Raw genomic sequence first — 72,089 nt, 5'->3', positions numbered from 1 at the left:
TTCCTCGGAATATTCCGTCAAAAGCTAACGGTTACCGTTAGTGTTAACTAACGGCGTTAGCATATTCCGTTAACTTTAACGGAATATGCCATTGTCTTCTCCGGTGACTCGCCGGTCGCCGGTGACGTCGCCGGTTTCTGGGCAAAACTTCCAACTATGGTTTCTCACTCATTTTTCAACCATTTTCACGAAATTGGTACCAAAATGAAGCTCTAAGCATGAGGAATCACATTACACCAATTTCAAGGTCTAAATTCCACTAAATTTTACCTGAGGTAGTTCGATAATTCGGCCAACTTTGAATTTCACGATCCCGACGTCCAAAACTTCCCAACGAACGTCCCCGAGCTTCCTTAGGACCTCCTAAAGCTCATTGTGAGCTTGGATTGTCCTAAAAATCCACCAACATAAAGTTCATGAATAGTGCCACATTCGGTCCTCGGGTTTTAAACATGAAAACGAAGGAGTTCTTACCTGAAAATGGTATCTTTAAGTTCGTAGGACACTCACGAACACGATGGTACTAATCTCCACGTCGATCCATGAAGTTTGGGGTGGTTTTGGTGTTGTCCGTACAGTTTTTGGGTGAGAGAGAGTGAGAGAGGGTCGGGGTAAAGGAGAGAGAGAGTCCATGGGATAGGGAGAGAGGGATGGAGGGTTTGTGATGTCCCAAAATGATCCCCACCATCCATTTGTCTAAATCCTTAACCGACAAACAATCCAACCATTCAAAATTTTATCCAACTTAATCAATTTTTTCCAAAGAAACTTAGGAACCATGAAAATTCAAAACATATTACACACATACCTTAGTAACGTCGAAGGTAAAATCGTCATTTCACGCTCCCGATATATAAATCCCGGGACGAGCTGTGACACACTAATTCGCGCCATCTTTTATAAATATAAAAATTGGTAAATCCATAGAAACATTTTCTTTACCAAAGTTTTCTTGCTTTAGTACCAAAACAAAAACACCTAAACAAGATATTAAGAACTTGTTTGAAAGTGCTCTTAAAATGACTACAAACGTTTTTGATGAAATTGATTTTGGATTCTAAAAGCGCTTTAAGTGCTTTGTAAAAGAAACACCAGATATGTGATTCATGTAGGAAGCACTTAAAGTGCTTTTGAAGGATCTACTGGGATTAATTTCAAAAACATTTTCACCAAAAACGTTTTCAGTCACTTTAAAAGCCTTCTAAACGAGCCCTAATTTCTTAAGAACCAGATGAGCAAAAAGTGAATGAAAAACTAAAGCACCCTTCAACTTCTCGAAGGCATATTAAAAATTCCAAAATGTAGGATCAAGCAACGTTTGACCTGCAACTATTTCATAGAGCTTCAAGGTGTGTCAAGCTTGGGATCTAAGTCACAGTTACCCGCACGCCGACGCTGGTTTTAATTGCTCTTAGTCATTCAACAAGATAACTCCGATTTCTCGAACTGAAACAGTGAATATGTTTATGAATGCTTTAAAATGCTTGAAGACATGAACAAAATCTGTTGAGCAGTAACTGAACTACCAGCACGCCAGTTCCAAAATCCTGTACACCGTCATGAGTGCGATATGTACTTCAAACAACAATAACAACAAAAACAAAGCCTTATCCCACTAAGTGAAGCAATATGTACTTCCAAACTTAAAATCAGAAGAAACGAAGAAACAGGTGAATGCATAACTCTTCGTATGGCCTAGTAAGTTTCAACAAGCATGAGCCACCTGTGCATGTTATAGTTTACCTTTCATCCGTTTTCTGAAACGTACACCAAGAATTTCAAATTCGATTAGAACAGTAAAACCTCGGTTGACGCAGATACAGCTTAAAGTCTGATAACAGAAGTCAAACTGAGAAGCTTTCAGGCTCACGACGATAAGCCATTTTAAACTGAACTACCATGAACTTGGAAGTGCAAATGGTTGTGTAAAGTGGAGATGCACTCATTAATTCATAAGAAACAAGATCAAGAGAAACTTTTCACATCAGAAGAAAAAGGTAATGAATAGAAAACTCATTAGATTATAGGGAAAATTATTATATCACTTAATAAACTGATTTAGCATCTATGCAGAACATGAACAATTACTCAAGTCCAGAAGTACCCAAATACACAAGTTACACTAATCCAGTGCTAAAATATCTCTGCTTGTATTTACTTACATGTGCCATCTTGCCTGTTAACGCTAACAAAAATTCCCGCAAGTAAAGGAAACATGAAGAAGTATGTTAGTACCAACTTAAGAAAACCAACAATGCAGAAAGAACCAGAACGGTAGAGGCAATAAATAGCTTAATTCTTGGAATAAATTTCATTCTTCAAATCCTCCCACATTTGAGGACCACTGGGATGACGATTTACATAAGAACTAATAAAACATTTATCTGAGCAACAAATAATAGTGCTAAAGTTAAGCCGAGGATCAGCTGTTCCTTGATCTTTGAGCCAATTGTACATCAATGTCCTAAGCTGGACCCTTTCAATCTTATAGGAAAGATATCTTGGGAAGGTCACCAAGGTCGATATGGGGTAACCCAATTGATTTACAAGAAAATCAATCTTCTCTTCAATGATATCCTTCGTCTGGTTAAGAATTTGAGGGCTTATTTTAATCATTGTACAGACATCCTCTGGACTCAAACCAGCTTTAACAATACAATCAAATCTTTCCTGAAGCTCCACTCCCTTGCCTCGAAATGCTTTCAGTGCTTCTTTAATATTGTCTGAGTTGTCTACAAATCCTACATCCAACAAAAACTTAATCTTTTGTGTCTTTGATCTAAGGTCATCTCCCGAATCTGGAATTCGCTCAACTCTTTTACCCAAAACCCAATTCTTCAATACTTGTGGGTTCTCCTGGATGCATGTACACAATCTTTTCTTCCCAGTGTTCAAGTTTGAGAGTAAACTGATGGTTTTTTTCAAAGAACAAGAACCGAGAAGCAGGGGGTGGGAATGGACAATCTTCCCAATCTCTGCAACATTCATGTCAATCTCATTCAGGAACAAAATGCATCGTCTTAAATTTGAAACAAATTTCACAACTGGAATCTGTGGAAATTGCAGAAATATTGAACACAGCTGGCTTTTTGTGGATCCAAATTTCAATAAGAACCCAATTAGTGAAAGCGTCCTTTCACCAGAACCGTCAAACAAAATATCTGGGTGCTGGCCAATCAATTGACCCAACTGTTCGGTACTGCAACCCATCTCACTAAACAAACTAAGAACTTCAAGCATCCGGCTCCAATTATGAGAACTATCTGCTGACAATTTATCTTCAATCCAATTGGTTTTAAATCCAAAATTCTGCAATTTTTCCAAAACCTTAACAAATTCAAAATTTACATCCCCAATTAAAAGACAAGGAGTAGCAACTATAAACTTAACAAAAGTAGATTGGCTAAGACCTAGTTCTTCATAAGCTTTAAGTTTCGATGTTAAAACCTCAAAGTCATATTGAAAGACTTCTGTCCATTCCTTGTAAATCTTTCCTATCTTACTGCGTGCAATTCCATAATGACATAGTACAGTATAATTGTGCACTAATAACTTATCATCAGTCAAAAACGTCAAACTGCGTGGAAGAAGCGGAGAATACTCAGAAGGATTCAGACCCAAGCTCTCAAAGAAAGGCTCAAATTCGTTAATAGGATGGTACCGCAAGAACCGCGCAATTGCTCGCCCAATATCTTTCTGATTATTCTTTTTTGCAAGAATTTCTTTTTCAACATCAACCTGTCTCAGAAGCTTGTCGAGAAAGCGAGGCGAGTTTTTACTCATATTCTCTGCATCCGTGAACTGCAACCCTCTAGTACCATGCAAATAATCCAACAATGCAGCTTCCGCTTCTTTTAGAATGGAATAAGAAATTCGAACAGCATTTCTTCCCTTACCACTCGAAGTTTTATCCCAACTTTCGGAACTCTCATTTGCAGAAGCTCCATTGGTACTGTACGTTCTAAAGGTTGGGGCATTGCAGAAATACCCAAATGGCTGAAATGGGATTGGACGTGATCTAACACGGTTTTCGCAACAATTCAACGAAACCCATTTGCGAACAGATGCTAATCTGAGTTTCTGTAAATGGGTCATGAAAAATTTGAAGAGATTCCAACCTAGTAATTACTATATGTGCCTAAAACGCCCAGATTTTCAGGTTAACACAAATAAATATGGAGCCTCTGTACGAAGTATTACCTTGGGCTTTTGACGAACATCAGGCATGGGACCAATACTCGGCGAGATTTTGCAGGAGCTTCTGGTACCGATGCCGATTGAGTTGTTCTCTGACTCTGCGCGAAGGGTTTTAGCACTTTTTTGTTGCGGGGTCTGGGGTCAGTAGGGTTTTAGAACTGAATGTGCCCAGTCGAAGGAAATATTTTGGGGGTTTTTTTTTTCCGCCTGTCTGAGAACCAAATCCCAGGTTTTTCCTACCCTCCCCCGTTACCTCTACGAAGTTTTGGGCCAAATCATAGTGGGTGCACTTTTATTTTTAAAACTGGGGGCCCAAATACCTTTTAAGCCCACTCAAAAGGCGGATAAATTTCTTTATAGTGATTTTTATACACCATTTTATGTCTTACTAAAGCGTGTGTAGAAGACATTTTTTCAACCATGGCATGCTATATTCGACTTACACGTTTTAAATGTATTTATATGCTGAATTGCTTCAATAATTTTTTTATGACAAAAAAAAATCAAATATTTGAAAAAAAAAATGAATAATATTCGACCATACTTGAAGAAACCCCTCATAAACCAATCAAAGCAGTTGAATCCACATAATAAAATCGGTTTTTCAATTTTCATCTACATTCTATTGAATTTATATTAAGAATAGAGAAAATAATATTTAATAAACAATTGATTCAATTACATTATTGATAACTCATTGTGAGGCTAACCCCACTCCCTCCTTTAGTATAGAAAACATCGTTTGTTCAAAATAAAAAATAAAAAAAATGATCATTTGATAACTAATTGAATCACATTATTATGCACGTCGAAAGGCTTTTTTTATAATTGGTACAACATGCCTTTTAAGTGTTTAAAAATAATACAATTGATTGAATCAAGTTATTGTGCGCATGTGAAAGACCTTTTTTATCACCGGCTCTACGCGGCTCTTAAGATGTTTTGGACATATTTAAAAATAGAGAAAATAATATTTAATAAACAACTGATTGAATTACAATATTGCTAACTCAATGTGAGGCTAAGCCCACCCTCTCCTCCTTAATGTAGATAATATCGTTTGTTCGAAGAAAAAATAATCATTTGACAACTAATCAAATCACATTATTCTGCTCGTGCAAAAGACCTTTTTTTATAACTAGCACTATGCACCTCTTAAGATAGGCTGGTTTGGTATTGTTGTGCTTTAAAAAAAATTGTTTCCGCTGTGCTGTGAGAATAAGCTCATTTTTGCTGCTTCACATTTTTAGTTTTTTTCCATCCAAAACTGTGAAAATAAATTGTTTTTAAGTGTTTACCAAACACCTTTTTGAGCTCACCTTTTTTTATACCCACTTTTTATAAAAGCATCTCAGTACCAAACAAGTACTAAAAATAGAGAAAATAATATTTAATAAACAATTAATTGAATCATATTATTGATAGCCCATTGTGAGGCTAAGCCCACCCTCTTCCCCCTTAGTGTATATAATATCGTTTGTTCGAAGAAAAAAAATCATTTGACAACTAATTGAATCACATTATTATGCGCATGTGAACGACATTTTTATTACCGACATTACGCGCCTGTTAAGATGTTTTGAACATGTTAAAAAATAGAGAAAATAATATTTAATAAACAATTGTTTGAATCACGATATTGCTAGCCCGTTGTGAGGCTAAGCTCACCCCTTCTCCCTTAGTGTAGATAATATCGTTTGTTCGAAAAAAAAAAGAAAAAAAAACAATCATTTGACAACTAATTGAATCACATTATTATGTGCGTGCCTTTTTATAACCGGCACTACGTGCCTCTTAATATGTTTTGAACGTGTTTAAAAATAGAGAAAATAATATTTAATAAACAACTGATTAAATCACATTATTACTAGCCTATTGTGAGGTACTAATTATACAAAAAATAATATAAAAAAAATTGTACAAAAATAATTCATTATTAAAATAACATTGTTTATATGACGAAAATACCCTTGCATTACTTGGTGCATTATTTTGGATTGCTTTTGAAGTTTTTTGTTTGAGGGGCATTTTTGTCCAAAAAATATTGTTCATTGGGCTGTTGGCTTTAGATATAAGATTGTTTTTTGTGAAGCTTGTGACCCAAAAAAATATTGTTCATTGGGCTGTTGGCTTTATTTATAAGATAAATCTTTTTTAATTTTAAACATAGATTTTTTCTGGTTTATTTAATTTGATGGCTACAGAGGTGGGGTGTGCGAGAAGCGAAAAAGTGTATGTGTGAAAATTGCTTCTCTTTCTTATAAAGATGATGCTAGAGAATCCACATTTTGTTGTTCAATTGAAGTCATATTTCTAATCGAAGTGGGGTCCCCAATTAAAGTAGGTCTCACCTTTGTTAGAGCGATAATTTAGATGTGATCTACAAAATATGATCTCTCTGGCATTTTCATTCTTATAAACACCCCAATATAGGATTATCATCATTCTAAGTGTGCGTCACATGTTAGTAACTTAATGATGACTAAAAAACATTAATTTCTATATGTATAAAAAAATATTACGATGAGAAAGAAAATCACAAAAGTTTAAGGGTTTTTATCACAAATGGTCCCTGAAATTGACCCACCCTATCAAGATGGTCCCTGAAATTAAAAATCAATCAATGTAGTCCTTGAAATTGGGTGTCGCAAATCAATGTAGTCCTTCCGTCATAATTCCGTTAAAAATTCTGTTATGTGCTGATGTGGCAAATAACGTGGCACACTTTATATTAAAAAACTAAAAAAATATTATTAAAAACTAAAAAAAATCATTTAATATATATTTTTTTTCTTCTTGTTTTTTCTCCTCTTCTTCTTCTTCTTCGGGTTGCAGGGGGTGGGGGAAAAGGGGTTTTTTTTTTTTTTTTCTCTTCTTCTTCGGGTTGTAGGGGGTGGGGGGGAAGGGTTTTTTTTTCTTTTTCTTCGGGTTGCAGAGGGTGGGGGAGAAGGGGGTGAAGGGTTTTTTTTTTTTTTTTTTTCTCTCTCTTCTTCTTCGGGTTGCAGGGGGTGGGGGAGAAGGGGGAGAAGAGTTTTTTTTTCTTCTTCTTCGGGTTGATGGGGGTGGGGGAGAAGGGTTTTTTTTTTTTTTTTTTTTTTTCTTTTTCCTCTTCTTCTTCGTCGGGTTGCAGGGGCTGGGGGAGAAGGGGACGGGTTGGGGGGTGGGGTGAGGTTTGACAAACATGGTTTTTTTTTTTTTTTTTTTTTTTAATAATTAATTATTATTTTAACATTTAAAAAATATTAAATGATTTTTTTTAGTTTTTAATAATATTTTATTAGTTTTTTTAATATAAAGTATGCCACGTCACTTGCCACATCAGCACATAACATAATTTTTAACGGATTTATGACGGAAGGACTACATTGATTTGCAACATCCAATTTCAGGGACTACATTGATTGATTTTCAATTTCAGGGACCATCTTAATGAGGTGAGTCAATTTTAGGGACCATTTATGATAAAAACCCAAAGTTTAATTATAGAGGTAATTGTACGTATATAATAACTCATGGCAGAAACTAATGAATTTGTTACCATCAACATAAATTCTACTATGGTGGCCAGTGAGAGACTAAAATGCCTCTATGAGCTTTCTCGGCCCCCGAAAGAGTAGACCGTTGTGTCAAAGCCACCAGCTAATCCCCTTTTTCTTTTTAACAAAAAAAATAAAATTCTTCTATTGTTATTACTACCGTCTATCGACAAATATTCTACTGCATATATTTGAGTCACATGCCTCTTTATTTATGAATACAAGTATACTGCAAGTGGAAAATTGTCCAGGTAGATAGGACCTCCCATGTCATTGCACTACATCTTGGGTTCAAAACCTTTCCTCATAGTTTAGATTATGCAATTAATTAATCAAATCAACAAAAACGTAGTAAACCACATCTTTTTAATAATCCACATCATAACGTGAGAAGAGATCTGAATAGCATTCATATGTTTCATTAGCGAATTAAATATGTGGGGCAAGTGGTCCTTTACCACAGTGGTGGAAAGGTGTTAAAACCCTGCTAGTGACTAATCTAACATCTAATTTGACAAAATCTATCGTTTGAAAAAAAAGAATGTGGAAAGTTGGTAATCGATATCAGTCCTACATAAACTTGTCCCATGCCCCATGAGACCCACAACCGAAGCAACAATGCGGAAGTTGTTGGCAGTTGTGGTTGTGCTTGCGGTGGCTACAGCCCGTGCCGAGGAGGCCCACTACGGGCTTTGTGTCATCGACAGGGATTCTCCTTGCAACGGAAAACAATAGTGGAGGCCAGCAGGCTGGGATTACCGTCATTTGAAAAATGCTTCTGTCCTAACGGGTGGACTGCTACTATTGATTCTGAGAAGTACAACAATTTTCATATTCCAGAACCACAAACCCCATCCTACATATGATCTACATCTTCCAAACCAATGCACCAAGTTTAAAAACAAATTTTATTTTCCTTTTTTTTTTCTCGAGTCAAGATCTCGAACGGTTTTATTTTATTCATAAGAGATCATGGAATTCATTACATAATAAAAAGAAAAGAGAATTAATAACACATTGGATTCGAATTCCTCAAGCGGTCCTGGTATGTATTTTCAGTCACAAAACCAGAGATGATGATAAGCAACAAACCAACAACTGGACTTTTCCGGAGAGCATGTTTTGTCACAAACTTACATGAATGTTGTCGCGCTGTACAAGGATTTCGAGCTGTGCAGGAACAAGAACAACTCCTCCAGCTTCACACCAAAGTACTAGGGGTGTCAATTTGTCATCCCAAACCATGAAAGACTGCACCTGTATTCCATAGATTTGCCTTCAAGTTCCTGGAACTTTAGCAACAACAACAACAACAACAACAACAAAGCCTTTTCCCACTAAGTGGGGTCGGCTATATGAATCCTAGAACGCCATTGCGCTCGGTTTTGTGTCATGTCCTCCGTTAGATCCAAGTAATCAAGTCTTTTCTTAGGGTCTCTTCCAAAGTTTTCCTAGGTCTTCCTCTACCCTTTCGGCCCTGAACTTCTGTCCCGTAGTCACATTTTCGAACCGGAGCGTCAGTAGGCCTTCTTTGCACATGTCCAAACCACCGGAACCGATTTTCTCTCATATTTCCTTCAATTTTGGCTACTCCTACTTTACCTTGGATATCCTCATTCCCAATCTTATCCTTTCTCATGTGCCCATACATCCCACGAAGCATCTGTTGGAAATGTGCCCTAAAGCCAATCATGTGATGATACTTTACGGACATTTCACATGTTAAACTAATCTAGTTTTACATATAAAGGGCATACATTATTGTTTGAGCCGTCTCATATAAATGTTATATGCTTAAACGATAAAGTCCAAGGAATATGTGATTGGGAGAATGTAATCTAATGAAGTTAGATTCATGAGACCATTCTTTCGTAGACACATCCTAAACGTTCCTGATCATAGGATTGCCAATTGGGCGTTGACAGTCCGTTAAGATCAGTACGTACTATGTCTTCTCTCAGGGAGAGTGATTAGTCTCGAGTCATTGGTGTGTGTGACATCAAGACAAGTACGTAGGTGCTCAATAGAGAATGAGTTCACTGAACGTGATCAACGAAGAGTTCTTATATTCCATGTCACATGAGAACTCATGGTTGGGATAATGCAAAGTAGTCCTTTGACCTGAGGCATCACAGTTGTCTTGTGGTTAAGTCCTTGATCTTTGATTATGTCAAAGTCACCCCCTCGGGGTGTCCACGGCATCGTTGGGGTTAAGCCACTTAGCTATGGAGACAAGTGAATGCGCAACAAGGGATCTCTAACCTTCAAACAGTTGAGGGAGAATACTCTATGATATGATTTGGAATCTCTGGCCAGAGTATGAATGAGATTAGGGAATGCGTTCCAAATCACATTCAAGGAAATCATATAAGCACACGAATCACATTGGATAGTAGACATGAATAAATAAACTATCATACCAAACAATGTGGTCAAGAGTATTAGATTAGAGAAGGACCGTATTGCATTTGTAATCCCAAACTGAATAGGTTCTCTATCCTCTTCTGATTAGCTTGGGTAACCATGATATGCTGCTAGGTGTCACTCATGGTTTGTGGAAGCCCTAAACGTGTGTAATCACTAAAGGGAGAATTGAAAATAGTTTCAATTCACAATCGATGTAAAATGGTTTTAATCGCCCACTACCTCGCTAAAAGGAACCTAATGGATCGCACACCATAAAAGGTGGAGATTGAAGATTAAACTGAAATAAGTAAGAATGATTAAATGGTTTAATCATTTATTTATGGCAAGGATTAATTAATATGTTAATTAATCAAACGAATAAGTTCGTTAAAGACCTCGGGATAGTTTTGGACCTTAAGGCCCAATGGGCTTCGAACGTCAAGCCCATTGACTTAAGTTGTATGACAACTTAATGAATAAAGATTCACAAAGGCCCAAAAGCCCAAAAATCCCAAGGTAGGCCGGCCATGTATGATGAATTAGGGTTTTGGTTCTTTAGGTCACTTATTTGAAGGGACTATATAAAGGACTTTATAGCCAAATATTCATTAAGTGATTAAGGGTTTATTTTGGGGGAAAATTGGTGAGAATTGTCTCTCCATTTTCTCTCTAAAGAGGCCAACACCTTGGAGGGTACATCTAGCAATCCTACTACTCCAAGGTCACTCATTTCTTCTACAATCAAACCTTGGTGAAGAGACTTAGAGGTTCCCTATTTTGGGAACTTGGAGAAACCTATTTTTCCATCCAAATCCATGGATCTAAGAAGCAAGGAATGAAGGCCCTATCTCTTTGGGTGATTAGCCTTTGCTTATGCAAAGAGGAATCTACAAAGGTAATAATTTCAACTCACTTTGTTTTGAGTTGATTATTGGTTCACCAATCTACTAGGCTTTGAATTTCATGGTAATGTTTTGTTTTTGAGTGCATGCAAGCATGATTCCGCCTTTAATTGTTAATTGCATGCTATATGATGTTGCTCAAATGAACATGTTTTTCAAAATAAATCCTTCAGCATCCTCATCTCCGCTACACCCATTTTGTGTACGTGTTGATGCTTCACCGCCCAACATTCTATGCCATACAACATCGTTGGCCTTATTGCCGTCCTATAAAATTTTCCCTTCAGCTTCAGTGGCCTACGACGATCACACAACGCGCCAGATACACTCTTACACTTCATCCATCCAGCTTGTATTCTATGGTTGAGATCTCCATCTAATTCTCCGTTCTCTTGCAAGATAGATCCTAGGTAGCGAAAACGGTCACTTTTTGTGATCTTAGCCAGATTGCTCCGATCATTAGTGTGGATAAGTATATAAATGGATAGAGATAGGAAAGCAAACACAAGATGTACGTGGTTCACCCAGATTGGCTACGTCCACGGAATAGAGGAGTTCTCATTAATTGTGAAGGGTTTACACAAGTACATAGGTTCAAGCTCTCCTTTAGGGAGTACAAGTGAATGATTTAGTACAAATGACATTAGGAAATATTGTGGGAGAATGATCTCGTAACCACGAAACTTCTAAGTACCGGAGTGTGGTATCGTCTTGACTTTCCTTATCTGTCTCCTAGGTAGATGTGGAATCTTCTCTGGAAGTACTCTTCCTCCATCCAGGGGTGGTATCTGTAACTGGTGAAGATGCACAAGGTAATGTATCAATGTCACTTGAAGCTTACTTGTAGTTTCAGGCTTGGTCAAGCGCGATACAAACCATGTAGTAGGAGTCCCCCAAGTCGCTGAGCTAGGGGATCTGCTGAAAGAGGTAATAGACAAGGTAAGCAATCAGAGCTCCGGCTGATTGTTCACATTCTCCCTATCTTGCAGGCAACATGAAGGATGAAGAGAAGAAAAATAAGAAGAGATGATATGGGATACTTTTGCTTTTGAAGAAGTAACTTTCCACAGGCTTATTCTTGAACTGGGCTGGAGGGTTTTCTGGTTTCCTCCAAAGTATAAGGCCGACTGAAGAATTTGAGGGTCAAAACAAGTCCATCAAATCTAGAGTACGTTCGACCCTGCTGATATGGGATACTTTTGCTTTTGACAGAGTAGTGGATGTATCGGCACGTGTGCTGTTACGCTTGTCTCCACATGCTTCCTTGTATCCTTCTCACTTGCCCTATCTGTTCCTCAGGCAGATGCGGTATCTTCCCTGGAAGCATAAGATGTTGAAGATGAGTACTCGAGAGCAATGCCAGGGTAAGGGGTTCCAGGCAGTCAGTTCCTGGTTGGAAGCTTGATTCCAAGTGCTGACTGATTGCTCTCTTTCTCCTTGTCTTGCAGGTAAGAACAAGGCCAAAGGAAAAGACAGGGAAAAAGCATGATATGGGATACTCTTGCTTTTAACCCTGATGATATGAAATATTCTTGCTCTAATATAGCTTGTTTACAGAGGTATTATCGGGGGGAAAGAAAGCTGAATATTTCGAAAGGCTTCGTTGGGAGTGCCCTCTCAAATAAGAGGAAGGGTTGAGCATTTTTGCAGGTCTGCCTGTCCGTTGGGGATGGAGGTCGACATATATAGGAGTCTCCCTAACATCAAGTAATAATGCTATTCCTTTACCCTGCTTGGTCATAGCACGGTAGTGGGAGCTGCCAGCTTCACAAGTTTTAACTCTGTCAGAGCACTTTGAAAAAGTGGTCTGTGGTATCTGGAAAGCTGATGTTGCGTGTGAAGATTACAGACAAGCTTTATCCAAGGAGATCCGGCTCTTGAAGTTGGGAAAGTGGTGCCTCTTCGGTTTTCGAACAAGCAATCATGTCGGGGATTTGGCTCTCGAGATTCGGAGAACGATGCCTCTTCGATTTTTGAGAAAGAAATCATGCTGGGGGTGTGGCTCTCGAGATTCGGAGAGCGGTGTCTTCGATTTTTGAGAAAGTAATCATGTTGGGAGTCTGGCTCTCGAGATTCGGAGGGCGGTGCCTCTTCGATTTTGGAGCAAGCAATCTTGTTGGGAGTGTTTTCTCGAATATGAGTAAAGGTTGGGCATGTTTGCTAGTCTACCTTGCCACGAAGCACAGAGGTTGACACACAGGGACTTTCCAATTATCCAGCAGTGGTATTGTTCATTTACCCTCTCTTCGATTTTTGAGAAAGTAATCATGTTAGGAGTCTGGCTCTCGAGATTCGGAGGGCGGTGCCTCTTCGATTTTGGAGCAAGCAATCTTGTTGGGGGTGTTTTCTCGAATGTGAGTAAAGGTTGGGCATGTTTGCTAGTCTACCTTGCCACGAAGCACAGAGGTTGACACACAGGGACTTTCAAATTATCCAGCAGTGGTACTGTTCCTTTACCCTCTCTTCGATTTTTGAGAAAGTAATCATGTTGGGAGTCTGGCTCTCGAGATTTGGAGGGCGATGCCTCTTCGATTTTGGGGCAAGCAATCTTGTTGGGAGTGTTTTCTCGAATGTGAGTAAAGGTTGGGCATGTTTGCTAGTCTACCTTGCCATGAAGCACAGAGGTTGACACACCGGGACTTTCCAATTATCCAGCAGTGGTACTGTTCCTTTACCCTTGTGGGTAATAATATGGTAGCTAGGCCTTCAAAATTTATGTGTCTAAACTTTGTTAGTGTTGTTTCTTTGCTATTCTTTTACCCTACTTGGTCAGAGCGATGTAGTGAGAGTTGCAAGCTTCACGTGTCTCGACTTTGTCAGAGAACTTTGGCAAAGTTATATGTGGTACCCATGAGCTACTGTTGCGTGTGGGAAGTGGGTGATTGAACAGTACGATTCATGTGCTTTCTACTTCGCCAGAAATCTTCGACAGAATGCCCATAATTTCCGCAAAGCTGAGTGTGCGTGTGACAGGTGCTGACAAGGCTGGAAAAGTAGTCTCAACTTTGTCAGAGAACTTTGGCAAAGTTATATGTGGTACCCATGAGCTACTGTTGCGTGTGGGAAGTGGGTGATTGAACAGTACGATTCATGTGCTTTCTACTTCGCCAGAAATCTTCGACAGAATGCCCATAATTTCCGCAAAGCTGAGTGTGCGTGTGACAGGTGCTGACAAGGCTGGAAAAGTAGGTACCTCTTCGATTTCTGAGATCGGCCCTCGTGGTCTCTGAGCAGCCCAGCTTTTGAGAAAGCAAACCTCTTCGATTTCTGAGATCGGCCCTCGTGGTCTCTGAGCAGCCCAGCTTTTGAGAAAGCAAACCTCTTCGATTTCTGAGATCGGCCTTCGTGGTCTTTGAGCAGCCCAGCTTTTGAGAAAGCAAACGCCTCTTCGATTTCTGAGATCGACCCTCGTGGTCTCTGAGCAGCCCAGCTTTTGAGAAAGCAAACGCCTCTTCGATTTCTGAAGCTTCGTCGAGTGCAGATTTTTATAGAGGCTGACATTAAGTTCCAAGGCACACTTGAATATCCACCAGTAGAAGCTCCATTCTTGCACTTCTAAGATCTTGATTTGTCCAACCTCTTCTCTCTTCTACACCTTTGAAAATGTCTGGCCCCTCCGACCGTCGTTTTGACTTGAACCTTGTTGAAGAGGCAGCCCCGCCTTCTCCAGACAACATATGGCGCCCATTCTTCGTCTCCCCTACTGGTCCTCTTACCGTTGGGGATTCCGTGATGAAGAATGATATGACCGCTGCGGTAGTGGCCAGGAACCTTCTCACTCCCAAAGATAACAGACTACTTTCCAAACGGTCTGATGAGTTAGCTGTTAAGGATTCTCTAGCTTTTAGTGTTCAGTGTGCAGGTTCTGTGTCTAATATGGCCCAACGCCTATTTGCTCGAACCCGCCAAGTTGAATCATTGGCGGCTGAAGTGATGAGTCTCAAACAGGAGATTAGAGGGCTCAAGCATGAGAATAAACAGTTGCACCGGCTCGCACATGACTATGCTACAAACATGAAGAGGAAGCTTGACCAGATGAAGGAATCTGATGGTCAGGTTTTACTTGATCATCAGAGATTTGTGGGTTTGTTCCAAAGGCATTTATTGCCTTCGTCTTCTGGGGCTGTACCGCGTAATGAAGCTCCAAATGATCAACCTCTGATGCCTCCTCCTTCTAGGGTTCTGTCCAGTACTGAGGCTCCGAATGATCCCCCTCCGGTGCCTTCTCTTTCTGGGGCTCTACCGACTGCCGAGACTTCTCCTAAGCAACCTTTGTGAAGGCTCCCTCTTGTTTATTTATTTTGACTCAAGTATATGTACATATTTGTAATTTATCGAGGATATCAATAAATAAGCTTTCCTTCATTTCAACGTATTGTGTTAAATCACCAAAGCCTTCTTCGCTAAGTTCTTTGAATTTTCTTTTGTTGAAGCTTGTATGTTGGAGCTTTGTGAGTGGAGCATGTAGGTTGAGGTAGTGTTCCCTTAATTTCCCGAGCGATGACAACTTCTCGGTTGGAGACTTGGAAAATCCAAGTCACTAAGTGGGATCGGCTATATGAATCTTAGAACGCCATTGTGTTCTGTCCTGTGTCATGTCCTCCGTTAGATCCAAGTACTCTAAGTCTTTTCTTAGGGTCTCTCTCAAAGTTTTCCTGGGTCTTCCTCTACCCCTTCGGCCCTGAACCTCTGTCCCATAGTCGCATCTTCTAATCGGAGCATCAGTAGGCCTTCTTTGCACATGTCCAAACCACCGTAACCGATTTTCTCTCATATTTCCTTCAATTTCGGCTACTCCTACTTTACCCCGGATATCCTCATTCCTAATCTTATCCTTTCTCGTGTGCCCACACATCCAACGAAGCATCCTCATCTCCGCTACACCCATTTTGTGTACGTGTTGATGCTTCACCGCCCAACATTCTGTGCCATACAGCATCGCCGGCCTTATTGCCGTCCTATAAAATTTTCCCTTAAGCTTCAGTGGCATACGGCGGTCACAAAACACGCCGGATGCACTCTTCCACTTCATCCATCCAGCTTGTATTCTATGGTTGAGATCTCCATCTAATTCTCCGTTCTTTTGCAAGATAGATCCTAGGTAACGAAAACGGTCGCTCTTTGGTATTTCTTGATCTCCGATCCTCACCCCTAACTCGTTTTGGCCTCCATTTGCACTGAACTTGCACTCCATATATTCTGTCTTTGATCGGCTTAGGCGAAGACCTTTAGATTCCAACACTTCTCTCCAAAGGTTAAGCTTTGCATTTACCCCTTCTTGAGTTTCATCTATCAACACTATATCGTCTGCGAAAAGCATACACCAAGGAATATCATCTTGAATATGTCCTGTTAACTCATCCATTACCAACGCAAAAAGGTAAGGACTTAAGGATGAGCCTTGATGTAATCCTACAGTTATGGGAAAGCTTTCGGTTTGTCCTTCATGAGTTCTTACGGCAGTCTTTGCTCCTTCATACATATCCTGTATAACTTGGATATATGCTACTCGTACTCCTTTCTTCTCTAAAATCCTCCAAAGAATGTCTCTTGGGACCCTATCATACGCTTTTTCCAAATCTATAAAGACCATGTGTAAAGTTTAGGATCTTCATAAAATGGAAACAAAATACACCCTTTCAATAATCATATTATCTGAACTTCAATAGCATACGATGCTGATATCCGTAAACTGTTACTAAACAATTTCAGATACGACACCAATCAATCCAAACACAACATCAGTGTATCTAACATAATCATGATTATCATTATACAAGAAATCCTAGTTACGATTATCCTTCATCCATACTTTATAAGTAGATTGGGTTCTTGGTTTTATGCAGAGACCATCAATCAAACCATTATATCCTGGCAAGTTATATCAAGCATGACACAAGCCACTTGTGCAGGTTCCTGTTTCACCTTGTCATCAGTTTCATGTCGGTTTCACGAGAGGGCAGTTAAGGGCCAAGAGTTTCAATAATAAAATGAGTTGTAAACTGATAACAGATCAAAATCATTCAAACTTGCACTTTACCTCTATAGTTAACCTCATGCAGAAAAACCTAACTAAAACGACTCTGGTAATATCATTGCAAAATGAGGAATGCACACAATGAATGCTGAGTGCAATACAACAAGGCTTCGTGGCCAAATACTTGTTTGACGAATTGGGTTTCTTGAATCAATTTGGTATGCGATTGTGAGACAAGCATGACATACAAAACACAACGAGCAATGCACACAAGGAATCTGAAGAAGTATTCACCCTTCAAAAGTTTAATATCAGTTTTATTAGGAACTCTTCAATTTATTTTGGCAATTAAAGGCCAACAGTTTCAATAATAAAAAGGAAATAGTTGGAAAGTATTTTTACCTGATAATAGCTGAAAGTCATTCAAAGTTTCAGTATCTCAAAAAGTTATCCTCCTGCAGCAAAACCTAATCAAAGAGACTCTGGGAAAATTGCCACAACCACAAACAACACTGAAACCCAAGCTAGACAGATGTCGAAATGAGGAGATAAGTTTTCAGAGCAATGAGGATAGTTTATGAGTTTTATCCTTCCACAATGAATGTCAAGGTAAAATTTGCAATGCCCTAGTGATGCAGTCATAGCTAACTAGTTTGATATCTATTCTTATGTTTTGCTATAACACTATTGTTTGAAATCTTCAATAGTTGAAAAATAATAAGTTAATAAGCACATAAGGGGGAAATTGTTAATAGAGCGGAGGGTCAACAAAATGACACTTCTACTTATATGATGGTTCTGTGATTATACGAATTACAATACGTTGCTAGGTCTATACAAATAATAGAGCCACAGACTAAACGATTTAGATCATTTTGTGGGGTTATGGGGTTTAGCGTTTAGCAAAAACCTTACATTTTTCTTCCCCCCCCCCCCCCCAAAAAAAAAAACCTTACATTTTCACCAGTAGTCATTACATGAGCAGTGCCCATCTCTGAAATGATGAAATCGATATCGATCTCTCAGCAATATCACCCTACCATAAAGCTTCGATATGAGCTTAGCAACTGTGTGGCAGTCTCCACAAACACAAAGATTCTTCACAACCTGAATTGGTTGAGAAGGACTCAAGCTAATAAGCCCAAAGGCGATCGCTAACTTCTCACTGTGAAGGATTAGGGCATGATCCTTCATGTCTTCTTCCTCCCAAAAATGTAGTAGATGTGACTTGTTTGGCACATACCCCACCAACTTCAATCTCCCTGCTATCTCATCCAACTTTGAATAGATTTCTTTGCACAGAGGGTGAAAGTTATCACCAACAAGAAATTCATGAACACTACCATTGGCTTCAATTGAGCTACAGCCTCGTTCTTTCTTTATTCCCAAATCTCGCACAAGCTTCCTTAACCCGGACACTTCTTCCCATTTCCCTGTTTTAGCATATATATTTGATAAGAGAACATAGTGTCCATGGTTTCTGGGATCCAGCTCAAGCATATGGCTACAAGCCTTTTCAGCAAGCTCAAAACTGCCATGAAGTCCACAGGCCGCAAGAAGAGCACCCCATACAGAAGCAGTAGGAGGTGTTTTCATTTTCTCTATCAGTTCTACGGCTTCCTCCAGATTGCCTGAACGACCAAGAATATTGACCATGCAGGCATAGTGCTTTACTCCAGGCACAACGCTGTAAACTGGCTCCATTTGATAGAAAAACATTTTACCCTTGTCCACCAAACCTGCGTGGCTACAAGCGCATAAGAGGTTGGTAAATGTCACAGCATTTGGGTTCACCTTAGCTTCTAGCATTTTTGAGAAAATATCCAGTGCATCCCTCCCTCGCCCATGCATCGCAAAACCAGAAATCATGGCACTCCAAACGAACACATCTCTCCTCTCAACCGAATTAAATACCTCAAGTGCCTTATCCAGATCCCCACACTTTGCATACATGTCAATAAGTGATGTTGTGAGGTGACTATTCATCTTAATTCCCTGCTTCTTCATGTAAACATGTATCTGCCCACCAAGTTCAATCGCTCCCAGTTGAGAACAGGCTGCTAGAGTACTAACTAGAGTGACTCCATCAGGTTTCGGACTCTTGCTTTTCTGCAACTCATTGAAAACAGCCAAAGCCTCCTTCGGCTTACCACTTTGTTCATAAGAAGAGATGAGTACATTCCATGCAGCAATATCTTGACTAGGCATCGCATCAAAAATCCGCCAAGCCTTATCATAATTCCTCGACTGAGCATACCCATCAAGCATAGTAGTCCATGAGACAATATCCTTCTCTGGCATCCTATCAAACAATATTTTCGCCTCTTCAACGCTCCCGCATTTCACATACATATCAAGCACAGCATTATTCAAAGTCAAATTCTCAGTAATTCTGTTCCTTGCAATATACAGACAAACCCACCTCCCAAACTCCAAATCCACCTTCTGCCCACAAGCCGACAACACGCCAACCATTGTCACATCATTGGGTTCCACATTCTCCGCCTCCATTTCCTTAAACAACTCCAACGCCTCCTCAGGACAATTCCCCTGCGCAAAAACCGTGATGATAGAATTCCAAGACACAACATCTTTCTTAGGAGTCTTCCCAAAAACCCTACGCGCCAAACCCAAATCCCCGCACGTTCCATAAAAATGCACAAGCGAATTAAGAATGTAAATATCCGAACCAAGTGAAGACTTTATCGCCATTCCATGAATAGCTCCTCCAGTATGCAAAGCTCGTAGCTCCGAAGCCGCCTTAATCACAAAAGGGTAAGTATACTTATTAGGACACTCCGAACACCCATAAAGCATGTCCAGAAATACGAGGATGCTCTCAACTGGGTCTGCGCTCGACGCGTAAGCCCGAATGAGGGTGTTCCAAGTGTAGAGATTTGGCTGGGGAATTTGATCGAACATTTGGCGAGCATAGTCGATGCTCGAGAACGAGGAGAGAGCGCAGGCGCTGATGAGCTTGCTGGTCGAGTAGGGGTCGAAGAATAGGCCTGTACGGAGCATCTGGGCATGGACTTGCTTCAGCTGACCTATGTTGGTGCATTGCTCAATTTGTGGTATAACTGCTGTGTGGCTTGAGGAGCGAAGGTCGTTATTGACCGTTGTGGGGGATGAAGGGTTTGGGTGACGTGGCAGAGAGATGAGTGGGGTGCTCAGAGTTGCCATCTCTTTAATGGTCACACTTGCATAAGCACATTTGCTTGAGAGTTTTATTTTGTTATATTATATGATGATAAAAAAATATATATATATATATTTTTCTTGTCACACATGTTAGTCATTAATAATTGTTCTTTAAGTTTATAATGTATGAGAGTGTGTAACTTGGGATAAAAGATATTTTATGCTGAATTGTATAAATTTCTGACCGTTGATGCATGTGAGACTCACAATGCATCAACGGTTAAATTTTGCCTACTGTATGAAAATAATGTCATATAACTAAGGAAGAAGAACTTTTTGGATCTCGTCTTTCCAAACTTGCGTAAGTTTTTCTCATCAAATGGTCTAGCTATATAATTCAGGTGTTTTTGGGTAAGAAAATAATGTCATTTTATTGTTGAACCTTCATGATTTTCAACATTTAGGGAACATGATCACCTGTTAGTCTTTTGGTGTTGATCTTGTGCTTGTGTATGACATTGATTTGGCAAGTGATAAATTGTCTTGGTGGTTAGAGTTTTTATCATCAACTGTCCTGAGTTCAAACTCCCCCCTATTTAGTGTAAGCTAGTGTAGATTATCGCTTTGTATTGTACTAAAAAATAACATCTATTTGGATCTTGAGAATCCTAAATTTTTGGCTTAAGAATTTAACAAAAATACTTGATTTATCGAACACAAGATTATAGAGGAGAGTCAAAAAATTGTCTTGACGTCATTTCTTGGAAAAGACCAATTTTTCTCGCCGTTTATCTGAGTTGAATATGAAATCTTTCGTTTACAAATGAAGAATTATACCACTACGTCATATTATTAGTTTAATTTGTTTTTTTTGTTTAAATCATGACGATCTATGCATAATTGTTTAATTGTTTAATTGTTTGTTGTGACTTGGTCTTCTTTAGTTCAATTGTTCCAGTTTGATCGTGAAGTAGCAGAACAATTTGGTTGTACATATTACATAATGTAGGGGAGTACGTCCTCCATCCTCTGTTACAACAAGAGTATGAAAGCAGTGATGTATCAGTCTTCATCGTCGTCTTCTTCTTCTTCTTCGGAGAAACTGGATACTCAAAACTTAACCAAAACGAAAAGACGAATACCATTATACCACAGATGATATTATAAACCATTTCGTTGCCGCAAGGTGCAGACATGATGGATTCAATTAATATCGAAAAAGAAGAAGACGAAAGCAGTGAGGAGGAATCAGTCATCTTCGTCGTCGTCTTCTTCTTCGGAGATAAATTGATAGTCAAAACTCAACCAAATCGAAAAGAAGAATACCATTATACTGAAGATGATATTATAAACCATTCCATCACTGCAAAGTGCAGACATGATGGATTCAATTTTATATTCTCACATGTCATCTAAACAGAACATGTATAAATACTGCCAATCAGTTTTCTGTAACCTACTACCGGTTTAACATTGCACCCCAATAACAATTTATCCACGACCTTGCCTTAGATATACATAAAATCGTTGGAGCTCTACCCTTTCCAAATTGGTTTTGGTCCGATGCAGCTTTAAAACATTTTGCATTACACTTAAAACACGGATGACTAATACAAAAAAGCATATAACCTGAGTACTGTTAATGCTCAATGAAAATCTCACATGTAAAAGATAAAGGAACTAGTATGTTAGTACCTTAGTGCTGAGTTGGGATCGCGAAGCAATGCAGATTCCAGAACCTTAATAGTAGAAGAAAAGACTATTTTATTATGAGGAATAAATTTTACTCTTGAAATCTTCCCATACTTTCGGACCAGTAGGATGAGGATTTACATATACCCTTAAAAACTTAGCATCTGACATTGCAATAATGGTGCCCAAGGCAAGCTTAGAGTCTGCTGTTCCTTGACCTTTGAGCCAATTGTACATCGATACCCTAAGATTGACCCTTTCAATTCTGTAGGCAAGAAAAGACGGAAAGTCCACCAGAGATGATACAGGATAACCCAAATGATTTACAAGAAAATCAATCTTCATTTCTAACACATCCTTTCTCTGGTTAAGTATTTGCGGGGATACCTTAATCATTTCACAGACATCCTCGCTTGTCAAACCAGCATTGACAATGCAATCGAATCTTTCTTTGAGCTCCGTTCCTTTTCCTCGAAATACCTTTAGTGCGTTCTTCATTTTATCTGAGTTCTCTACAAAACCTATGCCTAACAAGAACTGAGTCTTCTGAGCATTGTACCCTCTGACATTTGGAAGTGGCTCAACTCTTCTACCCAAAACCCAATTCTTTAATTCTTCTGGATTCTCCTGTATGTACCTCGACAGGCGCTTCTTTCCGACTTTCAAGTAAGCAAGTAAGCTGTTAGTTTTTTTCATAGCACATGAGCCCAGTAACAGGGGATGAGAACGGATAATCTTCCCAATCTCTGCAGCCTCCATCTCAATCTCATTAAAGACCAAAATGCATTTTCTCAAATTCAAGAAAAATTTCATAACTTGAATTTCTGGAAACCGTAGAAACACTGAATATATCTCGCTCATTGTGGATCCAAATTTCAGTAAGAACCCAATTAGTGAAAATGTTGTTTCCCCTGAAGCCTCAAATAAAATATCTGGGTGCCCACCAATTAGTTGACCCAATTGCTCATTGCTGCAACCCATCTCACTAAACAAATGTAGAACTTCAAGCATCCGACTCCAGTTATAAGAATGGTCTTCCAATAAATTCTCCACAATCCAACTGGTTTCAAATCCAGAACTCTTCAATCTTTCCAATACCTCAACAAATGCCGCATTCACATCCCCAATTAAAAGATAAGGACTAGCAACAATGAACTTAATCAAAGCAGATTGGCTGATACCTAGTTCTTCATAAGCCTGAAGTTTCGATTCCAAAACCTCAAAATCATATCGAAAGACTTCTGCAGCTTCTCTATATATCTTTCCGATCTTATTGCGTGCAATCCCATAACGCCACAGAACCGTGTAATTATGAAGCAACAAACCATCATCAGTCAAGAACATCAAATTCCGCGGAAGATAAGAAACATACTCGGAAGGCTTCAAGCCCAAGCTCTCAAAGAAAGGTTCAAACTCATTGATAGGGTGGTAACGCAAGAACCGGGCAATTGAAGGCCCAACTTCCGTTTCATTATCAACGCAGTTCAAAAGCTTCCTCAGAAAATGTGGGGAGTTTTTACTCATATTCTCAGCATCCCCAAACTGTAAGCTTCTAGTATAATATAAGTAATCCAGCAATGCAGCTTGCGCTTCTCTTAACTGTTTTCCATTGCCATTCAAAGTTTTATCCAGGTTTTCGCGACTTTCGGTCACACGAGGAGCCCTTTTGGTGCTGTAAAATCTAGGGTTTTGAACATTGAGGAAAAAGTAATACCCAATTGGGTGAAGTGGGGTTGTTGATCTAAGGTGGTTTTCATCAAAATTGGAAGAAACCCATTTGAGAACGGATACTGTTCTGAATTTTTTCAAATGGGTCATCACCAGTTTGATGAGATTCCAAGCCTAGTGATTACTACAGAAGCTCAAATGCCAAGACTTTCTGCTGAATGAAATGGAAATATCAAGTCTTTCGGAACGAAAGGGTTACCTTGCGAGCTTCGGCTGCAGAGTTTGCTGCACTGAAGCTGATGAGTGGCTTCATTCAAACTGTAATCCCAATTCAGTTCTGTTGAATCGCCGCCGGGAATGGTGTTTGAACTTTGGATGTCATCCAAATGCAGAACAAGGAAAACCCTGTATGAGAAGGCGTTGAGTTTGAGGTTAATTACACCTTCCACCCATGAAATTTAAGATTAATAACAATTTGATCCCTATCTTGTGAATAGTATGCAATGTTTGAAATATTCTGGATATGCTCGAAAATCCAAAAATTCAGGAAACGATATGGAAAGAGGGGGTAAAGTCTAAACTTCACCCCATATCCACGGTATTTCTGGAAATCAATCAATTTCCTCAATATTTTTGATATTTTCAGAAAATATCTAGTGTTTGCGGACAATTTGCAAAAAGTTTGCAAGAAATATCCATAACCTATGCTTTCTTTATTTTTTAATTTCTTTCTCTATAATTTTAGTTTACTTCAATAAAACTTGTGCTGTTTCATGACGAAAATTTCAATTAAATTATGTATAATTTATTCTTTCTAGTGAAATGCTTTATTTTATTACTTGTCATTATAAGGAAGTTTTTTTTTTCTCACATATCACATACTTATTGTTTATACAGTATCTAATCATTAATTCTTGATTCATATGTGTGTTGTGGCTTTATATGACATTCCATAAAAAATAATTTTAATTTCCATGTTTTTAGTAAATTTCCATCATTTCCATCAAATGCAATCGATATCGATATACGATATATCCATTGATATTTTCACAAATTTGCCTATCGATATTTCCACCGATACCGATATTTTAAACACTAATAGTATGATGCATTTGGTTACACATTTATATTTCTTTTTTATTTTTAGTCAAAATGGTTCATAAGATTGACATAACTCCTCACTTTAGTCCCGAAAATGAAATTTGATAAAAAAAAAAATGGTCTCTGAGTTTGTCCATGTAAATCATTTTTGCTATTCTGTGAAAATTTATCATTGTCCTCGTTAAATGAAGGAGTTGGTTTGAGAAAATATCTTTTAAAAGGTGCCTACATGATCATTCATTTGACAATTTAACGAAGATATTAAAAGATTTTTCATAGAATAACCAAAATGATATACAAGAGAACATGAGAAATTCAGGGATCACTTCTATCGTTTTTCATTATTAAGGACCAAATAAGAAGTTATGCCAATTTTAATAAGTATTTTGAATAAAAAGTTTTTTTTTATATGATTGATATATTTATAAATTTTAAACTCTATGAATTTAGGCGAATTCTTTCAAAATTTCAAAGAAAAGATTCTACAAGTCCTAAAAAATCTGTCAAAATCCTATTAAAATCAAACCCTAATTAAATATACATGAAACTTTTATAAACTCTTTAAAGACTTGATCGAAATCCTGATTCAATACTTCTGACTTTCATAAATTCATTTGAAGGTTGTGTCGATGTTTAATTGTTGAGAAGCTGAAAAACAATGAGAGAATTAAAAAAACCCGACTTTTGATTTAGAAATATCTTCCCTTTAATTAACTTATAAAAATTTTAATTTCTATTACGATTAAATTTCATTATATAATTTTGATTTCCATCGACACATGTAAAAACCATGCAAGAAGCAACAATTCTAGTTGAAAAATGAAAGGTTTTCAACTACATACTACAAGAAGAAGCAACATTTCTAGTAAGACACCACCACTACAGAACCATGGCTTCTACACTGTTGATTCCCGAAACACAATCTCACTGCACAATATCCAGAAGTGCAAAACTAGATTAGATGCCTGCAAAACAAATGATGTCCCACGAATAAGAAATGTAATCACAACTGCGGTATTTGTAATGAAATTGTATCGGAAATGAAAGGAAAGCGGACTTGAATGTTACCATATTCTGAAAACAGTCGTAAATCATTGTTTGCCAATATAATATGGATAGGGAATTTGTGACTGTGCCGGGTATGGAGGTTGAGGACCTGGGTAAGAAGAATCAGGGTATGCTGCTATGGTTTGAGGATAGCTGTAACCGACAGGGGGGGTGCCAGCATGTGCTTTTCCAGGCTGGGGATATCCAGGCGGCACTAGAGGTAAGGCCATTGGAACCATTGCCGGGGGTAGCTGTGTTTGTACTGTTCGACCCTTGTGTGAATCAGCAAGCTTCACAATGATATTTCTCCCCTGCAACCACCATACAATAATTTAGATGATTGCTTCCCCGGGCTTATAATTGTGAACGATTAGAAATCTTTTGTGTGTCATGATCTCAGAACTTTCTAATATAACCACAATAGAAAATACATTGAAAGTATTGAACTAAGCTAACAACAACTGAATCTGATCAATCAGATTTCTTATTAAAGATGAAAACAGTAAATAAAAAAACCTGGATAAGGTATGCTACGCATAGGAACCAATAAACTTATAGGCAAGACATTACAACTAAAACATTATCAGTGTTAAATCGAGACAAATTGAACTACAGGAGTGTCCAATCTGCTCCTACCAACTAACACCCATTTCCTTCCTATTTTCTTCACATATTTGATTATGTTACCATTAGTTTAGAACTCGTAAAGAAACACTCAAACTCCAAAGGCTATTTAGATGTTTATTCCCATGAAACTATGAAGGTACGTGTTCGGGCTGGAGCCCCAACCCTACACCATGTGGTTGTTACTTCCAGAACCATTCCAACAATTTCTCCTCATGATGGGGGCACAACAGGTAACACAATCTAAAATGGTTCTTCAAGAGTAACAAGTACCATACTGGATATGGTGTAACTGATAAAAGAAAAAAGAGAAACACCATGTTAAGAAAAGAAAGTACATCAAGTTTAAATTCAGGACCGTTATAATCAAAGAAAACTATTTTGGCACAAGATATTTTGCAAGTCCAACAAAAGAAAATATTCTGGGCATAAGCTCGTTCGGGACCTGTATAATCATAGGGTCATGCATTTAGGAAACAAAAGTAAACACGCATAAGGCTTATCACTAACCCCAAGGGTCTTTTGTGGATCATCTATAGCCTTCTTTGCAGCCTCCACTGCCCTGTATGTAACAAAGCCAAACCCACTACAAAGAAAAGAAAAACACAATAACATTTGCACAGTTTGCAAAAAAAGTATTGTTGAAAGGACAAAATGTGTAAGTTTTTCGACATAATGTAAAAGGCAAATTTAATTATACCGTGACTCATTTGTATCTTTATCATATGCAACTGAACCTTCTTCTATATCACCATGCCTGCCAAAAAAGTGAAGAAGCATCTCACTTGTGACATTTGGAGACAAGCCCCCAATGTAGAGTTTCCTCTGGGTAAGATCAAGTGTAGCAGGTGTCCCACTTAACCCCTCAGCTGCTAGATTACAAACAGCAAGGCGACCCTAGAAGAAAAAAAAAGACATTTTAACTGGAAGAATATAGAAGTGAAAACAAAACCCTTATGGTACAACAAGAAGCACAACTATTAGTTGGACTAGCTAGGCCTAGTAGACTATATCCAGCCAATTCTTTCTTTAAATAACGATAAATTACATGTTAAAAACTAAATTTACATACATTTGACATATCCAAATGAGCAGCACTTAACCCCAAATAGGGCCATCACCCATCCCACCACTCAGTGCTCAACTCACATCCCACTCAGTTCTCAACTTAGCCTTGGCCCACCCCCAATAAATTTTTTTAGCAATGCTCGAGTTCACAAAAGCAGTCATGAAACAAGACGAAACAAGAACTAATAAAATTAAAAAGTAGTAACTGGGTACGATAACTTGTGTATTTTTCCTGGAAACGAAAAAAGGGTCGATGTAATGCTTATCTCATATATCTAACTTCAGATTGTCCCTTGAAGGGTAAGTGATGGCTAGATAAACGTAAATTAAGAAGTACCAATCTGAAGTAAAATGCGTTGCTTCTAGTTGTTGACACAGAGTAATATAGGCAATGCCTAATTTTATTTCTACTTTTATAGGAAACAAAATTTCATTGGAAAAAACAAAATAAACAGGGGACAAGTAGTCCACTGGTTTAGCTAGAAGATGCAAGCTAGACTAAACAAATAAGACAGCAAAGCAGGGGCATAGCAACAGGCCAACCAGAAATTGTTGTTAGTTGGTAATCAACCTGTATAATACTTACACAAACTAAACTTTATCATATTCACTGGTAGGTTCCGTTAAATGACTTAACATATGGTATGTGTCATTATTGAAATGCATAAACACTCTTATATATGTATAACTTGATATGTTAGAACACTTGTACATTTGTTTTTCTGAAACTATGACGTTTTCCAGTTTATTTTTCCTTTTTTTTTATAGAAAGCTCTCCCATTTAAAGATGTCTCCTAGCCATCTCTCGTTTGTTATTGGTGTATAATACTCTCTATCTACCATACACACCAAGAAAATATGCGGTCAACGTGCCTACTGAACTGATCAAGACTCTACTTTATATTCACTATTCACGGACAGAAGAACTCAATGAAGAAACGAAATTAGACTTCCAATGTGTAACATGCTTACATCAATCAACTTGCTAGGTGCTCTGAGCGCACACTGAGTAGATTCCATGTGCTTGTAAGTAATAAAACCATAGCCACGCGATTTCCCACTTGCTTTTTCATAGATGACAGCCCCTTCCTCAATCTCTCCATGCTCACTAAATGCCTGAACAACAACAAACATGGCCTTTCAATGAATGTTCAGCACAATGCAACAACGGTTCGTGCTCATTATACATTTACATAATCGTTTTACGAATTGGGTATCTCTAAGTCAATACCATATGCGATTATGAGACAAACATGACATGCGAAACACAACAGGCAATGCACTCACAGCACGCAAGGTTTCGGAAGAAGTGTTCCAGGCCAACCCACGAACGAAAAGCTTTCTATGAACAGGATCTGCACTAGCAACACCCTTAATTTCTTCTGCAATTGAAGGATATTGGGAACCTCTATATAACATGCAATCAAACACCACATGCAGAGTCAATCACAGCCACACAATTCCCTCAGGGAACCTCCATTGTACTCCATACAAAGCATTCTCACACGCAAAATGGAGTTCAAGATTCAAATTCAAGAACCCATTATTCAAAAATCAACAGGAAAGGGGTAAAATTTGGGAAATTCACGGAAATTAATGAAAACCCAATTCAGACAATTCAAAAATTAAAATGGTTAACGCACAGTTTGGCGAGGAGATCGACCAGCTGGGATTTAGCAAGAGGTTCGAGCAAGGAGCGAAGGTGGTCCTCCGAATTTGTTGAGATATCGTCATCGTTGCCCGAAGCATCTTCGAGCTTTCTCTTCTTTACGTCCATTTTTACTTTAGCTTCTTTTCTCTCTCTGTGTATCGCGGCAACGGAGCCGCTGGGAGTGCCTGCGGTTTGTACTTGTAAAATTAGACGTTTGGTTCTAAAAAACAATATAATTACGGAATAAAAAAATAAGTGCTGTTACTCATTAATACTAGGGAGTTTTAACGAAAAGTTCTTGGTACTATTCATTCTTAACCATAAGGACATTTGATGTATGAAAAGTCTATAATAGATTAAACTATTCTCTTTATTTACTCTTATACCATTACATGCGGACCACAACGATGTTGACATTTATGTCTGGAAATACATTATGATACTATTCATCTTATGCTAATTTACAGTTAATTCTTCAGGCTTCTATCATGTTGTCGATGTTATGCAGCTCTTCTTCTGACAAATTATTCCAATATTGTTCATCGCCTTCTACTAGCTCCGCATCTCTTTCTCTCTCTTCTTTCACCTTGTAATATATTTCCGCTGTTTCATCTTTGAAATTTTGGGGCTTCCAATAAGGCTGATGACTGATTCTTGTCTTGCTGTAAATTATACATCTCTTCTTCTTCTGCTACTAGTATTATATCATACCTAAAATCTTCAAACTCATCTAAAGCAAACATTTGGATCCCTCTAAATTTAAAATATCTATGTATGAATGAGTCCACATATGTGAGGAGATAGGGTTTAGTCTAAAGGACTCTTCATTGATCATGGCTATATGCCTAGCTTTCTCCTTATGCATGTGTACATACCAATCTGGAGGACTACTAATAAAACTTATGCAAATTTCTTTCCACCTTTCTAGATAATCTTCTGCTACTTTAATAAGCTTTTCAGGAAATGATTCTAGTTGAGAAATACGGTTAATAAATATTTTATCGAGATAACCAAACTCTAATAGTAAGGTAGGGGTAACTTCTACCTCATTATGCTTTTTCTGATGCTCATAACTAAAATGCCATGATTTAAAATCTCTCATGTCAATCCTGGCCATAACTATGCTAACCCCTGGTTTATAAATACAATTCTCTGTACTATCACAAAGACATGGAGGATACATCTTTGTAATAATATCCATCCCTGGTTTTGGATCAAAGATGGACTGATACAAGGCGCATTGTAATTATAATTGTAACTCTTTCATGGACTGTGATGCTCTGCTCAGGATCTCATTTTGCATATCTGTTGGCATTATTCTTAGTTTTGCCTTTGAAATTTCTTCTAATAAAACATCGTCCAATATTAAGTCTGAAGATACATTCCTAAGAAAACTTTCATATTTTTCTTGTTTTTCTTTATCACTCAGAACTTGATGCTGCTCATTACTTTGATGTTGCTCCATTTCAACGTCTTCTTCTAAGAGCTCAATCTTAATTTCTTCTATGGGCTCATTAGCCTCTTGTTCTATGGGTTCAATAACCTCTTTTCCTTTATTCTTATGCTGATCAATTTCTAAACCTATTTTTAATTCTCTTTTCAAGGTGTCACTTGCCTTTTGCTGCATTCTAAGAGATTGGAGTTCTTAGTTCATTTTGGTAAACTTACCAAGTAATGACTCATGGTCCCTAGAGATGACTTGAAAGTTATACTCAAGAGAATGAATATGTTGCTGGTTTTGGTGGAAATTAAAATTAAAACTATCAAACTCTTGTTCTAAGGCTCTAATTAATTTTTTATGACCTAACCTCATGCTAGGCTGCTTAATTTGGATATTCCAAAAATTATCTAAGAGAACCTGCTGCCTATCAGAAAGCCCTGGTACCCTTGACCTGTATCTCAGAGTTGGATTTCTGATTCCTTCAACAATATTGCCATTAAAGTTGAACGTGGGTACTGGTGGTGATGCTGGTTTGCTCATGCTATTTTGAAATCCACTGAATGATGGAGGTTGATGGTGCATCATCATGCCATTGAAAGAAACTCTTTTGCCTTGCGGCATTGTGTTATTTGCTGATTATGGTCAACGATATTTCATACTTGTTCAACAAATTAATCTTGATAAGATATCAGCTAATGTATTGTCATTACCTTTTATATGTTCAAAAATTGGTTTAAAACTATTTCCTGTAATTGAATTAACAAAATTAACCCATCTTCGAGCTGCCTGTTTATTAGCATGTATCTTGTTATAATGAGAAACTATATTTTGACAATCTGTTCTAATCGTAAATACTTCATTATGTAAAAATAAAGAAAATGCTTCAAGTGAATTAATTATCCTTAAAATTTCTAAATCTGTTGATGGTAATCTTGACTGTACATCACTAATCTTTCCTGAGGAATATCTACAAACTTATTCGTCAGACTTTTAAGACTCCTTATGCTTTTTCTGGTATAGTATACATGCCCATCCTAATGATGAAACATCTGTTTCGACTATCTTGTAACTATCATCTAATGGTAATGTTAATGGCTTAAGTTTAGTAATTTCTTCTTTTATTTTTTGAACTAATTTAATATCTTCACTATTAAAATATTTTTGTCCAGTTTTGCTAGTTTTACTATGTAATACTGCTATTTTTCTTCCTAAATCAGGGATAAAATTTCTTGCATAATTTAGCAATCTTAAAAATGCTTGTAACTGTTTCTTATCTTCTAATTTATCTGGAAATTCTAACACCTTTTTAGCTATATGATCTTGTAATTGGATTGTACTTGACTTGATATACATTCCTAAAAATTCTATATCTTGCTTTTCTAATGCTATTTTATTTTTGCTAATTACAATTTCATTATTGATAAATTCTTGTAATACTATTTCTAAATGCTTCCTATGTTCATTTTTATTTTTACTATGTACTAAAATATCATCTACATAAACACTACAAAAATTATCATATTTCTTGAAAATTTGGTCATCTTTCTTTGAAAGATCGATGGAGCATTTTTAAGTCCAAATGGCATAACGAGCCACTCAAAATGTCCTTATGGACAAGTAAAGGTTATCCACTCAATTGATTCTTCTACTAATCTTATTTGCCAAAAACCTGATTTACAATCAAATTTGCTAAAATATTTACTCTCTTGAATTTTGTTTATCAGCTCATCCTTATTTGGTAATTTATAACTATCTTCGTATGTATTATCATTTAATCTCTTATAATTATAAACTATTCTAGCATTACCTCTTTTTAATTTCGAATGTTTTCTTACAATAAATGCTGCTGATCTATGTCTAGACTTAGATGGTCTAATTACTTTTAAATTTAACAACTCTTTTATTTGCTGCTCAAACTCTTGTTTATCTATTAGACTACAAGGCATATCAGCCGTCTTAATGGTTAAATCTGGGTTAATTATATCTAATTTTGCTAGTATTTTATTTTTGCTCCAATGTAACTGTGGGTCTTCTCCTATAATCCTAGTTTGTTATGCTAATTGTAACAATTCTTCTAAACTCTTTGGTCTATCTAACTGTAATATTTCTATACAGGTTCCTTCTTCTAAAATCGGGTATTCATGTTCAAAAATGTCTTCATCAAACTCTTCTACGTTATTATGCTCATCATTTTCTTTTGAGTTTTCTAAATGAAAACTATCTTGGCCACTAGTCTCTTCTATACTTATGTTTTTGTATGATTCTACAGTATTACTTTGATCAGTTATTGTAATGCATCTTTTGAAAAATGTTATGTTAAGGTTCATAAATAAAAAACCTTGCAAACTTTTCAAAAAGTTTAATCCTAAAATAAATGGATATGATCCTACTGGTGAAACAAATGTTAATGGTAAATTAAATTGTTGTTTTTCTACTTTAATAAACTCATTATTTATACAATGTGTTAAGTAAACTGGTCTCTCATCAAATTGTGTTATTCTTACTGGTTTTGCTAATTTTTGTCTATATTTTTCTGGTACTAATTTTTCTCTTATGACACTCTTTGTACTCTCTGTATCTATCATAGCTATGGTTTGTATTTTATGTTCTTTTGCTAATTCTATTTCGTAATTTATAGTGATTAAAGAACTATTTTTTGGTTTTTCTATACTATGAACAATATTTCCTAATATTTCAGATTCTGCTGAATTAACTTCTAATAACCTATTACTATAACATTTTTCACATAATATTGAGTATGTATTGTAGTATTTATTTGCAACTAATTTATTACACTTATGACATTTTTCTGGCCAACCTAAATTAATGTATTTATATTCTTCTTCATGCTGTTCTTCTATGAATGCACACATATATTCTTCTAGATCACTATTTGTGCTATTTGAATCTTCCGAGTTTGAATCTATCATGTTAATACTCTCTATACTATAAATACTCTCATTATCACTTAAATTATCTAAACTGTATATTGATTGAATATCCTCATCTTCTTCTAACTTAAACAACTCCATCAAATGTACTTTTTCTTTCGACTGTTTACCTAATTTTGGACATTTAGGTCTAATATGTCCAGCTTCTCCACATGAATAACATTTACAACTACTCTTATCTTTTGGTGCTTTATATTTCCTAATCCAAGGTCTGCCACTTCTTTTTCTAAATTGTTTTGGAATATATTTTCTTTTCCTATATGTTCTTGAAGGTCTTATACTGAAATTCTTATGTTGTTTGTAGGGTTTATATGACTTATATTTCTTTTTGTATATTTTCTTATGCTTATTTTTCTTATGGCAACCATACTGTTGTGGTAAATCTATATTTTTACAACTCATGTAAAATTGCTTCCTAATTTGTCTCTTAGCCTTTATCTGACTACACTCTTGTCTAAGTATATCATATACATGTTGAATTCTAGGTCCTATAGCAATATCATTTTTCTTCGAATGCTTTTGTCATTCATTCCAAATCTTTTCACCTATTGATCCTTTTATTTTTGTCATATAAGTATCTAATAAATTAATATCACTAATTCTACCTGTTCTTCCTAAATATTTAAAGAAATCTGTGGTATACTCAGCTATATACTGTAAATCGTAAATTTGTAATTGTTTTAAATTTCTGATTGCTCTTATTTGTTCTTGTTCACTTCTGCCATCTAACCTATTATGATCTAAAAACTCTTGTTTAATCAAAGTAACAAAACCATCAATATTAAAATGTGTTTTAGCTGCCTGATGTTGTTCTGGATTTTGAACTTTCTATGACTGGAAATAATCAAAAACTAAAACATCCAAAGTATGTTCAAAGTAATCTAACATATTTTGTGAATTACTAAAATCTAACATTAATGCTGCATGTACGCAGCCTTTTTCCCATCTCTCAATTGTTCTTTCCCAATCTTGTGGATCTACATTATCTAAATTTAATATATTACCAGCTATATTAATTTGTTCTAACCCTCTCAAATATAGAATACTATTTTTTCTAGGTTTTATCATACTTTCTTCCATATAGTCTACTTTTGCTTTTTCATTATATTGTTCATTTGTTGATCTTAAAAATTGTTGATCGGTTCTGCTTGCGTGTCCTGGATTTTCTACTCCTGATGTACTATTTTCTTCTGCTGGATTACATTCTGCTTTCAATTCTAATAAATTATTATATTCTTTTGATCCTAAAATGTGTTCTACTCCTATTTTTAAGATTAAAATTTTCATTTCTTCGTCTGAAATTTTATGTAGTCCTAAATCATATGTCTTATATTTTTCCAAATATTGTTCTTCATCTAAATGATCAATATCTTCTATAAGTTTATCTACAATATGATCAAAATTTTGCTCAACTAAATTAATATCTAAATTATCAAAAACCATATGTATACTCTCACTTTCAATTTCACTCTCATCATCTTCTATTTTTTCTAGTTGCTTATAATTACTAAACCTAATTGTTGCTTGACCTGTACTAGTTTCATATATTTGTACTTTATCTGGTTGTCTATTTGGTGCTACTTGTAAATTAGGTAATGTCCACTGAGTTTCTTCTAAAAAGCTATTATCTACGGGTTTTGCTTCTATCATATTTACATGTTTACTGCCAAATGTTTGAACTAAATTTTGAAACTCTAAATTAAACTTATGATTATATCTATCAGACACTTTACCTATATAAATTAAGCTAATACACAAATTTTTATACTCTCCTTTCATATTATAATTTTTTGTTCTTATGCTCACTTTAATATATTTACTAAATTCATTAATCGTCATAACATAATTTGGAATACAATCTATAACTGCTATGTTTGAACTTAAGTCTACTTCAGCTGTTGCTATTGCTGCTTGTTGGTGATTATCCCATCTATCATCATATATGTATACTAAAGCTTTTGTACCTACTTGTGCTCTGGTTAATCCTGCTATTCCAATTAATATTGTTCCTATATGAATCTGACTAAAATATGATTTTCTCAAATGAGTAACTGCTTCTTTACTAATTAGATTAAGTGTGACTTCTTTATCAATACAACTAACTTCATGTTGACTGATGCTGCTTACAATTCTACTTTTGTTTTCAAATAAACCTAATTGATACAAGTTATATTTATTTTTTTGTGTTCTCTCAAAACCTCTTCGAATGAATTCTTGTGCTTCTTTTTCATTTGGATAAATATCTCATTTGGATAAATATCTTCCGCTCTAACTACTTCTTTTCTTTTTTTCCTAAAGAGTTCCATTTTCTATTATCAAAAGGATTTAGCTTAGGTCTTCTATTATTATTTGCACTCAAAGTTAAATTTTCTAATTTATCTAGCAAGGATGGTGGAAGTGATGAAGATGCGTTATGTAAAACTTGGTTTATTTCTGTTATTTGTTCTTCAACTTGATCTAATTTTTCAGCTAAACTTAAAACTAATTGGATAGTCAAATTATTTTGCCTAATGGGAATATTACTACTGGATACTTGTGTTGAAAAATCTGTTAATCCTACTGGTTCTTTATCTAATTTACTAATTTCTTTCAAAGCTTGAATATATTTTCTACTAGTTCTAGAATCTGTCATTAAACTAATAATTTATCTATTTTATTATGCAACTTATCTACTTGTTCACTTAACTCTTTTTGTACTAATTGAATTTTTTGAACTTCTGATTTTAGTTGTTCAACTATTTCTAATGATCTAAGTTCTACTTGCTTCGGCTTACTATCTATAAGATCAACAAGCTCTTTTATCTCTCTTTTGCTAGGAAACCTTTGAATATTTCTATTATTATCTTCTAACTGAGATGTAATATAGTCTAAATTTTGTCTAATTATTTTTATGGAGTTTTTCTGGAAATGTTCTAACAACTGGTTTAACAAATGATTATGCTTATTATTTTCTAATTTTATATTTTCTACTTGACTAATAATAAGATCTACAATAGTATTAGCTTGTGAATTTTCTTCACTGTGCAAAATATGATTATGCTTTCTTGATGGAAAATAACAAACTAAACTATTTTGGTCTAAAGTTATTTTTCTTTTTTGAGGTTCACTAATTTCTAAATTAATATAATCTATCATAAACTATAGTCTACCTTTCTCTAGGGTTACAGCTAACTGGTTTCTTAAAAACTTACTTTCTTCTCTCAATGTCTCTAAAACTTGATCTGTTGTTCTTTTTGCTTCTAAAACTTTATGCTGCAATTCTGTGTTATTATATTTACGAATAAATGAAAGATGTTCAAGATATCCAAGATAAAACTTTTGCTTCTTCAAAGTACTAATAATTCTTTTGGATATATATGCTAATCTTCTCTTTATGCTAGTTATAGTTGGATGTCTGGGACAATAAATACCTGGTAATTGTGGTTAACAGGGTCTACAGGGACAATAATATCTGTTGTTCATATACAATAAACAAATATGATATTAGTTGTATCTACGACTTCTATCCTCAAGGTACTTTACTATTATAATTATACTATTAAAATGTTAAACTAGGCTCTGATACCAAATTCGCAACGCATGCTCGGTTAAATAGTCGGATGACCATTATAACAACTAGACATAGAACCTTGCGCATGGAACTCGACATGTTTCAGCATGACGGCCACTTACAGTACAAGTATAAGGCCTTAACAGCTGAACTCAGAGGTACGAAGAACTCAGAGGTACCCTGGTTGATGTCCAGTTATTTGTATGGCAAACATTCAACTATAACAGAGTGCTCGAACAAAGTATGATCGTCAGTTTAACAGGTTAATAATATAACCACAATAGTGTTTCCCTGTTTTGGACTAGAAGTCTAATTAAACAAACACACTAAAGAAGGAAAAGAAAACTTACTTAAGACTTGGAGATTGCTTGAATATGTACACTTGAACTTTTATTGATATATGGAATGTTTACAGAGATGGTTGTTTACAAGAAAGTGATTACAAAGAAGTGTTTACAAGGATGCTATGAAGGCTACGAATGCTTGAGTGTATGGTGTTTTCAGATATTGAAAGATGTGTGTGGTATTCAGGTGTCTCCTGCATGGGAGAGAAAGCTCCCTTATATACACAAAGCTAATTCCTAAACAACAAAATAACTTTTTAATATTTACAACTTTTGGATAGTGACAACACACTGTTTTTGAAAGCTGTCTGAAAGACATGTGAACCCATGTTGTCTTGGTTGCTGTAATGTTTGCCACCTTAGCTTTTGCATGCAAATATTTTCTGAAAGTGTCAGCCCCACCATGTGAACTTAAAGGCTTGGCCAATTTTGTATGGATGTGTGAAGGGTAACCTTGGTAGTTCTGAAAACTTTTGTCCTTATGATTAAAAGGAAACTTTTCAAGGGCTTTTGGTTAGTTTTCCATTAATACTATCTATGTTATTTTTCTTTACTTGTAAATGAGAGATTTTAGATTCAAAGTTCGTGAATGATGAATTCGATACTAAATTAAACTTCCTATTGTGTGATTTAACCGAACTCATTCTCTTTTAATGTAAAATATATTTTTGTACTAAAAATAAATATAAAAAAAAATGAGTACAGCTAATGTCAACATATAGTCTTATTTACCCACACCACCTTATATTCCGACTCACAACTAAAAGTAAAAAAATAAAAATGCTCTTTTCTCACGCACCTGATTCCTAAAATAACCTCGATGCATTTTGTCTTTGATACAAAACAAATAAAATAAAACAAAAAACTGATGGAAATCTCAAAATACCTAGCATCTGCATCTGCTAACTTGCGCGGCGATGACGAACACCCTCTTCTCTCCTAAGTTCCGGACGAGGGGGATTCAAATTCTCTTTCTACTCTCTCTCTATTTTCCTTCCCCTCTTCTCTCTTGCATGCATAATGATTTTTATGCAAAGATAGTCTAATTTGCAAGGAAGTGAATTTGGTTGAAAGGGATTACAAAGATGGCAATGTGTGCAAAAGATCGCAAGTCAATCTTATAAAAGTTGAATCATCTTATCGAGTCTTTTATCGCACCAAAAGCTCGAATTTGTGTCAAATAGTCTTAATCGATTTCACCCCTAAAAATAAAAATTACAGTACAAATAAGTCATTGTTACAATATTATTGTCACACAAACTTTATGTAAAGACTAAAATATTAAGTATGAACAGACTAAAATATTAAGTAAGATACATGAATCTGTTGTGGCCTATTTTACGAAGGGAGAGATGGCGCGACAGAGAGAGATGGAGAAGGGTTTAAGGAATTTTGTATGTTATCCCTCATGCTTGTGCCTTTATTTATAGTAAACATGATATGATTTCTTGTCTTGCACTTGTCTTGCAAGTATACAATCATGAAGGGATAAGATCTTCTAGTATCCAAAATACAATTTACTAGTGATTTACATAATCACACATGTGATAAATATTATCACAATAGAATCCATTCACGTCTGAATACTTGGCTTATTCCCAATTATGTATTAATAGACAAACCAATAAACTCGTCATCAAGACTACTTAATGGGGCACCTTCGTAGAAGGTGGTGTCCGAGTTCTTGAGTTGCAGGTCGATTATAGTCTTGAGCTGCAGCTCAATTATATTGTTGAGTTGTTTCCCTTGTTCTTCAATTCGCAACTGTAAATTTCGTTGAATCTACATACAGAAAAAGTTAGTTAAATAAAATTTTTACGAAGATTAAAATGTTAGATTGTTATACAATTAACAATTTTATTTCAGAATTATACACACACACACACACACATATGTATATATAATTTGGGAAGACACTAAAAAAGATCTCATGAATGTACCTCTAACTGTTCGTGAAGATGCTGTTGGACATCTAATTCAAGTTGGATTGCCTTTTTGATATGCAAGCCACTATCAAAACAGTTCACATCATGTACAGGTTTATAAGAAGCTAGTGAACATAACAATGTGAATTGAAGAACAAAATAACAATCAGGTTTAGCATTACGTTTCAACATCGAGTTGGGGTTCAACGTTCGAAGTAGTTCTTTTCTCAGATTTTCCTACAATAGACAAAAAGTGTCACTTAGATCATAACTAATGGTAAAACAGCCTAAACCCTAACTAATGCTAAAACAAACCCTAAACCTAAATTTTAATGATCTGATATTTACCTTTTGCAGAGCCGGGTGGGTATTCTGAATTTCGGAATTTCTACAAGATGAATCAAAAGGAAAAGAGAAAGATGAATCACACTTTTGGAGAGCTTAAAATAAGAACAAGAAATAAAAGATATAAGGAATTGCTTAATACCTGCAAATGACTTTTGACATGAAAGATGGTTAATCCATCTACATTCATCAACTTTAGTATTGACTTGGGTGGTGCTTCTACAATGAATCATTCAACATTTATACATCAATTGTTATTTCATAGTAAACTACACAAGACCATACCAAGTTACTTACTGTAAGCACCCCCAAGATAATTCACACACTCAACGAATTTTTCGTGAAGATCTTGAGTCCATTGAATTCGTGTTTTACTCAAGAGTATATGTCTAGTTGAAGGGGAATAACCATAAGAAGTGGAAACAAATTTACTGATATAGTCATGGCTTTGTTGAATTCTTTCTTGGCAATCAATCTTCTGCTCATTCATTTTCAAAGGAAAGAAGTTGAAATCAGAAGTTTCAAACACCTTAATAAAAATAACAAGTAGAAATTGGAGTCCAGCTTGTACTTAATGTTCTTGCCCAACAACAGAAAACCCTATAAATATACAATTTTTTAAGAATACAAATACCACCGTTTATTCCACAAGACTCCAAGTGTAAGATTTGAATATAAATATACATAGTTGTATTGTAGTCCATTTGATTATTCTTAAAAGAATATATAGATACGACCAATGCTTATTGATAAAAGAATATATAGATAAGACCAATGCTTATTGATATTACCAAAGTTGAAAAAATTGAGAAAATAACAACTTTTCTCATTATAAACAAATGTGCGAATAAGAAGAATTTAGAATCATGATGTTTTTCAACTTAGGTATTGTCCCAATAATAAAGTTTCGAATCATCATGTTTTTCATTGTTCATTTTTCGAACAACTTAGTAATTCCAAACTATTGAAGAAAAATTAGAAATTATGATTCTTGAAATTACTAGAAAAGTTCATGTAAGATTATATTAATCTAAAGCCAGAATAGTTCATATATTTTTCTTGTAAACTGAGTAATAGTTTTGTCTAATAACAAAAAAGGGGTACTTTGATGTAGGCCCAAAAATTTGAGCGTTATTGGATTTAGACTCAGTTTGGTATTGTTTTTTTTCACCTAAAACTGCTTCACTTTAAAGTTAAACAGTAAAAAAAATGTTTGGTAAAAATAAAATATACTGCTTATTTTAAAAGCAATGGTCTCCAGACAACAGCTTTTAAAAGCAGTCTATAGGTTGCTTTTAAAAGCCGCTTTAATAAAAAGTGGAGTTGAGCTTTTAGAATATTTTTTAAATCATGTAATAAGATCATTAATTTTAAACAAGTACATTATTTATCCTCCTAGACATTGTTTTTACACTGTTTTTTATACTCACAACACTTTTAAAAATACAGAAAATACAGTTTATCAAACGTTCAACTGCTTTATTTTGTAGCTGATTATTCTTAAAGCACAGGAGAAGTAATTTATTAAAAAAACACAGTAATCCCAAACTGGGCCTTAGTCCAGTGTCCTACTTTTCTATTTTAATTAAACTTCTTGATTTATGCATCTTTATTCCCATTTTTATTTTGAATATTTAAATATGAAAATCTAACCACTTTTTGGAAAAATAGTTAAAAGAAAATTTATATGTCATTATACATGATACCTGTACCATAAGTTGATTAAATACATTCAACATGTGATGGAGGTAGAATATATGAAAATAAATAAAAGATAGTCCTCCAAATAAGAGAGAACATTTATCACAATTAAATAAAAGGAAAACTAATGAAAATGGTTTGAAAACTTTGAGTTTTAACGATAAGGACAAAATAAAGAGTAAAGTGAATAGTACCATGATTGACTTTTTAGTATAAAATTGTGGCTTTTGGTTAAAGTGAACAGTATCATAAGTTTTTTTTTTATTAAAGTTTCCTTAAATAAAAGGATAATAAAAATAAGCTAATATGGATACTCAATGTACGGACCTAACCCAACAAAATGGACTAAAGCGAATAATGACCTAACCCAACAAAGTAGCTAAATACAAATATTAGACTAATAATTTGTTGTAAATTTACGTGTCATATTCATTATAGTAGTGGCATTTGTCCACAAAGATTATAACATGTTAGTCCGAATCCTAATTTGACAATTGTCGACCTTGTATGTACAAGAATTGGAATATTAACATGGCATCGTCGATCCGCACATGCTTTCAAGAAACAATGCTTGGTAGTTATATGTATACAAAGGCTTCATTACTTTTAGTTTTATATCCAATATGATATATGTTTGTACCCAAAATCTTAGTTTTTTTGAAGCATGTCTTCAAATAATTTAGCAAAATGATCAATCGAATAGGTGATTAACCATAGACATGGGACAACGTCTTATTTTTTGTTTCTCTTTCTTTTGTCTTTATATATAGATACAGACACACACACGCACACACATACACGGACCATGCATGCTTTGCACCCATCTCCAGAACTTTGGTGAAGCAAGAAAACGACAAACTGTTAGGTTCTTCTCTTCCAATAAGTGTGGCAGCAAAAGGTGTGTTTGTGTGGTGTTTTGTTTTTCAATTTATCTAAATTGAAAAGCCTAATTCCCTTCTCTCTGAAATTGATTTCGCAATATGTGAAACCCACTCCTTAGGTCTAAAGACCCCATAGGCCAATACGATTACAATTTAATCCTTCTTTTTCACATGTGTGCCCCATGCCATAGGAGACATTTCATTTGGGCTTGCCGCACACCCCCCTTGCAATTGGGCTTGGACCCGGTTCGCTCCTTATTTTATTTGTTTAATTAATTCGATCTTTCCTTTCGGACTAGGTTTTCTTATTTTATTTTAGTTCATTAACCAACAATAAATAGAAGGCCCAAACTAATTAATAAAAAATTAAACATTTAATATAAACCATTTATATCAAATTCAACTTTCATCAATTTTATCATTCGATATCATTTTTGTGACCTTGTGGGTTCTAACTAAAGCTAGTAGTGGATAATTCGATTAATCAAATTAATCTAAGTTTACATAATTAGAAACCATTCTAATTCAACCTTATAGGATTATCCACAAACCGAATAGTAACGTCTAGTAATGACTTTCAACTATCCAAATTAGTTAGAATATGTTTGAATTCATACAACACATATTGAGAACCTTAGTTATGGTTACAATGCAATTCAGTTCCTCTGTCTACTGTATTCTGCTCATATATTTTAGATCATGGAACATTTTTCAAACTCTAATTAGGCATGAATATGATCGCCATGATGTATCTCTTATTGCTTTGGCTAAAGACTTCTGGACATAGATCGTCAAGGGGCTTATGGAATATAAACCTTCATGATTACCTAGAAGGTGACTGATAGAAGCATATTTATGCGACTGAGTTAGCTTGTTCTCATGCATTTATGTTGTTATTTCTTAGTTAATTATGTATTTTAAGCTATTTTGGTGTGTTTGTAGGTCCAAAGGGTTAATGTGGCAAAGAAGTGCATTTTGGAGCATTTTGGAGCATTTTGGAGCATTTTTGGGCATGGAATGGATAACTTATGCTTGGAGCAAAAGGAATGGATGAAATTTGAAGTTTGTGCATCATCATCTCCCAATAAATAACCATTTTGGCACACTCATTTCACCCCAACACATTCACCTACCACTACATCCACTCATTTCACCCAACACATCCACTCATTTCTACCACCCAACACATTCACCTACCACTACATCCACTCATTACCACCACCCACTACATCCTCTTCCTAGTCTATAAATACATTCATCCACCCTTCATCAAAAGGGATCAATCAAAACACATCCATTCATCTTCACATCCATTCCTCCATACAAATAAATCTTCAAACACTTACCAACACCTTGTGCCGTAGCAAAAGAAGGGAAGGAAAGTGCTTGGATGTGCTTGCTATCCAACTTGGATCGTTGGAGCGTTTAAGTGTTTTCTTTCTTTTGTTTCCAATGTTTAAATTCATTTTACTTTGTTTTGTTGTGAAGATGAGTGGTTAAACCCCTCTTGGCTAGGGGTGATTTCAAAGCCATGATTATGTGTGTAATATGATTTGATAAATTCCAGTTATGAACTCTTGAATCGTAAATGCAATTGGCTTAACTATTTGATTGATAACTTATTTGTATTTGTTGATTAAGGGTCGACACTTAATTGGCATGCATAAATCCGTTGCTAGAATATAAGGAAGTTTCACATAATCGTTACAAACTTATATTCACATGTAGTGAAGGTCGCTTATAAACGATCGGGTTAAGTTCAATTCCTAGCATGAGTGACATGATGTCATAGTTGCAAGTGCTTTGTCAATGCTTATGATTTTCATTAAACGTAATGATCTTTGATTGTATCTCTATTATGATGTCATGTAGGGAACTTTAGAAGAATGTTTTGGGTTGTCGAATGATGTCATCCAATCCAATAAAACAAGGAAAATCTAAGAGTTAATTAGTGATGTCACGGTTAATTTGGAGCATTGTTATTCATAATTCAATGAAGTAGTAACTGGAAATCAAGTTATTTGCATGCATGTCATGTGTGGAGAAAAAACCTCTAGCTATCCCATCCATCATCTTATTTCTCAAATTTATTTTACAATCTGTCTAATTTTTCATATTTGTTTGTTTGTTTGTTTCAACTTCATCCAAATCAAAACCCCCCTTTTAGTTTCTTGTTTCAAAGTGTTTCAAATATGTTTTAGTTTGTGTTTTTAAGTGTTTTGATTCAAGTAAAAGTCAATTTTCGTCCAAAGTCATTCCTAGTGTCTAGTTTAAGTTTATTTGGTTGTTTTAAGTTGTTTTGAGTATTTTAAGTTTGCTTTGAGTCTTGAGAGTCTTATTAAGTGTTTTTAAGTTTAGTTTTATGTTTTTGAGTCAGTTTAAAGGTTATTAGCAAGCCCTCCTAATCCCCGGTCCAGAACGATCCCTACTTATACTTGTACTACAATTGTCAAAAGAGGGTTAAATTTGTGTGCTTATATATTTCGCATCAGTGACAGATTCCTTATTGTGCATTCATGTATCTCCATATTGATGCACATGATCTCGAACCTCACATTATAGCGCTCCACTATTGTTTGAGGGTTTCGATGCCAGACTAAAGATCACATTCATGATCGAGATAACCAGTGATGCCTCAGGTTTAAGATCTATTTACATCCATAACTTAGAAGTGTTGTATGATTGATAAGTAGGTAATCTTCTATTCATACACTTCTATAGTTAGTCATTGTTCAATGAACTCGATCTCATAGAAGAGCACCTTTACGTCAATTGCATGTCACTATATGCTTAGTCTGAGACATACTACTGAATACGACATAAATCGGCCTTTGTGGATGTTCGATAGTCATTTTGATCATCCTATGGCTAGGAAGATAATTTAGGACTTAAGATTTGTAGGATACATATCTCATGATTGAAACGTCTTTGGAATCCCGTCCCTACTACTTAAGCTATTCCTTGGACTCATCCCAGTCAATAACGAACCTTCCTAATCCGTTACTGGGTCATCCGCTCAATTGCTGGGTGTTATCACTTACCTTTTATTGTTGATTTTCCGACATTGGGTTGCTACGAATAACCAGTTACACGTTGCCACTTTTTGGGCATACTCCAACACATTATACCTTAACTGAACGATCATGAACTATATACCATAAATGAGTTTAGTACTAGCTTCTTGATACTCACAGTTCAAAGTCGGCATAATTTTCTTTTTGCATTATAAACTCGCCTGAACGGTCAATTTTGTCTTTTAACTTCACCTTGGTTGATTGTAAATTTTTCAAATTGGCTTTGTCACCTACAACCATGTCAATAGAGGTTTCAAAAGAATCGATACTTTGAATTTGGTTGCTCATAAGTGGGTCTTCAACCTTTTGGAGCTCATGGGAAATCGCTTGCAAAACTTCTTTCTCATTATTATTCTCTTTTCTCATATTCTATACCACTTAAGAAAAACTTGACCTCGACTTCCCTTTTATTTGAGATGCCTCTTCCTTGGTCGTTTGTAATTCATCTTCTTTTGGGTTCCCAATTGCAACCAATTGCAACCACTTGTAAAGCTTCTTCTTTCAGAACATCTTCACCAATCAAAGTAGGACTTTCAACAGGTACAACGATTTCGTTTTCTTCAATATCTTCCTCTATCTTTTCTTAGCATACCGGATCATCAAGAAATTTTTTCTTCACTTATTTTTCTTTAATAATAATGTTTTCCGTTCTTAAAAGATACAAATCATATTCAAATGGAAACTCATACATTAACAATAACTTTGTTCATCTACGTTAAGATCGGATAAGATTTTTTCCTTCTTCTTTTCGAGTCTTTTGAAATCAATCCCACCAAAAAGAAATATTTAATACTCCCTTTAAACGAAAAGCAGTTATCTTTCTTAAGTTTCTTCACTAGAAGCCCTTGATGTTTATTTCGGAGTTTCACTTTCGTCTTTGTACTATATTTTCTATTACGTTTCATTCTTGTGGTTTTATTTTGTTAACCTCTATGAATCCAATTTGTCAGATGAGTATCATACTAGATGTAAGAGTCTATTGACTACATTAAAGAGAAGCAGGTGAGGAGTTGAATGATAAAGGCACTTTTAACCCATTTTTGTGAATGCAACTATTCATCATGTTCTATTGGCCGAATTGCATCACTGTCGTTTATTAGGAGTTTTACTTTCATCCCTATATATAATTTTTTTATATTTTGTTAGCATCATTACTCAAACATTTCCAATGAGGCAAAAAACAATTTCTAACTTGGAGTATTCAATGAGTAGACGTGCACAAACATGGGTAGAGATATCAACTTTGTTGATGGATTAGACTAAAGTAAAATAAAAATGAAACTACAAGGAAGAAAATGTAATAAGAAAACTACTAGGACGAAAGTGAAAATTGCAGTAAACTACAAGGACTAAAATGTAATATGGCTTTGTCTATTTCCCAAACTACACATGCAACCTTGGGAACTCCAGTTATGACGATGGAAAAGAGAGAAATATAATTCCATCAAATTTGCAATAATTAGTATCCATTACCCCGACACTACAAAACATTACAAATTTTTGTGTTTTGTTTCTTGGAACTGCCGGTGAAGTGCGAAAAGGAAAAGTATAGATTGCAAATTTCACCAACGTAGTGGAAGCAGGATTAATAAAATAGCGTGCAATAATCTTATTGAGTCTTTACCAAATTACAAAATTATTATTATTATTAAGGGGAGTGGGAGGATAACGGAACTAGTAAAACATTATCCTATTGACTCTTCCATTGGACCAAAAGCTCGACGGAAGCTGTGTCTGAATGTGTCCCTATCGATTCCACACACAAAAAAAAAGTTCACAGTAAGCCATTGTTACAGTACTGCCACACAAACTTTATAAAACAAGAAAAAAAAGAGTCGTTCTGTAGGATCATATCCTTTAAATGGCATAAGATCAATGTATGACTGCCAGTCAATTGATTGTAGTCTTCTCTATCATCTTCCAATTTGTGCTTTCTTTCTTACTTTACCAGTAGTATCATTTAAAGTTCTTGATTCTGCTAAGGGACTGAACTTTTTGAGGACTTAGAAACCGTATGAGTTCCGTTGTTGTGTGAAGAATGACAGACTAATTATCTTTTCAGGGAGAACTTGTCCTGGAGGGAAAACTAGAACCTTCAGGAGTTGAAAGCTGATCAGTATTGTCGAGACTATTTGATGGGGCAGCTTCATGGCATGTGACATCCGAGTTCTGAGTCTTCAACGGGTTACTAGTTGTTTGTTGTTGCAGATTGAACATCTTCCTGAGCTGCTTCCCTTGTTCTTCAATTCGTAACTGTAACTTTCGTTGAGTCTGCATATAGATATAGTTGAATAAATTTTGTAATGAAAATCGGAGTATTAATATGATTTACTACTAAGAAAACTATTTGACAATTGTATATATAACTTGAGACACCACTAAATTGGATCTCATGCATGTACCTCCAATTGTTCGTGAAGACGTCGCTGGACATCTAATTGCAGTTGGAGTGCCTCTTTAATTTGCAAGCAACTGCGAGAAATATTCACATCATAGGTTTGTAAGAGGCTGGTGGACAAAGCAGTAAAGAGGAAAACATGTTCATTTAGAATTGTAACCGTAAACTAAAAACCAAAACAACAATCAGGGTAATAAGATAGGTTACGTTTTCACATTGAGCTGGGGTTCAACATTCAAAGTAGTTCTTTTCTCAGATTTTCCTGCAACACAAGAAAAGTACTCAGATCAGAACTATTGGTAAAACAAGCTAAGCCAATTGACCATTAAATTTAATAGACACTTGTAGTTTGTAACATGAAGGAAAAGACTTATTCACAAGGAACGGGTGTATGATATTTACCTTCTGCTGGGTCTGGTAGGTATTTCGCAATTCGATATTTCTACAAGAAGAATAAAAAGGAGAGGGAGGAAAACAAATCACGCTTTTGGAAAGGAAAAAAGCCAAGGAGAAATAAATTTTCTAATGGATTCCTTTATACCTGCAGATGACTTTTGACATGAAAGATGGTTAATCCGTCCAAACCCATCATCTTCAATATTGCCTTCGGTGTTGCTTCTACAAAACCAACAGATAAGTCAACATACAGACATCAACTGTTTTTACATAGTAAATTAGACATGTTACTTACTGTCAGCACCCCCAAGACGATTTACACACTCAACGAACTTCTCATGAAGATCTTGATTCCAACGAATTCGTGTTTTACTCGAAAGTACAGGGCTGGGTGAAGGAGAATCACCATAACAATCGGAAACATGTCCGGAGGAAATTCTTGGAGGCTGCTTTCCTTGCCCGGAAAAGAAGCTCAGTTGTGTAACCGGACAAGTAGTGAACGAATTACAATAACCCTGTGAACAAGAAACTAGCCCGTATTCATATCTTGACGGAGTGGTGGGGCATTTGAAAAATCAATGCACAAAAAAGCAACAACCAAAAAAGATGAATTTCTTAGATAGAATATACATACTACTTGATCCTGATTTTCTTTAGAAGGAAGGGAAAAGGAGGGTCTTCTAACTGTAGTAGTATTATGATTTCCATGCAACTTATTTGATTGATGTGTAAACAGCATACTGCCTGACAAATCGCTTGCTGGGATTTGATTACACTTCTCTGAGGATTTATGGTATTGATAGCTGCTGGGTTGAGATTTCACAATTGATTGCAGGGTGTTTCTGATGTCGAAATTCGGAGCTTGCTCAGATGAATTCATGGAGCTGTAGCTTTCATTATTAGATTGGCCTGATGGGAACTGAGGATTCTGACCAGCTTGAGAGTCATACTGTGGAAACCCCCCCATATAGAGTTCAGTTGCGTAGAAAGCTGAAACGGGCGATTCGAAGCGGCTGATAATGCTGCTGGGAGTTTTAGGAGGCCCAAGATTTTGAAGCAGTGACACTTCATGATCCATGGTGGGTTGCTGAACCCAAATTCCCATGTTGTTCCAAGCCTGCTGTTGCTGCTGACCAAAAATTTGACAAGACTGATTACCAAGTTCAAAACTGCACTCACCGATTAATTCATGGCTTTGTTGATTTCTTTCTTGGCAATCAATCTTCTTCTCATTCATTTACAAAAGAAAAGAAACTGAAATCTCTGGATTTCGAAACACCGTTTGCAAGAACAAGAACTAGAAATACTACTACTTGTACTCAGTGTTCTTGCCCAACATCAGAAACCCTATCAAAATACAATTTTTTTTCAGAAAAAAAAAGAGCAATGTTAAATGCAGATTTATGGAATACAAATAACAACATTTATTCCACAAGGCTTCTAGTGTAAGATTTGAATATATATACACACAGAGTAGTATTTTAGTCCTTTGAATTATTCTAAAAAGGATAGGTACGACCAATGCTAATTGATATAATCAAGGTAGAAAAACATTCAGGACAAAAACAACTCTTCCCATCATAAATAAATGCGTGGACAAACTATGTCCTAAACCTAATAGAGGGGGGAGGGTTAGAATTATCATTTTATTTTTTGACACGTCAAATAATCATGCTTGCTGTGTCTCAATCAATCACCAGTAGAATAAAACAGAAAACCTCAAAAAAAACCAACTGGATAAAGGGTATTAGACGACAAAGGTAATGATTCCCAATGTATATGTTACTATTTTGTCGTTAAGATTTGGAATTGGAGAATAATTTTAAGACGGCATCTCTGTCTACTTTTAACTATATGAGATACTGGCATAAATTCACAAATCAGATCTATGGTTATTGTTCTTGCCATGGATATGAATGAAAATTGAAAATCACTTTTTAGCCACCCCTGAAAGATGAAATTAAAAAAAATGTACCCATATTTTATCTCAAAAGAAATGTAAGTTTATTAATCCAATGTTCTGGTCAAGCTAAAAAGATTCCAAGAGAAAATGCATCATGTAATTGTGGGTATCTAAAATTATGATCTCAGAAGCCATTTAGTACTACAGTTTAGTGATATTCCTCTTTAAAGTTGTAGGTTCGATTCTCGTCAAAGGTGAACTTGAATCATGTTATTGTTAACATATTGTGAAGCTTAACCCCTTCCCCCACTCTCTTAGTGTGGATAATATGTTTGTTAAAAAAAAAATGATATTATTTACACTAAAGGGGAGGATGGTCTAAGCCTCACAGTAGGCTTGCAATAATGTAGTTCAAATTCGCATTTGGTGGGAATCAAACCTCAAACCTCTCACTTACAAGCGAAGAGGAATATCACTATACCGTAGTACTAAGTGACTAGTGTAAATAATATTGTTTGTTCAAAAAAAAAAAAAATTAGAATCCCATAAATTAGAGTAAATTGTAACAATGGTCCCTTAACTTTAATTCAATTGGAGCAATGGTCCTTCAATTAAAAATCCATTACCATTGGTCCCTCAACTCATCAAAACGTGCATCTATGATCTCTCAACTAAAAATCCATTTACCATTGGTCCCTCAACTTTAATCTAACTGGAGAAATGATCCTTTAACTTTAACCCAATTGGAGCAATAATCCCTCAACTTTAACTCAATTGTAGCAATGATCATTCCAATATAACTCATTTTAAAAAAATTATGATGAAGTTAACGAAAAGGACCATAACTACACGTTTTGATGAGTTGAGGGACCCCAATTGTAGCAATGATCATTCCAATATAATTTATTTTGACAAAATTCTAACAAAGTTGATGAAAATGACTATAGCTACATATTTTGATAAGTTGAGGGATCAATAGTAATGAATTTTTAGTTGAGGAATCATTGCTCCAATTTGATTAAAATTGAAGGACAATTACTACAATTTACTCCATAAATTACTAGAAAAATTTATGTAACCGGTATATTAATCTAAAGCTCGAAGTACAAAAGACTTTTTTGACAATAAAGATTCCCAGTACGTGTTCTTAACCCCCTGCATGAATAAAATGAACAAATTATAATTACAAAAAAAAGCCAATGTTGGTCGGCAGTAAACGGCTAGAGGAGTAAATTAAATTTTTTTATAATTTATCAAAAGATATCAATTTTATTGACTAAACTATTAAAATTATTGGTCAACTTTCTCTCCCATTTGGTGAGAGAGTTTTTCTCATCGGTGTGAGAGTTTTTCTCATTAGATTGTGAGTGACTTTCTTCGCTTACTTTTTCTTGTAGCCACAGGCCTTAGCTATGGCTAGGGTCGTTGGCAGTCATTTTTCTCCTCGTTTCTCTTGTTTTTTTCTTTCTTTTTCTTTACTTATCCCTTAACCTTTGTTTTACCTTGCCCTTTGGCCGTTTGTCCCTTTCCTCCAAACCCTCCTGCTTTGGAAGGTGTGTAGACCTCCAATTCGAATGTTCACACCATTCCCTTTCCTCGATTTGCCTTTGATGGCAATGTTGCTAATGAGTTTATTCTCTCTGGCTTCTTTCGATGTGCAATGGCAATCTATGTCGTGCTCGTCGTATGGCTTGATTTTAGATGTTTTGTTAAGGGCATTGGTTTCAGATGGGTGGAAAGCGACGTTTCGGCAACGATGGTGGTAGGCAGCTGCTAAGGTTGTTTTAGTGGTTTAATACCTACACCATATGGTGGTACCTAGCTGCTAAGGTTGTTCGGGTGGGAAGCGATGTTTCGGCAACGATGGGGCATTAGTTAAGACAACTAACTTGTCATAGAGGTAGAAGAAAATGAATTTAATTGTTTTCTACATCTTCAATATCCAAGAAGACAGACTGTGCCCATAAGATTAAGCTTCTGAATGTTACAAGAAGGCAATTTATTGCAACATTTTGTGGCCTATTGCGTGGGACCATGAGGACGACTAATCGAGCTACCTGAATCGCAAAACGGATTTTAAACCCTAAAATCTTTTACATTTGCTTCTTCTTTTTGCAAGCTTCAAGGATTGGGATTGACATGCTTTTCTCTCTCTCTTCCAGCTTTGTATCCTGATTGGTTCTTGCACATGCTTGCTTTCCAACATGAGCTTCTTCTGAGCCCTTAACATGAAAAATGAAGAGGAAAACAAAATTATTGGAAGGAGTTTATGACTACCATTTCAAAATCCATACTACTTCTACTTTTTAGTGTCCTTCAGAAGCTAATAATACATGCTGGAATGTTCCATTCCGGCTCTCACTATCTTTTCGCTTGGTTATACAAGGAACATGCTCGAGGGGGCTACTACGCTCACCGCACACTTGCATCACCACTTAAGCTTCGCTACTGTTTCATGAGCTAAGCGAGGAAGTCTCCCTAACTCGATAATTTTTTATTCAAACGGGGATCCTTTTACTGGTATTGATCAGAATGCTGTGAAGTAACTAAGTCACTTGTTTTTTTTTAATTTTTTTTTTAGCATTAGCGGAGTAGGATCTCCCCTGAACAACTGATTGGCATGTTGACCTGCTCATTCGCGAGTATGCTCTTAACTTGGTAAGCTGTCTTGGATATGAGGAATTCCTAAAATAAGTTATTTGACGAAGATCTTTCTACCAATAGATAGGATTTAGTGTTCGATATAGGGGATAGGATCCATCTGCTCTCTCAAAAAATGGTCCGGGTTTTAGGATATTTGACAAGACAAACAAATAGGAAGGGATGGTTCTTTCATTGCACTAACAGAAGTCTAACTAGAAAAAAATCTCTCCCTTCTGTCGATTCCCCTCTTCCTTCCAGTCGAGTCCCTTCTACAAGAATTCCTCTTCCTTTTTGGTCAGCATGTAGCCTGATTTGAACGCAATTGCATATCTCAATACTAACTACCCTGACTAGAGCTGGAAATGGCTAATATAATTATATAAATAAAGAATAATGTTGGCCGCAATTTAATAGAAATAAGATGGTGTGGATAATTAATAAGTGTACCTAAACCAACAAATTGGACTAAACTCAAGAATGACTTACAAAATTGAATTTATATCAAAGTTACATATATATGGAAAAATAACTAATTAACAGTTATATATATCTCTCTCATATTATTTAATCTCTCATCTATAATTGTAAGAAATTTCTCATCTGTAAGGAATTTATAACTAGAGTACAAGTAGTTCAGAACATTTAACCATGACACGAGATCTTAAGGTTTGACTTCTCCCTCTCAATACGCTATTAATTGAAAATAGAATTTATCACTTGCAGTCAAAATTTTCAACAGATGCAAGCAAGATATCCATTGTAGTAAACGTGCATATTGACAAGGTCATAAATTTTGCCAATCGATCTATGCTTAGGACTCTCCGACTGGCCTCTTTCACCATCAAGATGAGGGATGACCATTTTTTATTGTTGACAGAATTTTTGAAATATTTCTATGCAATTGCATGTGTCATTATCGTCGACAAAAACATACTTAGGGAGAATCAAATGCGTATTAGTGATGATTATTGATACTGTTACAAGTCGGAAAGCAGGATTTCGCGCTGAGTGGTTAAAGCATATTGATTATGACAAATGACTCTGAGGCGCACATTAATCTGCCCCTACTCGATCAGTCAAAACTAAAAAAGCATTTTATAATTTGCTTAAAAGAAAAGTGATCAACTATCTAATTTTTGCGATTTCTTGTGATGCACCGGAATACTGGATACTTCAAATCAAATTTTTAGTTAAAAACACAAAAAACTAAAATTCAACAATAAATTCTCAAAATATACTCCAGAGCACCTAGAGTTTTTACTAATTAATTTCTTAGAGAGACAGCACTCAACTTAATTCGAGTGAGTGTGAACCTATATGTATAATATAGGCGGCCGAACTCCAAATGTTTGGCAAACTTGCTAGAAATAGACCAAACCCACTTGAGTGTTGAGAACCTAGAACCTTGTTCTGTGTCTTAATCAGAACGGAATTCAAGGTTAGTGGAAAGCGGAAGCACTTTCTGAAGGTGCAGGATCTATATCTATAAATATAGGTACTCATGCCAATCTTGGGATAATTATTCCCTTCCATCCAATTTCAATTTAAATTTAGAATCGTTTAATATCTATTTTATTTTTTATTTTTATTTTTTGTGTTTGAAATAAGAGAAAAGTTTGTGAGGGAAAGGAATGGAGATGGGAGACAACGGAAGAAATAATAAGGAAAAAAATGAAAACAACTTAATAATTTTTTGGATTTACTTTGAGCCTTTCCTTGTATATTTCTTCTACAAGCTTACATCATTCTTCTTCCACTATTTTCCTCTATTAATAATAATAACACAAAAAAAATCAAGGGAGATGTTATTGGCACCCTTAAAAAGTCATTTTGCACTTCTAATAAGTGGATTTTTATTTTTAAATGTAGAAACTTTAGAGTATAAAATAACAACTTTACAGTGTCAATAACCTCTTTCAAGATGAAAACGAAAAAAAAAAAAAAAAAAAAAACGAAATGGTTATCCTTAGTGCTGGATATAAAGAGCGTCCCTAGCGAAGCTAGTAGAAGTTCATGGGAATATGCTTGAATAACATTCGAGACTTGAGACAAAATCCTGCCCTGTTGCCTTTGAGACATTTTATTTAGTTTATGGGTCAGTGCTAGCTGTAGATCAGGAGCTAGTTAGATGACTAGGTGTAATTGTCGAATATTGCATGCCATCAAAATATTTTATAGGTTAAATAAGTAGGTGTGACAATGCCGTGATCACCAATAAATTTACGGAAAAACGTTAAGTTTTATTTTTAGGTTAGACTGCTGTTAACAAAAACAAGGATGATGGTCAGCTGATGTATGTCTCTCCAAAAAATAAAACATTTGATGATGTGAGATAAAAGTGGATTTGGAAGAGTAAAGAATTGTATAATTAAGATATTTTTTCACCAATTTGAAGAGAAATATCATATTGTTGAATCCACGCTACAATTTGATTTTACGATAGAAATCATCCATTTCCATTATATAGGTTTGTCTCCAAAAATATAATGCAAAAAAAAAAAGAGGAGGAACTTTAATAAAAAGCTTATGGTAATGTTCACTTTAATGAAAAACCACATTTTTACACTAAAAAATCAATCTTGGTACTATTCACTTTACCCTTTATTTTGTCATTTTCGTTAAAACTCAAAGTTTTCAAATATTTTTTCATTAGTTTTTCTAAAAAAAAGCTGAATAAAAATAGATTAGTCATTTGATTACGGTAATAATTTCAATTTTATATTTGAAATAATGTGTTCATTCCCTTGGTTATGTTTAATCGGTTCCCATTTTCACATTCTTTTTTATGTAGGATGATCTTTGAAAATGAGCTTAATATAATTCAAACGATTCATAACTCTTTTGAAATAATTTAAAATCTCAATTGAAACCTCACTTCATAGTCTCTAGAATGAACAGTTTATTGTGAAATATCCCTTTAATATGTAATTTAATCATAAAGAATGAAATTCACTATCCCAGAGAAAAATAATTATAAATAAACTTACAACTTTATTTTAAACAACATATATACTTTCTGCTTTTTTCATATTTATTTTTGTGCAATGTCTACTTTACCCCTCAATTTAACAGGAAAATAGACAGAGTTAACGAAACGGATTATTAGTTCAATTTGTGACATATTTCGAGAAATTTGAGCAATTATTATTATTGTTCAGAGATCAAAACTAAACTCGTGATATAATTCATAAACCGTTCCTATAATATAGTCCTAAAAGAAAATAAAAAACGTTTACCTGAGAAGTACTTAACAGCAGTACGTCAGTTCTTTTTGGTTGAAGCTGAACAATAAAATTACTAGGCACTATGCACTTAAAAAAGCATAACCAGATTTGAAATGTTTTTCTAAGGGGCATGGATTAAAATGTTTATTTCTTAACAATTTTTTTACCAAAAAAAATAGAAGAAGAAATTCATGACAATCTGTGTCTGTGTAGGCTTTCTATTGAACAAGCTGAATACAATAAATGCAGCAGCTGGCTCACGATTCTTCGCGTCCCATTAGGCCTCCCAAAAGAAAAGGTTAAAGAGTCAAATGTTTGATTAATTAATAAGAAATTACAACTAGATAACCATTAAACTATATTAAAGAGAAAACAATTAAAAGTTAAGTACACCAACCAAGAAGATAACGCGTACTTGTTACAATAAAAGGACAGTAATGCATAGTGTTTGAGTTGAATAAAAAAACAAACACTCAATTCCTTCTTAAGACAGTTGGATATGCATTAGCAATGTACAAAGTGACTCTTCAAAATCTGAAGGGACGACCTCCCCATGGCTTCACTGGTTTCTAACTTGCATATTCCTCTATGTTCCTCTGTGAATCTATACGTGCTGAAAACTTTTTGTACTTGACGATCCTAAAAATATTTTATGAGGCTATCTCATTTATCATCGTACGTTAGACACATACAACTCACGAAACTGTCTCATGTAGTTGTTTGTTTTTTTTCAAATGCACGGTATACTGCTGTCTCATGCATCCATTACACAAAAGAACCCAACCCTAGCTAGCTCTAAGGCGCGATGTTATACGCCCAATCGTCTTAACTGAATTTGGATAGGGCGGGATAAGTTTGGTGCCATTGATGTCGAAATTATTAGAAAGACGGGCCAAAGGTCCATTCCAACAACACTAATATTGTCCATAATTTGGCAATTACAACCTGCATAGTACAACAGACGTGATGTTTTCTTACAAAATGCCTCAATATTAATTAAAATGGAGTTACAATATTTAAACTCGTCTTTTCTCAGAAATACGGCCATGTGGGATATTTAAACATGCCCCCTCATGTGGGACCCAATTAGTGGGTCACACGTGAGTGATTCAAATATCAACAACCACGTGGAGTCAAGGAGATTCACCCTACACGCGAGGCCAAAGGACCCACCATCATGGTGCGGGGCCGAGGGGACCTACCCATTACGTGACAGTACATTACGTGCTCGCTCCTTGACTCTGATACCATGTCAAAATTTTCAGAAAGACAGGCCAAAGGCCCACTTCCAACAACACCGACATTGTCCCTAACTTGGTAATTACCACATGCACAATACAACAAGTGTGGGGTTTCATCACAAAAGGCTTCGGTATTAGTTGGAGTAAGGTTGAGATATTTAAACTCTTCTTTTCTTAAAGATACGATCGATGTAGGATATTTCAACATTGAAGGACACCTCGATCAAGTTGAAAATTTGGATTGTTAATACAGCTTGGACAACCACAAACTGTTGCGAGTTATATATTAGTTAAAGTGTAAATAGTAGTTTATTGTCCCACATTGGTGAAGTACATATGTAATACCAATTGTAACTCCTATATATACTCCACTTTGGAGATTAATGAATATATAAGAAATTCCCAAATATTGTCATATATATTTTTGGTATTTACCATGTTTAGTTTTGTTTGTACCATACTTAGGGCCTCCGTATTTAGACCTCGTATAAATACTCGGGGGACTCAAATGTAATTATGTAGGGGTAAATATGTAATAAGTGAGGAGCCCTTAGTCTATAAAAGGGACTCCTCACCCTCACAAAAGAGAGGCCTCACATCCCCTAAACAGAGGCTATCTCAAACTCTCTCTTTCTCTGGGGGACCCCCCCTCACCCTTGTAACCCATACATACAGTTACAGAGAAACAATATCAACATCAGTGTGGACGTAGCCCAAACATTGGGGTGAACCACGATACATCTTGTGTTCTTTACCTTCTTGCAGATTCACAGTCGGATTTACATTGTTCCAAGACCCCTCCGGTTTTGTGCATCAACAAGTTTAATATGGTGTCAGAACAGTTCGCTCTTGGTGACCTGTGTGCTTTAATTTTGTGCCCACATTTTTCGTGATTTCCTTCGTGAAAAAAAAAGAAAGTGAATAGTGTCGCGCTACAGTACAACAATTTGCTATAGTGCATGAACAGTGGTTTGCTTATGAACAGTGATCCTCTACAGTGCTGTAAACAGTGATTGCTACAGTGCCATGAATAGTCTTTGCTACAGTGTTCTGGTAAATTATTTTCATTCCACCTCGCTGATTTTGTGCATCAACATTTGGCGCCGTCTGTGGAAACGACACTTATTCCCACTCTCTTCAGCTTTGCCAAGCTGGTTTCCACCATTCGTACACTCTCTTTTGACCAGGCATCCCTCTCTAACATGGGGAGCGAAAGAAGCCATAGCACACAGAATGACACCCATTTTGTACCTAGTGCGAAGCAACGAAAGAATGAAGGAAATAGGGTTGCTCTTCAAGCTAAAGTCGATGAGCTAGAAGCTCAGAACAAAAAGATAACAATGAAGAATGAGGTTCTCAAGGATCAGTATGAGAAGCTCTTTGAGACGCTCCACGAAACTAGGCGTACTCAAACATGCGAGCTCATTGCCCCTGTAGACATCAACCATCATCTGGGTGCCCCTCAACACGGAGGGTCACCTCCCTTCGACATGGGTATCCCTAATGAGGAGTGAGCTAATCATCAAAACATTGATCAACATGAGACTTATCTCAACCCAGATGCTTCGACCTGAAGTAGAAGAAGTGGAGGAAGACACCTCATTGCAGAAGGGTTGGAAAGATTGAAAACCGTTTATCGTGACTGCCGAGACTTCCTAAAGCAACGTCGAGAGAATCCCCTCCATATATGTTCGAAGATCAATGACCCAAGGATTTTTGAAAGACTCGGTCCCTTCCTACGACCCAGGCCAGCTGCCAATCTAGGGAAGGAACGACAGGTCCTAGATGAACATGAAGGTACGGGGGACTCTGAGGTATTCCGACAAACTCACCCTAGGAGTCAGTACGGCGAGTCCAAGGAAAAACCACACGCCCTTGCTCAAACTTTCCTACTTCCAAGAGGTAATGGAGACTTACGAAAGAAAATTCTAGTGGTACATGACTCCACTCAGGACCCCCTTGTCCTACAGCTCATTGAGAAAGTGAACAAGTTGAAGGCCGAACGTCAGGCCGAGATACCTGACTGGAACCAACCCAGGCCTGGCCCTCTTACAAGAAGGATTCTCGACACCCCCTACAAGAGAAGACAAAACAAAAACTTGGTTTACAACTCTATACTGGAAGGGAGGACCCAATTGAACACCTTAACCTCTTTGAGTCCACCATGGCATATCGGATGCACAATGACGAAGAGCAATGTCTTCTCTTCCCCTCCACCCTTTTTGGCGGAGCTCTAAACTGGTATTGCCGTATTCCACCTGAGACAGTAGACTCATTTGAGGAATTGAGGAAACTGTTTGTCTTTCAACACATTTTCTAGACCGATCACTTGCATTCTGCAGATGACTTGTACACTATTCGCCAAAAGCCGGACGAGTCACTACGAGAGTATGCCGGTTGCTTCAGCCATGAGTATTCTCGCTGCGCTGACGCAGATGACAAGACCGCCCTCAAGTCCTTCACGGCAGGCCTACGTGATTGTTTCTTTAAGTACATGATCAATGCCAACACTTGGAAGACTTACTCTGAGGTGATGGCACATGCTTACAACCATGCCTCAGCCGAAGCAAGGACATACCAAAGGAACCCCCATATGGTTAACCCCTATCAACAAATGGGAAGTGGAAGTCAAGTTCTACCAAGTGAGGAGATATTGGCCATTCAGACACCCATTGCATCATCTCCTGCCTCATTTAGCTACTCGCTAAGTCACCAAACGTATCTGTCTCTTGTAACAGGAAGGATTTTTACTCTCAGCAAGCCCATTACAATAAGAGGGATAAAAGTTCGTATCAAGATAACCAGGGGTGAACGTACCGTCGACTATTATGACTATGGAGCCAAGCCTCACTCTTTCAAAGTGGAGGACTAGGTACTGAAGGAAATGCTATTATAAGAAGGCATACACATTACAAATGTTTTGACTCTCAACCGCTTGAGATCTTTTGTCACACAAGCCATTCGACAAATATTTAAAGAAGAGGGAATTCAGACAACTTCTTCTGAGTCTTTTGCGTTTCTAGCATTGGAACACTTGGTCTACGCTGACCTACCCTTATACTCCAACTCAGAGCTTCAACATGCGTACTTTGACATAAAGTATGTGATACTAAGTGTTACAACCAACATGGTTCACATATCAAAAGCATGGATCCCTTCATGCATAGCAAAACATTCATAAGCATCACTCATATCAATCAACATAAACATTATACATTCCAACACATTCATACATAAACATCATACATTCCAACACATCCATACATAAGCCAACTATGTTTCGAAAGGGTTCAACATACTTTGTGTCTTCGACACTTGCTACAATGTGCCTCGACACCTTGCCCTTATTCTTACCAACCAGGTGATGAAATGTGAAGAAGGAACTCATCTTCATGCTACTAACCAAGTGATGAAATGTACAACCCGAACTCTAATATCATTTGGCAACTTGCCACTCATGCCACCAACCAGGTGATGAAATGTAAAACCTGTACTCTCCTTTATGCCACCAACCAGGTGATGAAATGTACAACCCGTACTTTCCTTCATGCCACTAACCAGGTGATGAAATGTGATGAAATGTACAAACCGTACTCTCCTTCATGCCACCAACCAGGTGATGAAATGTACAACAAGTACTCTAATATCATTTAGCAACTTGCCACTTATGCCACCAACCAGGTGAAGACGGAACTCATCTTCATGCCACCAACTAGGTGATGAAATGTACAATCTGTACTCTCATTCATGCCACTAACCAGGTGATGAAATGTACAACCCGTACTCTAATATCATTTGGCAACTTGCCATTCATGCCACCAACCAGGTGAATAAGGAACTCATCCTCGTGCCACCAACCAGGTGATGAAATGTGATGAAAGGTGATGAAGGAACTCATATTCGTACCACTAACCAAGCGATGAAAGCAACTCACCATTCATTCCACCTACCAGAAGATGAGTGGTACAACTTGTACATGTGAACTCCGAGCATTCACAAATAATAAAAAACCCTCAAGCTTGACAACTCAACTAGGGGAGCACTTATGCCCAACAAGAGTTATGGTCACCAACAAAGTCTTATTGCAAGCCAACAACAACTTCAGTGCATGGCATATGAAGATCAAGCTTTTCAGCCCTCTTACTTCTGCTTCAGACATTTCCCATCTGTAACAATGCAAACACTACAACTCGTAGAAAGCTTCACACTCTTGATCAAGACAGTGTGAAGCAAAACCAACTTATGGTGCTAACAAGAGCTTCATCAAAAGAGTTCAACCATAATTCTCAAAAGCTTCACACACTCTTGATCAAGACAGTGTGAAGCAAAACCAATTTATAGTGCCAACAAGAGCTTCATTAATGGAGGGCAGCCACAATTCTCAAAAGCTTCACACACTCTTGATCAAGACAGTGTGAAGCAAAACCAATTTATGGTGCCAACAAAAGCTTCATCAAAGGAGTTCAACCACAATTCTCAAAAGCTTCCCACACTCTTGATCAAGACAGTGTGAAGCAAAACCAATTTATGGTGCTAACAAGAGCTTCATCAATGGAGGGCAACCACAATTCTCAAAAGCTTCACACACTCTTGATCAAGACAGTGTGAAGCAAAACCAATTTATGGTGCCAACAAAAGCTTCATCAATGGAGGGCAACTACAATTCTTAAACCTTCGAGGCAAATTCAAGACTCTTCGAAGCAAATTCAATTTATATGGTTCATCTAAACGTTCGACTACTACAAGGTGTGGCTTGCATCACAATCTCTTGCTCAACAATGTAGAAGCAAAATTTGTATATATTGTCTCTCCCACATTTTCAAATTTCTAATTTTCCCAAAAAAAAAAAAAACAAAAGAAAAAAAGAAAAAAAAGGAAATTGGGAAATTCAACAAAGCTTCATCAATGGAGGACAACTACAAATTCTCAAAAACTTCACTCTATCTTGATCAAGATAGTGTGAAGGAAAATCAATTCGTGGTACCCAACAAAGCTTCACCACAAAAGCTTTTCCAACAAAAGCTTTTCCAACAAAAGCTTCATCAATGGAAGACAACTACAAATTCTCAAAAGCTTCACACTATCTTGATCAAAATAGTGTGAAGCAAAATCAATTCATGGTACCCAACAAAAGCTTTAACTCCAAAGCTTCACATACAAAGCTTTAACTCCAAAGCTTCACCTACAAAAGCTTCACCCACAATAGCTTCACCTACAAAAGCTTCACCTATAAAAGCTTCACCTACCACAAAAGCTTCACCCATAAAAGCTTCACCCACCACAAAAGCTTCACTCATAAAAGCTTCACCCATAAAAGCTTCACCCACCACAAAAGCTTCACTCATAAAAGCTTCACCCATAAAAGCTTCACCCATAAAAGCTTCACCCACCACAAAAACTTCACCTACAAAAGCTTCACCCATAAAAGCTTCACCCATAAAAGCTTCACCAACAAAAGCTTCACCCACCACAAAAGCTTCCCCCACCACAAAAGCTTCACCCACAAAAACTTCCCCCACCACAAAAGCTTCACCTACAAAAACTTCACCCATAAAAGCTTCACCCACCACAAAAGCTTCACCTACAAAAGCTTCACCCACAATAGCTTCACCTACAAAAGCTTCACCCACAAAAGCTTCCCCCACCACAAAAGCTTCCCCAACAAAAGCTTCACCCACCACAAAAGCTTCACCTACAAAGCTTCAACACAAAGATAGTGTGAAGCAAAATCAATTTATGGTACCCAACAAAGTTTCAACCTCAAAGCTTCACCTATAAAGCTTAATATATATATATATATATATATATATATATATATATATATATATTTTCGGAAATTCAAAAATTCAAAAATTCAAAAAAAAAAAAAAAAAAAGAAAGAAGCATAGGCCTCCTCTTCTTTGGGCCTAATAACTTTCATAACAAATATATATGAAGGAGGAGTTTTGGGCTACCACTTAGAAAGGAAAATGGTGAAGTTTTGTTACTTTAGAAACTTGGCTACTAGCAAGACACCTCCTTCGTCAACTGATAGGAGCATATTTATGCGACTTAGTTAACATGTTTTCTTGCACTTACTTAGTTAGTTATTGCTTATAAGAGTGTTTTAAGCCATTTTTGTATGTTTGTAGGTCCTAATAACAAAGTTGGCAAGAAAAGTGCATTTTGGAGCAATTTTGGGCTGAAATGGATTGCATGCACATGGAGACATGAGGATGGATGTTTTTAGAAGATTGGAATTCAGCATGTGTGTGTGCAAGTGCGTTGACCTACAACTAACAAACAGCATAGCTGCCATGTGATAGAGAAAATATGTTGATTGTGGCTGATATGATGAAGATGTGTATGTGCAAATGCAAAGGTAAACATGGACAGCACACACACATGCAAACCCACAACAAGGTGAGGGTCTTTTTGTGCAAAGGTGACAGCACAAACACATGCAAAGGGAGGAGACATCAAACAGCTCACACACATGCAAACTGCATGGACAGGTTGAAGGGCAGAAAATGTGTTTGTTTTGTGGTTGAAATGATGAAGAACATGTGTGTGCAAGTGTAACAGCTAGTACAATGTGGAAATGATGATTACATGGCAGCACAAACACATGGGAAAGCAAAGAATACACATCACATGGAAACACATAACATATGGGCAGAAAAGGGGTGGATTGGTGGCTGAAATGATGAAGAACATGTGTGTAAATGTAAAGGAGAAACATGGCAGAAAATGTGTTTGTTTTGTGGCTGAAATGATGGAGGTCATGTGTGTGCAAATGTAAAGGGAAACATGGACAACACACACCCATACAAACTGCACATGCAAGGAATTGAAGTGGTCCTCTCCTTAGCCTATAAATACTTCCACCATTCCCCTTCCTAAAGAACAATCTGAATCCATAAAAAGAGCTTCATTCACAAACACAAGTCCCTTGCCGTGAGCTCAATTCCATTTCATCCATACATTCAAACACATCTCCATACACTTCCATTTTCCATGCCGTGAGATCCAATTCCATTCCCTAGCCGTGAGCACCTCACATTCATCCATATATTCCGACATCCCACAAACACATACAATTCCATTCCCTTGCCGTGGCATCCATCCAACCTAAATACATTCATAACCCTTCCATAAATCCATACACATCCTAGACACTTGTGCTGCAACAAGGTGGTGAAAACAAAGGTCCTTGGCGTTTCAAGCTTGGAACTTTGAAGCGTTTTAGGTGTACTTCGTTCTTGCTTTCAATGTCTACTTTGTTATTTTCTAATTTTGTTGCAATTATGAGTGGCTAAACCCCTATTTAGTTAGGGGGAAATTCAAAGCCATGAACATACTTGCAATATGAATTGATTACCTTCAGTTGTGATTCATAAGTTGTGAATTCAATTTGTTTAGCTGCTTGATTGTTAACTTATTCGTGTATGTTTATTAAGAGTGCACACATAGTTGCATGCATGAATATGATGCTAGAATATAGGAGAGTTTCACCTAATAGTTACAAACTTATATTCACAAGTAGTGGAGGTTTCATAATGCTTAATGATCTTTGATTGTATCTTTATTGTGTTGTTCACGTAAAGGACTTTTGAAGAATGCTTGAATTGTTGTATGCGCTTTCCCATCCAATTCAATAACTTAAGGAGAACTTGAAAGTTAATTTAAGCGGATTTAATTAACCTGGGGTGTTGAGTTTCATGATTCATCGAAAGAACAACTGAAAATTGGTTTATGTGCAAGTGTGTCATGTGTGGAGAAGAACCCTCTAGCTAGCCCATCATCCATAGTTTACCCAAATTCGTCCAAAATCTGTTTTAGTTTACAATCTGTTTGTTTTGTTTTCAATTTCGTCAAAATCAAATCCCCCTTTACTTTAAAGTGTTTTATTAGTCAAAATTTGTTTTGATTTGTGTTTTTAAGTGTCTTGACTCAAGTTAGAACCTAATTTCGTCCAAAACCATCCCTAGAGTCTTTTAAACTACTTTTGAGTCTTTTTAGTTTGTATTGCATCTTTTAAGTCTAAGTTGGTGTTTTAAACTTAATTTTACATTTTTAAGTCAGTTTCAAGTTTTTAGCAATCCCTCATAATCCCTGGCCTAGAACGATCCCTACTTACATTCTTTACTACAATTGACAACAAGAGGGTTTAATTTGTGTGTTAAGTTAATTTTTGCATCATCAACTCCCTCGACCGCAGACTTGGGGGACTCCTACCATATGCTACTGTACCTTGATACTCGGAAGTCTCACGACCACTCAGTGACTTGGATTTTTTCAAGTCTCCAACTGAGAAGTTTTCCTCACTCGGGAAATTAAGGGAGCACTACCTCAACCTACATGCTTCACTCATAAAGCTTCAACATATAAGATTCAACAAAAGGAAAATTTCAAAGAACTTAGTGAAGAAGGCCTTGGTGTATTTAACACAATACGTTGAAATAAAGTAAAACTTGTTTATTGATATCTCCGATAAGTTACACATATGTACATATACATGAATCAAAATAAACAAACAAGAGAGAGCCTTCACAAAGGTTGCTTAGGAGAAGTCTCAGTAATCGGCAAAGCCCCAGAAAGAGGATGCACCAGAGGGTAATTATTCGGAGCATCAGTACTAGGCAGAACCCCAGAAGCAAGAGGCACTGAAGGTTGATCATTTGGTGCTTCATTACACAGTACAGCCCCAGAAGACGAAGGCAATAAATGCCTTTGGAACAAACCCACAAACCTCTGATGATCAAGTAAAATCTGACCATCAGATTCCTGCAGCTGGTCGAGCTTCCTCTTCATGTTTGTAGCATAGTTATGTGTGAGCCTGTGCAACTGTTTATTCTCATGCTTGAGCCCTCTGATCTCTTGTTTGAGACTTATCACTTCAGCCGCCAATGATTCAACTTGGCGGGTTCAAACAAATACGCGTTGGGCCTAATATACACAGAACCTGCACACTGAACACTGAGAGATAGAGAATCCTTAACAGCCAACTCATCAGACCATTTGGAAGTAGTCTGTTATCTTTGGGAGTGAGAAGGTTCTTAGCCACCACCGCAACGGTCATATCATTCTTCATCACAGAGTCCCCAACGGTAAGAGCACCAGTATGGGATAAGAAGGATGGGCGCCATATGTTGTCTTGAGAAGGCATGACTGCCTCTTCACCAAAGTTCAAGTCAAAACGATGGTCGGATGGGCCAGACATTCTCAGAAATGATGAAGGAGAAATGAGGTGCAATAAATCTCTGAAGTAAGGGGAAAATTCCTACAAGCAATAACTCTTTAAATGTACTTCTTGCACACAATTGGTGCCCTTATAAAAGAAAAGGCAACAGAGCCGTTGGTTCAAAAATCGAAGAGGCACCACTCTCTGGATTCCGAAGAGGCATAACTTTCCACACGCAACATCAGCTCATCGGGTACCACATATAACATTGCCAAAGATCTCTAACAAAGTTTAGACACATAAATTTTAAAGGTCCAGCTACCCTACTATTACCCATAAGGGTAAAGGAACAATACCACTGGTTGATAACTAGAAAGTCCCAATGTGTGTCAACCTCCGTGCTCTGTGGCAAGGCAGACTGGAAAAAATGCCCAACCTTTACTCACATTCGAGAAAACACTCCCAACAAGATTGCTTGCTCAAAAATCGAAGAGGCACCGCCCTCCAAATCTCGAGAGCCAGACTCTCAACAAGATTACTTTCTAAAAAATCAAAGAGACACTGCTCTCCGAATCTTAAAAGTCAGACTCCCAACAGGATTACTTTATCAAAAATCGAAGAGGCACAGCTCTTCGAATCTCGAGAGCCACTCCCAACAGGATTACGTGCTCAAAAATTGAAGAGGCACCGCCCTCCGAATCTCGAGAGCCAGACTCCCAACAAGATTACTTTCTCAAAAATTGAAGAGACACTGCTCTCCAAATCTCATAATTCAGACTCCCAATGGGATTACTTTCTAAAAAATCAAAGAGGCACTATTCTCTGAATCTCGAGAGCCAGATTCCTAACAAGATTGTTTGTTTGAAAGTCAAAGAGGCACCGCTTTACGAACTTCGAGAGCCAGATTTCCTTGGATAAAGCTTGTCTGTAATATTCACATGCAACATCACCTTTCCAGATACCATATACCACTTTTTCAAAGTGCTCTAACAAAGTTAAAACATGTGAAGCTTGTAGCTTCCACTAAATTGCTATGACCAAGAAGGGTAAAGGAATAACACTACTACTTGTTGTTAGGGAGACTCCTATATATGTTGACCTCCATCCTCCACAGCCAGGCAGACCTGCAAATAAAAAAAATGCTCAACTTTTGTTCACATCCGATAGGGCACTCTCAGTAGAGTCTCTCGAAATACTCAGCTTCTTTTCCTCCCGATAATACCTCAGCAAAGAAGCCACACCAGAGCAAAAGTATCTCATATCATCAGGGTTAAAAGTAAGAGTATCCCATATTATGCTTTTTCCCTATCTTTTCCTTTGGCCTTGTTCTTACCTGTAAGACAAGGAGAAAGAGAGCAATCAATCAGCACTTGGAATTAAGCTTTCAGTGAGGAACTGACTGCCTAGAACCCTTTGCCTGATTACTTACCTGGCATTGCTCTCGAGTACTCATCTTTAACATTTTATGCTTCCAGAGAAGATACCACATCTGCCTGAGGAACAGATAGGGCAAGTGAGAAGGATACAAGGAAGCATGTGGAGATAAGCGTAACAGAACACGTGCCGATACATCCACTACTTTGTCAACAGCAAAAGTATCCCATATCATCAGAGTTGAATGTACTTTAGATTTGATGGACTTGTTTTGACCCTCAAATTCTTGAGTCGGCCTTATACTTTGGAGGAAACCAGAAAACCCTCCAGACCAGTTCAAGAATAAGCCTGTGGAAAGTTACTTCTTCAAAAGGAAAAGTATCTCATATCATCTCTTCTCTATTTGCTTCTCCTTATCCTTGTTGCTGTTTATGACACAAGGAGAATGAGAACAATCAACTGGAAGCCGAAGTCGAACCTCCGATCCAGGTTCATTGCTTGGAAGTCTGATTGCTTACCTTGTCTGTTACCTCATTCGGTAAATCTCCTAGCTTAGCGACTTGGGGGACTCCTACTATAGGGTTTGTATCGCACTTGACCAAGCCCGAAACTACAAGTAAGCTTCAAGTGAAATTGATACTTTACCTTGTGCATCTTCATCGGTTAAAGATACCACCCCTGGATGGAGGAAAAGTACTTCCAGAGAAGATGCCACATCTACATATGGGATAGATAAGGCAAATGAAAATGATACCACACTTCTGTACTTAGAAGTTTCGTGATTACTCAATAGCTTGGATCTTGCAAGTCCCCAACCGAGGAGCTTTCCTCACTCGGGAACTTAGGGGAGCACTGTTTATACCATACTTAGGGCCTCCGTATTTAGACCTCGTATAAATACTCGGGGGACTCAAATGTAATTATGTAATAAAGGAAGGGGCAAATATGTAATAAGTGAGGAGCCCTTATTCTATAAAAGGGACTCCTCACCCTCACAATAGGGGCAAGCTTCCTCACCCCCAGAAGCCCTCTCATCCTCTCAAAGCTCTCACTCTCATATTCAGAGCTCTCTCTCCCTCAGAAATACAATATCAGTGTGGACGTAGACCAAACATTGGGGTGAACCACGATAAATCTTGTGTTATTTACTTTCTTGGAGATTCACGGTCGGATTTACGTTATTCTATGACCCCTCCGGTTTTGTGTATCAACATTTGGCGACGTCTGTGGAAAACGACACGAAAAGCTGTGTCGGTTCTCTTTCATTTTTTCACCTTCACCGTGAATCTGCAAAATCTGCAAAAACCCACAAACATTCACTCAGCTTTGAAACTCATCCCTTAAACACCATCACTCATCTCTCTCTTTCTCTCTGCCTCTGAACTCATTCCTTTCCCCATAACCCACTTAATTTCCACTTTTCAGAAAAGCCAAGAAAAAAACCTGAAATCGAGCTCAATCCATAACAGCTGGTATTGCAGAGGCTCGAGGAAGTAGTGAAGAACCTAACCGAAATAGTCGCGAGATTAGAATTCAAATTACTATCGGATCATTTGAAAAATCCTGCTTCGATTGACGATGGTTTGACTTTAGCGGTTGACGAAAAAGAAAGCCAGAAGCAAATGAAAGGTTGAAGAAGAAGAAGGGTTTGGGTTCGATCGTAAAATTGGAGAAAGGACGAGGCTAGTTTCGATAACAAAATATAGCCTGTTTTGGTCCGACATGTTTTAATTCGTTTCCGCCGTGAAATTGGATTCCCATGCCACGTGTATTCACGTCCTGCCATTTCAAGATTTCGATGGGGTTACAAAATATGTTGTCATCGGAGACGAGAGAGGGATGGTTTATGTGTTTGTTAGAAATGACGACGTTTTGGTGGAGTTTGATACGTTGCTGAGGTCTCCGATCATGGCCATGGCTTCCTTCTTGTCAGTTTACAAGAACGACAGTTTCGTGGTCACTGGGCATCAAAACGGTGTCATTTTCATGCATAGGGTTTGGAAGGGAGTGAGTGGGGAAGATTGGAGCTCGCTTTTAATGGAAACCATGACGAAATTCAACACGGGTGGAGAAGGGTTGCCGGTTACGATTTTGGAAGTGCACCATGTTGGGAGGTTGAATTATATGTTGGCTAGTGATGTGAGTGGGATGATTTTGGAAGTGCACCATGTTGGGAGGTTAAATCAAATCTCTCATCTCTCTGTCTTGATTGATGAGCGAGCAATCATCGCCTCTCTTTTCTGACTTCTACCTTCTCTCTTCGATGGTGTGACTACTGTTAACTCTCAATTGCTCTGAAGCTGATAACTCTCAATGGCTCTTGTTTCTGGAAATTACTCATTTTTTAACTTTTGAGAGCAGCTGCTGAGAGCTGACCTTCATCGGAAGAGAACAGCTTTGCCAGTGCTACCGCTAATGGTGGCGACTCTGTCCCAGCAAAATCAATGTCCATTTGGTCCCTCACACCCACGACGACGTTGGCAGATTAAAGACCGTTGATCAGTATTATGTTGGCTCAAACAATTCCATCAGGGGGCTTGGGTGCAAAATGTGTTGGATTCTTTGGTTCCTGCTCTGCTGGCTGACAAGAATCGCAAATTCATTTATGTCGAACATGCATTCTTCCAGCGGTGATGGAAAGGTCAGAGTGACTCTGTCCAGAGTATAGTCAAGCATCTAGTCACCTCGGGTCAATTAGAGCATTGTCTAGGCTTACTTGTTGGGAGCAGAAGTTGGATTTGACTCACTTTTCTCCGGGCGAATAGATTACCGGGACAAGGCTAAGCGCAAAATTGAGAAGAGCCTTGAATTTGCTTGGCGGGGTTCGAAGAGTCTCAGTTCATCTGCTCAGGGCAATCTGTTCTCCAGCGAAACCCGGGTCAGGGATTACAGTGGCAATTAAAAGCTTAAAGCCATATGGTCTCCAAGGCCATAAAACATGGGTGGACAGAGAAGGAGCGGGGAGATCACAAGCAAAGCAGAAAAGAAAAGAGAAAAGAAAAGAAAGCAGAGAGAAAAGTAGAAAGAAAAGGAATCAAGTGAGCTGCGGCACAAAAGCAAAAGAGAGAGGCGCAGTGGGAAACAAAAGCAAATGCAAAGCAGAAAAGCAAAAGCAAAGCTGAAAAGAAAAGAGAAAACAAAAGCAAAAGCAAAAGCAAAAGCAAAAAAAAGAAATGGCATTATTCCCTTGTCTACCATCTGCCAAAAGAAAGAAAAATAAAGAGAAAGCAAAAGGAAGGCACATGGGGACACTACAAAAGCAAGGAATAAACACCCCACCAGAATGATGTAATTTATTTTTCTTATCTTTCGGAAACATCTGTATAACCCCATCAGAGGGTAATAAAAAATAAAAAAAACGGCAAGCCCAAAATAATGGGCTGCAATGTCATGTGGAGGGCGAAGGCCCGTATGCCCAAAAGAGCCAGGCCCTATGGCTCCAAATTTATTCGGCACCCTGCCGCTATTATCACCAACCAGGTGACCAAAAGTACGCCAAGTACTTCCAAAATTATTCGGTACTCTGCCGCTATTATCACCAACCAGGTGATCAAAAGTACGCCCAATACTTCCAAAATTATTTTGCAACCTGCCGCTATTATCACCAACCAGGTGATCAAAAGTACGCCCAGTACTCCAAAATTATTCGGCAACTTGCCGCTATTATCACCAACCAGGTGATCAAAAGTACGTCCAGTATTCCAAAATTATACATGAGCATCACTCATGTCAATCATACATGTTCATAAGCATCACTCATGTCAATAATACATAAACATTCATGAACATCATTCATGTCAATCATACATAAACATTCATGATCATCATTCATGTCAACATTCATGAGCATCACTCATGTTAACATTCATGAGCATCACTCATTTCAACATTCATGAACATCACTCATTTCAACATTCATGAGCATCACTCATGTCAACATCCATGAGCATCACTCATGTCAATCAACATAAACATTCATGAGCATCACTCATGTCAATCTAGCTTCAAAAGCTTCATTTACAAAAGCTCTAGCTTCAAAAGCTTCATTTACAGAGCTCCAGCTTCAAAAGCTTCATTTACAAAAGCTTCAGCTTCAAAGCTTCACTTGCAAAGCTTCACCTACAAAGCTTCAGTGCAGGGTATACAAATACCGCATCCGAACAACCACCACTTCGGCCCATACATGGATTCAATTTGAAGTCTCCAGCCAACAAACTCTATTGACCGAAGACTTGGGGGACTACATTATGTACCATAAATTGGGCCTCAATTGGGCCTCATGAAAAATACTTGGGGGACTTAGCCCATTATTTATATACTGAGGAGCGAGCCTTTATTTTATAAAAGGGACTCCCTCACCTTCATTAGAGAGCATCGCCGCCAGCTGAGCAACTACCTCGCCGCGAGCATCACTCCTAACCCATTATTCATGTACTGAGGAGCTAGCCCTTATTTTATAAAAGAGACTCCCTCACCTTCATTAGAGAGTATCGCCGCCAGCTGAGCAAAGCCGCGAGCATCAACT

At 36.8% G+C, this 72,089-nt stretch overlaps 5 protein-coding genes and 1 pseudogene across 9 annotated transcripts; all 6 read right to left on the bottom strand.

Moving 5' to 3' along the window:
- Nucleotides 1-2,275: 2,275 nt before the first annotated feature.
- LOC126591833 (transcription termination factor MTEF18, mitochondrial-like) lies at nucleotides 2,276-4,415 on the bottom strand. The gene is made up of 2 exons (XM_050257548.1): nucleotides 4,201-4,415; nucleotides 2,276-4,080 (listed from the first exon to the last, which is right to left on the bottom strand). Exons 1-2 carry the CDS (start codon nucleotides 4,225-4,227, stop codon nucleotides 2,293-2,295), a joined length of 1,815 nt encoding a protein of 604 aa, XP_050113505.1. The 5' UTR covers nucleotides 4,228-4,415; the 3' UTR covers nucleotides 2,276-2,292.
- Nucleotides 4,416-17,782: 13,367 nt separating this feature from the next.
- On the bottom strand, nucleotides 17,783-20,246 carry LOC126591830 (pentatricopeptide repeat-containing protein At2g29760, chloroplastic-like). The gene has a single exon (XM_050257543.1). The coding sequence runs from the start codon at nucleotides 20,199-20,201 to the stop codon at nucleotides 17,979-17,981; it is 2,223 nt and encodes a 740-aa protein (XP_050113500.1). The 5' UTR covers nucleotides 20,202-20,246; the 3' UTR covers nucleotides 17,783-17,978.
- A 1,258-nt stretch (nucleotides 20,247-21,504) lies between these two features.
- Nucleotides 21,505-24,032, bottom strand: LOC126594565 (transcription termination factor MTEF18, mitochondrial-like). Its single transcript, XM_050260926.1, has one exon. The coding sequence runs from the start codon at nucleotides 23,667-23,669 to the stop codon at nucleotides 21,927-21,929; it is 1,743 nt and encodes a 580-aa protein (XP_050116883.1). The 5' UTR covers nucleotides 23,670-24,032; the 3' UTR covers nucleotides 21,505-21,926.
- Nucleotides 24,033-25,325: 1,293 nt separating this feature from the next.
- On the bottom strand, nucleotides 25,326-29,227 carry LOC126591846 (UBP1-associated protein 2A-like). Of its 3 annotated transcripts, none has more exons than XM_050257555.1 (7): nucleotides 29,003-29,227; nucleotides 28,647-28,767; nucleotides 28,332-28,475; nucleotides 26,992-27,188; nucleotides 26,802-26,877; nucleotides 25,689-25,978; nucleotides 25,326-25,547 (listed from the first exon to the last, which is right to left on the bottom strand). In XM_050257555.1, the coding sequence occupies exons 1-6, from the start codon at nucleotides 29,134-29,136 to the stop codon at nucleotides 25,712-25,714; spliced, it is 939 nt and encodes a 312-aa protein (XP_050113512.1). In that variant the 5' UTR covers nucleotides 29,137-29,227; the 3' UTR covers nucleotides 25,326-25,547; nucleotides 25,689-25,711. The 3 variants fall into 3 exon arrangements, with proteins under 3 accessions (XP_050113512.1, XP_050113511.1, XP_050113513.1); XM_050257554.1 differs by having other exon boundaries at nucleotides 25,326-25,585; nucleotides 29,003-29,226; XM_050257556.1 differs by having other exon boundaries at nucleotides 25,326-25,585; nucleotides 28,647-28,714; nucleotides 29,003-29,148.
- A 10,041-nt stretch (nucleotides 29,228-39,268) lies between these two features.
- On the bottom strand, nucleotides 39,269-40,056 carry LOC126592020 (myb family transcription factor PHL5-like; annotated as a pseudogene).
- Nucleotides 40,057-46,807: 6,751 nt separating this feature from the next.
- LOC126592018 (myb family transcription factor PHL5-like) lies at nucleotides 46,808-49,587 on the bottom strand. Of its 3 annotated transcripts, none has more exons than XM_050257770.1 (7): nucleotides 48,651-49,587; nucleotides 48,321-48,531; nucleotides 48,162-48,238; nucleotides 48,023-48,062; nucleotides 47,828-47,882; nucleotides 47,625-47,694; nucleotides 46,808-47,493 (listed from the first exon to the last, which is right to left on the bottom strand). In XM_050257770.1, the coding sequence occupies exons 1-7, from the start codon at nucleotides 49,251-49,253 to the stop codon at nucleotides 47,281-47,283; spliced, it is 1,269 nt and encodes a 422-aa protein (XP_050113727.1). In that variant the 5' UTR covers nucleotides 49,254-49,587; the 3' UTR covers nucleotides 46,808-47,280. The 3 variants fall into 3 exon arrangements, with proteins under 3 accessions (XP_050113727.1, XP_050113728.1, XP_050113726.1); XM_050257771.1 differs by having other exon boundaries at nucleotides 48,423-48,531; XM_050257769.1 differs by having other exon boundaries at nucleotides 48,312-48,531; nucleotides 48,651-49,585.
- Between the last annotated feature and the right edge of the window lie 22,502 nt (nucleotides 49,588-72,089).

The sequence above is a fragment of the Malus sylvestris genome, chromosome 12 (genome assembly GCF_916048215.2).
Source record: "Malus sylvestris chromosome 12, drMalSylv7.2, whole genome shotgun sequence".
Classification (NCBI taxonomy): Eukaryota; Viridiplantae; Streptophyta; class Magnoliopsida; order Rosales; family Rosaceae; genus Malus; species Malus sylvestris.
Note: the sequence above shows the minus strand (reverse complement) of the source record. Positions and strands in the feature narration are given on the sequence as shown.

Excerpts from the sequence above, each read along its gene's own strand:
- LOC126592018 (XM_050257769.1), bottom strand. The coding sequence starts at position 49,253 with ATGAATGAGAAGAAGATTGATTGCCAAGAAAGAAATCAACAAAGCCAT. Across the intron at positions 48,063-48,161 it reads ATGTCAAAAGTCATCTGCAG|AAATATCGAATTGCGAAATA; the intron begins GTATAAAGGAAT and ends TTCTTCTTGTAG. Across the intron at positions 47,883-48,022 it reads CCTACCAGACCCAGCAGAAG|GAAAATCTGAGAAAAGAACT; the intron begins GTAAATATCATA and ends CTTGTGTTGCAG.
- LOC126591846 (XM_050257555.1), bottom strand. The coding sequence starts at position 29,136 with ATGGACGTAAAGAAGAGAAAGCTCGAAGATGCTTCGGGCAACGATGAC. Across the intron at positions 28,768-29,002 it reads GTCGATCTCCTCGCCAAACT|AGGTTCCCAATATCCTTCAA; the intron begins GTGCGTTAACCA and ends CATGTTATATAG. Across the intron at positions 27,189-28,331 it reads CACCTAGCAAGTTGATTGAT|GGTCGCCTTGCTGTTTGTAA; the intron begins GTAAGCATGTTA and ends TTTTTCTTCTAG.
- LOC126594565 (XM_050260926.1), bottom strand. The coding sequence starts at position 23,669 with ATGACCCATTTGAAAAAATTCAGAACAGTATCCGTTCTCAAATGGGTT.
- LOC126591830 (XM_050257543.1), bottom strand. The coding sequence starts at position 20,201 with ATGGCAACTCTGAGCACCCCACTCATCTCTCTGCCACGTCACCCAAAC.
- LOC126591833 (XM_050257548.1), bottom strand. The coding sequence starts at position 4,227 with ATGCCTGATGTTCGTCAAAAGCCCAAG. Across the intron at positions 4,081-4,200 it reads ATGTTCGTCAAAAGCCCAAG|AAACTCAGATTAGCATCTGT; the intron begins GTAATACTTCGT and ends ACCCATTTACAG.